This window comes from Schistocerca americana, chromosome 6 (assembly GCF_021461395.2).
Source record: "Schistocerca americana isolate TAMUIC-IGC-003095 chromosome 6, iqSchAmer2.1, whole genome shotgun sequence".
Lineage (NCBI taxonomy): Eukaryota > Metazoa > Arthropoda > Insecta > Orthoptera > Acrididae > Schistocerca > Schistocerca americana.
The window spans coordinates 146,729,067-146,801,155 of NC_060124.1; the positions used below are offsets into that span (position 1 = coordinate 146,729,067).

General features: G+C 42.4%; 2 non-coding genes and 1 pseudogene across 2 annotated transcripts; 2 read left to right on the plus strand and 1 right to left on the minus strand.

The window, feature by feature from the left end:
• Window positions 1-17,080: 17,080 nt before the first annotated feature.
• Window positions 17,081-17,198, plus strand: LOC124621148 (annotated as a pseudogene).
• A 654-nt stretch (window positions 17,199-17,852) lies between these two features.
• Window positions 17,853-17,927, minus strand: Trnat-cgu. The gene has a single exon. It is a non-coding gene; the product is annotated as a tRNA-Thr (tRNA).
• Window positions 17,928-17,993: 66 nt separating this feature from the next.
• Window positions 17,994-18,068, plus strand: Trnat-ugu. Its single transcript has one exon. It is a non-coding gene; the product is annotated as a tRNA-Thr (tRNA).
• Window positions 18,069-72,089: the final 54,021 nt, after the last annotated feature.

Here is a 72,089-nt window from a genome sequence, read left to right on the forward strand (position 1 = left end):
TAAAAGAAAAATCAGTTTAACTGTGCATAATAGAAATTTTCAGTGGTAGATAACTTTTTCAAATTTCAGTTGCATACGTTAATTTCAGGCTATGGAGACGCTACGAAACGAAGAAACTGAAGGTCACGTCGCTGATTATACAGTCCGAAAGAAACACATAACCTGTAATGATACAATTATCAATCAGCTCAGAATTCTCATTGGAACGCACGCCACCAAATATTTGGTTTTTAATAAATTTACGCTTTACTGTCTACAATGACAAAAAAAGCAGGAAGCAAGAATAAAAGTAGCACTGATATCCCCTTACAGTACCACGGATAATTTAGAAGGTAAAAAAAAACCATTTAGATCACCTGCTGCGCTGTTGGCGGTGCGCAGAATGAAAGTACTGTATTTAATCTGCTTGTTGTTAGCATTAGAGCATGTTTACATTAGTTCATTGTGAAAAAGGTCTGTTCTCATTGGATTCCGAATAATTTAATTGAAGCTCTGAAACACTCGTGTCAACTGTTGAACTGCTCATAAATGCGATCACGTAAAATCTGTATACAGCATCGTAAGAGAAGAAGAAATTTGAGTATAATCTTAATAGTTATAAAGTAAGGAGTAATTAACTGTTTGGGTATTTTGAGACCTTTTTTGTAGCACGTGACGTGTTGCGTCCATTGTTCTCTGATCTTCCATGTTGTCGTCAGTCATTGATAAAATCGGCATAAACAACCGAAAACATTACGTCATTCTTCATCACGACGATACCGTCTATACCACACACATTAAACAATTTTCAGAGGAGTCAGAATTAACTGCTTTTTGGCTATGCTGACTTGAATTCTCTTTATCCTTGAATCAAACAAAAAAAGCGTGACCATTGTTTTAGACACATCAAGAAGCTACTGAAACCATTCAGAACCTGAGGTACCAACAACAAAGTGACAAAAATGTTTCCGGAACTGATCCAAACACTCACAAAAGTGCATAAATTTTAAAAACCATTGTATTGAGAAATACTAAAACGATAAGAACTAAGTTAAAAGTTTTTCATTGTTTTTGTAAAAACATAAAAGGCAGCCTTCCTGTATGTGTAAACGTTCTTCCACTGAAGATACATCGAATGACGTTGCAGAAGACATAAGTAATCAGAGAGGGCACCAACAAAGGAAGTGTTAAGAACGTTTTCCATCAAATCCATCATAAATCAATCGCATTTTGAGAAGAAGAACAATGACCACAGCTACAACAAGAGGTGGAAATGAGCTTTGTTACTACTAAGTCCACATCTGCAGCTCTGGTCAGGGCAGCTGCTTGCCAAGCGGCGGACCTAGGTTCGATTCCCGGTACTGACAAGGATTTTTCACTTTCGGGAAGGACTGGACTGGGGTGCACTCAGCCTCGTGAGACCAACTGAGGATCTATTTGACCGATTAGTAGCGATTCCAAGGTCAAGAGACCCAACAACGACCGGGAGAGCTCCTTCATACCACAGCCAATGACCCCATTGCCTAACGATGACATGGTGGTCGGTGGGGGCCTGATTCACCCGACTAGGGTCAGAAAGTGGACCGCGGAGCTCACTATTAAAGCAGTTTGTGGCTTAACACTTAACGTCTACCATTAAGCGAAGCAAAATTTAAATCTGTTCTGACATAATTTCTTATGGCAGCTCCTTGTTTCCCACAGACTAAGATTTTATTAAGATAGAAGAATGTATATTAAGGCAGGAAAATTTGGTTATTTTGTTGTAAGAACTGTGTTGTGTTTGTAATATCAGTAATAACAAAGGCTAACACGCCCATGTTTAGTAATCGGACTCCAATGCTCCATTTCGTTCTTCTGTAAACGACCGTTTTACACCCATAATTACAAGCAGTTCATGTACTCGAAGCCTGTAAGTTGTCTCGTTCTACACCTTTTTTTTTTTTTTTTTTTTTTTTTTAAAAAAATCAAACACGGAACATACTAACTCAACACAACCTTGTTACATACCACCCGGTCTTTTCTGTCCACAGCACTTTCTGTTGTTTCCTTTATGTGCCCTTCTCAAGTGCCCTGTGTAAATACGATATTTCTACATCAGGTCTTGAGTACACATTTTAATTAATACAACATAAAGCTGTAGATAGTTAGCACAGAGTGTGAAGAAAGACATTCACGTAACACGTCTTCACACATTCATACTATTGATCCGTCAGTGCACATGTAATTCGTAAGTAAATTACAGTCATTATACTTTTCATAATGGATGCAATCAGTGCTTTGCGCAGGTTTGTCAGTGGTAAAAGATAGGCAACACTGCTTGAAAAATCTTCACAATTCAACGTACGACGAACATATCCGTTAGGGCAGTGCTTCAAGTTTGACGTTAACGGCAGACGACCGCCACAAGTCCCTTTGCTAGCCTCTCGACATCGCCTGCAGTACCTCTCCTGGGCTCGTGACCATATTGGCTGGACCCCACACGACTGGAAAATCGTGGCCTGGTTGGATGAGTCGCGATTTCAGTTGATAAAAGCTAATGGTAGGATACGAGTGAAGCGCAGATCGCAACAAGGTGCCAGCGAGGCACTGTGCAAGCTGGTGGTGGCTCCTTATGCTTTGGACTGTGTTTACTTGAAATGAACTGGGTCCTGGTTATATTCGGCTATTTGGAAACCATTTACAACCATTCATGGACTTCTACATCTACATCTACTTACATACTTCGCAATCCACCATACGGTGCGTGGCGGAGGGTACCTCGTACCACAACTAGCATCTTCTCTCCCTGTTCCACTCCCAAAAAGAACGAGGAAAAAATGATTGCCTATATATCTCTGTACGAGCCCTAATCTCTCTTATCTTTGTGGTCTTTCCGCGAAATGTAAGTTGGCGGCAGCAAAATTGTACTGCAGTCATCCTCAAATGCTGGTTCTCTGAATTTCCTCAGTAGCGATTCACGAAAAGAACGCCTCCTTTCCTCTAGAGTTCCTGAAGCATTTCCGTAACATTCGCTTGATGATCAAACCTACCAGTAACAAATCTAGCAGCCCACCTCTGAATTGCTTCTATGTCCTCCCTCAATCCGACCTGATAGGGTTCCCAAACGCTCGAGCAGTACTCAAGAATAGATTGTATTAGTGTTTTATAATCGGTCTCCTTTACAGATGAACCACATCTTCCCAAAATTCTACCAATGAACCGAAGACGACTATCCGCCTTCCCCACAACTGCCATCACATGTTTGTCCCACTTCATATCGCTCTGCAATGTTACGCTTAAATATTTAATCGACGTGACTGTGTCAAGCGCTACACTACTAATGGAGTATTCAAACATTACAGGACTTTTTCCTATTCATCTGCATTAATTTACATTTATTTATATTTAGAGTTAGCTGCCATTCTTTACACCAATCACAAATCGTGTCCAAGTCATCTTGTATCCTCCTACAGTCACTCAATGACGACACCTTCCCGTACAGTACAGCATCATCAGCAAACAGCCGCACATTGCTATCCACCCTATCCAAAAGATCATCTATGTAGATAGAAAACAACAGTGGACCTACCACACTTTCCTGGTGCACTCCAGATGATACCCTCACCTCCGATAAACACACACCATCGAAGACAACGTACTGGGTTCTATTACTTAAGAAGTCTTCGAGCCACTCACATACTTGGGAACCAATCCCATATGCTCGTACCTTAGTTAGGAGTCTGCAGTGGAGCACCGAGTCAAACGCTTTCCGGAAGTCAAGGTATATGACATCCGTCTGATACCCTTCATCCATGGTTCGCAAGATATCGTGTGAAAAAATGGCGAGTTGCGTTTCGCAGGAGCGACGCTTTCTAAAGACGTGCTGATGCATGGACAGCAACTTCTCTGTCTCAAGGAAATTCATTATATTCGAACTGAGAATATGTCCGAGAATCCTGCAAGAAACCGATGTTAAGGATATTGGTCTGTAATTTTGAAGATCCGTCCTTCTACCTTTTTATATTCAGGCGTCATCTGCACTTTTTTCCAGTCGCTCGGGACTTTACGTTGGGCGAGAGAGTGGCGATAAATGCAAGCTAAATAAGGGGCCAATGCAGTAGAGTACTCTCCGTAAAACCGAATTGGGATCGCATCAGGACCTGGCGATTTATTTATTTTCAACACATTCAGCTGCTTCACAACCCCAGGGATGTCTATCACTATGTCTTCCATACGGGAATCTGTACGAGACTCAAACGGCGGTATGTTTGTACGATTCTCCTGCGTGAAAGATTTCTCAAATGCTAAATTTAAAATTTCAGCTTTCGTTTTGCTGTCTTCCGTTGCCAGCCCAGACTGATCAGTGAGTGACTGGATGGAAGCCTTCGACCTGCTTACCGATTTTACGTAAGACCAGAATTTCCTTGGGTTTTAAGCGAGATCTGCTGCTAAGGTATGACGGTGGTAGTGGTTGAATGCTTCGCGCATCGCTCTTTTTACAGCAGCACGAATCTCTACTAACCTTTGCCTGTCCTCATTCTCCCGATCTTTCTTGTACCGCGAGTGCAACTGCCTTTGCTTCCTGAGCATTCTCCGAATTGCGCTGTTAAACCACGGTGGGTCCTTTCCGTCCGTAACCCACTTTTTCGGCACATACTTGTCCAATGCGTGATTTACGATATGTTTAAAATTTGCCCATAATTCTTCCACGTCCATTGTACCGGAAGTAAATGAAGTCGATTCATTTACTAAGTGGGATGCTAACAACTGCTTATCTGCTCTTTCTACTAAGAATACTCTCCTAGCCTTCTTGACCGACTTTTTAACTTTCGTAACCACAGTAGTAATGACAACATCATGATCACTAATCCCTGTCTCAACACTGACACCGAGCGAGGCGGCGCAGTGGTTAGACACTGGACTCGAATTCGGAAGGACGACGGTTCAATTCCGGGTCCGGCCATCCTGATTTAGGTTTTCCGTGATTTTCCTAAATCACTCCAGGCAAATGCCGGGATGGTTCCTCAGAAAGGGCACGGCCGACTTCCTTCCCCATCCTTCCCTAATCCGATGAGACCGATGACCACGCTGTCTGGTCTCCTTCCCCAAACCAACCAACCAATCAACACTGACACCGTCGATGAGGTCTGGTCCGTTCGTGGCTTCATGTTCCCGAACAACGATAAATCTTCATGTATGACAATGTGCCTTGTCACCTCAGCGCAACTGTTCGCTATTGGTCTGAGCAACATTCTGGACAATTAGACCGAATGACCTGACCACCCAGATCGCCCGACATGAATCCCACCGGACATGCATAGGACACGAAATCCTGCACCGGCAACAACTTCGCGATATCATTGACGGCTATAGAGGCAGCATGACGTAGTACTTACGCAAGGAACTTCCAACGACTTGCCAAGGCCATGCTACGTAGTTGCTGTACTACGCTGGGAAAAAGGAGGTCCGACACGATATTATGAGGTATCCCATGACTTCTGTTACCTCAGTGTGGTACTCACGAACATGGGACACTTTTTCTCTCAGATCTGTGAGTTTTTCAAATTCAGATGGCTCTGAGCACTATACGACTTAAAATCTGAGGTCATCAGTCCCCTAGACTTAGAACCACTTAAACCTAACTAACCTAAGGACATCACACACATCTATGCCCGAGGCAGGATTCGAACCTGCGACCGTAGCAGCAGAGCGGTTCCGGACTGAAGCCCCTGGAACCGCTCGGTTACAGCCCCCGTCTGTGAGTTTTTCACACTGTATCTATGTCATCAGTTATTGGTTTTTCTGTCTTGGTTCGCGGAATAACGAAGCGGCTCCATCTCCGCAAAGAGTGTAGATCCCATCACATCATAGTACTTTCCAGTTGCTTTTTCTTTTGCAACGATGAGATTTTAGTATCGTAACTTTTGACGTTACGACACGTGTCATTAGCAGGTAAATTACGACTCTGGTAAAGACCACGTACGCAGCGGAAGTGAAGGTATGTAGTTTGTTTGTGCCAGTGACGTTGCGTCTGGGGAACTAATTAGTACGTTCCTTAGCCGCGCGGGATTAGCCGAGCGGTCTGAGGCGCTGCAGTCGTGGACTGTGCGGCTGGTCCCCGCAGAGGTTCGAGTCCTCCCTCGGGCATGTGTGTGTGTGTGTTTGTCCTTAGGATAATTTCGGTTAAGTAGTGTGTAAGCTTAGGGACTGATGACCTTAGCATTTAAGTCCCATAAGATTTCACACACATTGGAACACATATGTTCCTTAGTTTCTGTTTCGCTCCCTGTATGTACCACTGGTTGACACCATTATAGCGATCTTTCCTTCGCAGAACAACTGCCAAGCCTGTCGAATCGTGTGACCCAGCTCTATCAGCTAATAGGCTGTTGCTTAACTTCCAATATGCCACACGTCAGCACATTTTAGATTAAAACCAGTTAACTCCCACCCACTGTTCTTTAAAGAATCGAACTCACATGCATAAAGCGGCATAGCTTCCGAACTATGTACCGTACAGTGATATAATTTTGCAGTGTAAAGTTTGTTGGAAATCACCCTCTAATTCTCAATTACTGGATGAATATATTGCAGCGTGAGTTACGCTGCCTGAAGACGTTGCACAGTTTCTAACTGAGTAGTTGACTTACTGTGTTAAACATGTAGCTTTATAGCTCTTGAGTAGATTATGACAGCATTTTAATTTCTTAAATACGTTAAATGACTGTATGATATATAGAAAATCACATTTTTGTTGCCCTTGAAAGCCGTTAGGCAGGCAACCTGCAACTGGTATTGTGCCTCGCGATAACCTTTAAGTAATCCATATGATGAAAAAAAAATTTAGAGCCTGTTCAGATATATGATCTGGACGTTATCTATAAAGGTCCGGTGGCTCCTTCCAGAGTAAAAATTTACGAGTCGGCCAAGCCGTCACCAGTAAACGTACCCGTACCGTTGTATATCACTATTAACGTACAACCAAATCCATCACAAAGCAAAGTCGAGACACATTCGGGCATTACTGAATTCAAGCTTTAGGGTGAATAGTAAAATCTAAATTATTGTGGCCAACAAAACGTACTGCGAGTAAGGGGAGCAAGCCTATTTCCAGTCAAGATGCACGCGCATACTGTCCACATTTGCTCTGTTATGTAGGTTTTTTCAGTGCAACACAGATGAAAAGGTAGCTAAGGTAACAAACAGTAAAAAAAAATCAATTGTTCTGTAACGAGACACCGGAAAATATGCTTATTTCACGGCAAAATACACTGAACAAACTCCGAAATTTTGTCGGGGGGTTCTGGTTCATCCTGTAGCTAACAAAACGTACAGTAGTCTCTGATACGAACTCTTAATTTTCGAAGCTTAGTGTAGATAATCAGCAACAAGCAACGGGACCTGAGGAAGCGCCTTGGAATAGTGTCTTACTTTCAAAGTGTAAATGGAATACAAACTAATTATAATGCGTATAGCAAGCTTTCATCTCATTTTCTTGAGACAAATAAATACTAAGGCTTATACCCAAAAAGAAATTTCCACTTTTGTGAATGGTAGCACGGCCAACAGTTTACGTCAATCGTGATAAGGTTCAAATGGCTCTGAGCACTATGGGACTTAACTGCTGAGGTCATCAGTCCCCTAGAACTTAGAACTACTTAAACCTAACTAACCTAAGGACATCACACACATCCATGCCCGAGGCAGGATTCGAACCTGCGACCGCAGCGGTCGCGCGGTTCCAGACTGTAGCGCCTAGAATCGCTCGGCCACTCCGGCCGGCTCGTGATAAGGGAATAAAGGTCAGAGACTCGTCAGTTGTTTCATTTATTAGATGCAAGTGTAACAAATGTTACGTCTGAAATTCTCGAAAATCGATAACGTAAATGTTGAATCACGGTATTTTCATTTAGAGTAGCAAAGTTACTGCATATCCCTTTGAAAACAAAAGTTCGATATTCGCACGTCACACTTGTCGCAGCTACTCAACTAAATGAAATTTGCATAGTAATCGACGTTGAGTTTCTGTCCCAACACAATGACCTCAGTTTGCTTTGTAAGTTCATATTCATGAATGAGCAGTTTTCTAAGTAGTAATGGGCTGATTTAATGTGTAGTATTTGCACAAATATCTCAATACTGAAGCAAAGAGCGAGTGAAATGAACGGTGTTCCCAACAGAAGATGTTTCAGTGATGTAGTTAACATATTATATATCACATTTTCAGGATTTTCATAATGGAACATCATCGTTTTATGAATTACTTTAGACATGTCTCCAAACTGTATTATAGCAGCACCACCGTTTACGATAAGGAAAGTTAGTTTTTTGCAATATTCTGAGCACAAGTTACAGCCAGGTGTGGGCCAGATTGCAGTGAGATACGCGTACCAACAGCTGCGAAGTAGAATAGAGGCCACAGGTCCATGAAATTGCTGAAAGAGTGAACATAGCGGTTTTGCATGTCGCGAATCACAGGCAGAAGGTATAACACACCCCTGCTTCCCGGGATTTGCGAAATTACAAGTTGACAATGACCGTGAATTATAAATTTTGACCCGCGTCGGGATAAGGCATCCGAATTCAAAGTAAATAATGATTATTCCGCTGGAAACAGGAGACGTTATAACTTGATCGTTATAGAATGAGTAATTTCATTCAATAACGATCGGTAAATGAAATAATGGAAATAATTTGTAAATAAATTTTGCCAGTGGAAATTGAGTTGTTAAAAGCAATTAAGAAATCGGTCGCCAGCTCAACTGATAAGCGACAGCACTGTTAAGTACGTGAATAATTGTGTCAAAAATAAAGTTTACCCGTCTGTAGCGCAGCAGGTGGAACGGGAGCTTTTACCTAAGTGCTGAGTCAGGCTCAGTAGTCATATAAAACAATGTCATAACAATCTAACTACACTTACACATTAATGGTTAACTTTCAATAAGTATTTTGACAGTTATTTTGTTCATAATTTGTCAGCTAAGTGGAATGCTGACAACACAGATAATTATCTATCGAGATTTTGAATAATGGACAGTCATTCTGTCTTTAAAATTAGGTACTTTGCACATTTTAATCTACTGATAATGAAATATATTGCCAATAATTGATTAACTATATTTTGAATGATAATAATTCATTAATTGGGGGATTGTCAGGTGGAATAAGCTTTATAGTTTCATGAAATATCCTTGAACTAACTTCAGCTGAATATGCATTGAAATAAATCTTAATAATCAAATTTATTACTTCAGTCTATTATTAAGTTACTACGGTTCGCGTAAGCTTATTAAGTGCAACAATTAACGCGATAACCAGTCTGAAATTTACTCTTCACCGTCTACGCAAATAATTTGATAATTAACATATTTTTTCTTGATAATGGCGTGACACCCTCGGATCAATAATGTAAGGATCGGAGGGAACCTGCTTGGTGTTATTGTCGGGTGGAATGTAACTATAACAAACACTTCGATTATAAAGTGCTTGTTATTAATTGTTCAACTTCAGAGAAAAGCACAGCCACTGGCAGGCCGTCTACAATTTTATCCTACGAAAATTACGTAGATCTTACTTCCCTCGTTGTCGGTGGATCGACGGAAGTACACGGCAGCGACACAATGTGGCAGCGGGCTTTTACTGTAGCGACTTGGGCCCACAGTGCGCTTCACATTTAAGTCCTCGTTTCTTCAGCACTATGCCCATTAATCCATAATAACTTGCCCGGACATGTTTCCAGATATGCCGACCATTACTTTCCCGTCGTACTTAGATCCACACACTAGCCGTTAGATGTAACACAGCTAGGACTAGCAGCACTCGACTGTACGTCTTACTCCGAGCACGGCATCACTGCTACTACTACCCGCTGGCGCGCTCCTGCGCCAAGCGGCACGACAAAACAATCTCTCTGACTTCAACGTTAACTAAATATGCTGTGACTTACCAGTGTTAAATATTACATAATTTAAACATAGTATTTACAATATATATTTACGCTAGACAATATATCGTATACAAACAGTTTCATGTGTTAAGTAAGCGAAAAAATTCATAGCAAGAACTGCGTCGTAGCGTCACAAAGGGGCCCAAAGGCCAACCTAGCGTGTTCCGAGTAAGTGACGCGAAGTGGTGCGTATGGCAAAACAGAGGTGCGCAGCCGCATATAAGCAGGTGCGGGTTTCTAACAAGATTCATTCAAGTGTGGCAGTTTTCCTGGATGGCGAGGCGTATCACACCACCAGCTACACGCAGCAGCAGATGGGCGCCAGCGTTCCAGGCCACAGCGGGGCGCGGATTCGACCGTCTGAGGCCGAAGCGGGGACCGCAGCCAGCCAGTGGCGGCCTACTCCATGGCTCGCTTCCGCGGGAAGTCGTCCTGGCTTCCAACACACGCCGGAGGCATCCCGAGGCGATGGCTACAGATTCTGACTCAGGATCACGGGCGCTTGTTGTCGCCACAATCTTAGCCACGCCGGCGAGAAGCACACAGCTGGCCGCCTGCGGCTCACACCGAGCGGCGCTGAGTCTCTCAGTTGTGCAGATTTGTGTGAAGTCTTGCCTTGTCATGGAGAATGAGTTCATTTGGATTTTTGTCGCAAGGAAGTGCCAACATTGCAGGAGTCACAGCTATGTGCAGCCGGCCGGTACGTCGGTGATCAGACCGGTTTGTGCGATTTGGATGCGATGATCACAGACGCCTCGCACTACGCCTCACCGCGCTTTTGTTCAGTTCTAGATCTCCGCAGACATTGTCAAGCGCCTATGAATATATACGACGTTCTGGTTTTCACCACAAGAAACTCAATCACGCTCTCTGCTTGGAACGCACTTACGTTACAGACGCATTTTGAAGGCTACGTATAGTGCCGCCACCAATCGGAACTTCGTGAAGCTATAGGAATTGAAGCGAGAATATTTCACGATATCGCACAACACATTCCACAATTTTTCAATCGAAATAAGCCGAGAAAAAAGTGTTACATTACTTATTGAGCGTCGCTCGTAATAGTGATAGTACTGCGCGAAAGTTATTTCTTTTCTTTTCTTCTTTATTTCTTTATGTTTTCCTTTTATCGTAACTCTAACAACACGGAGAGAAGCACCTATATGCACATAATTACTGAGATTTAAAACTTTTTTCCGACAAGTGAGAGTATTTTGCAACACAATTAAAAATGATTGTGGCAGTCAAACGAAGAAACGAAGTATGTTCAGTCTAATCTCCTGGGCCACTACTACCTAAAGTATGTCTCTTTGCCTTCAGCACCAGTGGAAATGAGTGTCATACTGGATGAGATCGTCATCAAAACTGCAATCCGTGCCGCCTACAACACATATCTTCGGTTGTTAATACAAGATAACCATTAAATGGGAACAGGTGGTAGCATACTTTCTTATCAAATAATGACTAAAAACTACGAAACGCAGTAAGTTCGCCGTGGCCGAGCGGTTCTAGGCACTTCAGTCTGGAACCGCGCTGCTGCTACGGTCGCAGTTCCGAATCCTGTCTGCCGGCCGAAGTGGCCGTGCGGTTAAAGGCGCTGCAGTCTGGAACCGCAAAACCGCTACGGTCGCAGGTTCGAATCCTGCCTCGGGCATGGATGTTTGTGGTGTCCTTAGGTTAGTTAGGTTTAACTAGTTCTAAGTTCTAGGGGACTAATGAGCTCAGCAGTTGAGTCCCATAGTACTCAGAGCCATCTGAACCATTTGAACCGAATCCTGTCTCGGGCATGGATGTGTGTGGTGTCCTTAGGTCAGTTAGGTTTAAGTAGTTCTAAGTCTATGGGACTGATGACCTCAGATGTTGTCCCATCGTGCTTAGAGCCATTTGAACCATTTTTGAGCAGTAAGTTCCATCAAAGACAGAAGAGAAGTCACTTCCTTCACTTCTCTGGTAATGCCGAAATATCTTGTTATCAGTCGTATACTTACAATCACACAGCATTAAGAATTGATCATGAGTAAAAGGGAAACGCACAAGAACATACAGGGGGTCAGTTTTGCACTTACGTAGAGTAAATGGGGCAGGAAAGACCAGTAATCATGGTTCAGCTATCACTAAGCAGCTATTAGATACCACCTGGAGTGTAATTACTCCTATATGTTCTTGTAGAACAAGGGTGATCAACTTATTTTTTACTATCCGCCCATTTTTGCATCTCTGTCAGCAGTAGAATGTTCTAACCGGCCAATGCTTTGTAAAGTAGGGGTGTAGCTTTACCTTACAAAGCAGGAGTACTGCAAGTCGAAGCATATAATAATACATAATGTCAAAATGTTATGACAACTCAATGGAAATGGATTAAAAACCCCTGCCTACTGCCCACAATGCGAGCTGGAACGACCACTAGTGGGCTGTAGGACCAGGTCGACCATCACTGTTGTAGACGGCCCTAAACAAGAAACGATTTTTTAGTAGTCACACTGCAGCAGTTTTGTCTTCAGAGAAACAGTTAACGTAGGGATATGAACATTATGAATGTGTGCAGGAAATGTACTCCTTTCTTGATTGGTAATTATATTTTTCCAATTAAAGCCTTCTCGGCAGTAAATCAAATTTAATTAGTTTTTATTGTAATACTCCATAAGACCTATGAGAATGAGGTGACAAAACTCATGGGATACCTCCTAATATCGTGTCGGATCTCCTTTTACGAGAAGTGCAGCAACTGAACGTGGCATGGACCCAACAAGTCGTTGGAAGTCCCCTGCAGAAAGAGTGAGCCACTCTGCCTCTACAATCGTCCGTAACTGCGAAAGTGTTGCCACTGCAGGATGTTATGCACGAAAAGAACTCTCGATTATGTTCCGTAAATGTTCGATGATGGTCGTGTATGGTGACATGGAGGGCCAAATCAGATCATTAGCTCGATTTGTCCAGAATGTTCTTCAAGCCAATCGTGAAAAATAGTGGTCCGACGACATGACATTGTTGTCTGGGAACATAAAGTCTTCAAGTAGCTGAACATAGCCATTTAAAGTCGATGATCGGTTCAATTGGTCAGTTGGACCAGAGGATCCAGTCCATCCCATGTAAACACAGCCCTCTTTGGAACCACCGCCAGATTGCACAGTGCCTTATTGACAGCCTGGGTCCATTCTTCGTGGTGTCTGTGCCACACTCGAATCCTACCATCAGCGCTAATCAACTGAAATGGGGATTCATCTGACTAGGCATCTGGCTGAGCGGTTCTAGGCGCCTCAGTCCGGAACCGTGCTGCTTCTATGGTCGCAGGTTTCAATCCTGTCTCGGGCATGGATGTGTGTGCTGTCCTTAGGTAAGTTAGGTTTAAGTAGTTCTAAGTCTAGGGGACTGTTGACCCTAGATGTTAAGTCCCATAGTGCTTAGAGCTATTTGAACCATTTTTTGGAACATCGCTTGTCTCAGTCGTTAAGTGAAGGCATTCGGCCAATGCGTTGTCCGGGATGAGAGGTGATGCCTGAAATCTGGTATTCTCTGCACATTCTTGACACTGTGGATTCCGGAATACTGAATTCCCTAACGATTTCCGAAACTGAATGACCAATGCGTGTAGCTCCAACTACCATACTGCGTTCAGAGTCTGTTAATTCACGTCGTGCTGCCATAGCCAAGTCGGAAACTTTTTCATATTCATCACCTGAGCACAAACCCAAAGCATTGACCTGTTGTACCTTGTACACGCGATACTACCGCCATCTTTATATGTGCTATTCCTCGACCTCTGTGTGTTTGTATTTTCGTACATGACTAGATGACGTATGAATAACCTTTCCTTGTTCAGATGACTACGTACTTGCGGATGTTTTGTACTTCGGTTCCTGGACTGGACTTTGTGACTTACGATGATGATTTGTTGCTATTAAGGCGATTAAAAAAAGAGCCGGAGGCTGCAAATAAAAACAGCAGGATGGATCATAATGCCATTGCCTACGGAAGAAGGTGTGCCCCCTATAATGGCACTGATGAGCCAAACTAGCACACTCACTTGAGGATAGAGCGAGCATGTACACGCGTCGGCCGAACACAGTACCCAGTCGTGCTGAAAACGGAGACATGCAACCTTCAAAAGAAAAACAAATGGGTGTAGTGTGTTTCCTGACTTGGGAAAGATTGCGGGGGACAGAAATTCATCACAGAATGGCACAAATGTACGAAGAGGAGTGCATTGCATGGATCAAGGTGTGGCACAAGCGATTCAAGGAAGGCCGCACGGTCTGGAACGCCACACCACATTACTGATAGCGTTCAGCATGTGGATGCCCTCATTATTGAAGACAGGTGAGTTATGTTGACAGCCGTTGCCCCAGATATTGGACTGAAGGTCGGAATTGCTTCGGACGTACAGTGTCCGACTAAGAGTGGGACACTACTATTACTGTTACTGTTAAAGTTGTTGTTACACTTTCTTGTCTCAACGGCTTCCTTGTTGACAGAATCTCAATCGGTGGATGCATGGGATAATATTTTCGTTTCAGCACAGGTTTGCTTGTGAGATTACGTTCGAAATCTCGATTTTTAACTTGGCGTCTATGGTCAGTATAGAGTTCTGAAATCGTTCGTATGGACTGATCAGTGTGACTGCTACCGCATTCACAAGGTATTTCATAAATTCCAGGATTACCGGGACCAAGGCTGTCTTTAACTCTGCGCAGGTACCTCTGCCCAGGACTCTGTTTGTTGTAGCTCAAAAGAAAGGCAGGGATGCTCTAGGATGATCAGTTGATTTTCATCTCTGTCTTCGTGTTATCGTTTCTTAGATTGTTTCTACTTAAAGGCCGCTAACATAATATATCGAACACTATAGCCAGTTCTCCGAAATAATTTTGTTAATTATATGCTATCGGGGTGCAAAGTTCATTGTCACAGTTTTAGATGTATTTAAAATCGCTGTTAGTATCAGATCGCAATGTCATTTGGCGACTCATTGTAGGCTATGTGGTGAAAATAGACTCGCGTAGCGGACTTATATAACCAGTCAACCTATTAATTATACTGCCATAATTTTAGTTTAGACTACGTATGCTAATCAACAAATACTAGCCATGTAGGTACAAAACATGTGATACAACCTAGGCAAACCTAAAACCTAATGTAACCTAACCTACACCACTAGCGACACCTTGCATCCTATATCCTACATGATGCATTGCTTTCGTCCGCCAAGTGTGCTGTAGAAATTGTGTTCCAACAAGGTGTGGCTCCACGAACAGAAATGTAATATAGTCGGCCGGGGTGGCCGAGCGGTTCTAGGCGCTACAGTCTGGAACCGCGCGACCACTACGGTCGCAGGTTCGAATCGTGCCTCGGGCATGGATGTGTGTGATGTCCTTAGGTTGGTTAGGTTTAAGTAGTTCTAAGTTCTAGGGGACTGATGACCTCAGAAGTTAAGACCCATAGTGCTCAGAGCCAGAAATGCAATATTGTTGATTTAGGTTAATTTTCTTCTAAAACAATGCTAAAAGTAGTGAACAGTCCTCTACATCCAATTCAGCCAAAAATATGTAGCTGATTTTAGTTTTACAAAACAGTTTCTTATGTGTAATGTAGACTCTGAGTAGTTCCGACAATAATTTGCTTTGTTTTGAAAGAGGAAACGCTACCTTAGGAGATCCAGAAACAGAGGAACAAGCAGGTGATAAAAGAAAAGAGAAGAAGGAAAGCAAGGGAGTATCAACCCAGCCAATGTGTCTACAGGCAAGAAGATACAATTACACTTTGTATTTGGCACATGAGGAAAAAAGAGAGCGGATTAATGTGCAAGTCTGGTAACAGAGACGGGGCCGTATTTCTCTGACACACCATTCCAGCGTTAGCTTTATACGAATCCGGATAACTGCGGAAAACTTTATTCATGATGACCGAGTGGCTTACACGAACCACTGCGCCTCCTCGCTTGGCTGTAAATGAGTGAAGAATCTGTGGAATAATATCTCTGTGCTCTTGATAATAAAAAAGGCTGCCACATTTCGACGAAATAAACGACTTTTACCCGCAAGGGAATTTGCTTTTTATGACAGTTTTATTTGTAGAACAGTCCAAGACAACTGAATAACTTCAAAACCGATTGGATTCCGTCAAATCACAAGAAAGAAAGAAATGTGTGAAGCGGAAACGGTACGAAATTGGAGGATATCGTCGGCACGAAGAACAGAATTCCGAAAAGCCGTTATTTTTGTTCTGTTATCGACAAATGTAGAGGCTCGCATAACGGACGATCGAGTGGAACAGGAAACCATTTCGGAGGCACAAATGAATGCGAATTTCTGTTCTGAGGTTCACCTTTGAAGTTTCTTTTTACTCTCGCCGTGCTTTCAGGCACTCGGGCAAAAAAGGCTAAGACAATACATCGCGTATCTTTGGCTCTCGTTTCGATACGGTTCACTGACTATGGCGGAAGGATAGATGCAAATGAGTCTTCCAACATCCCTGCGAACAAAGTCACACACTCGAGCGTACAGAAGCAGCGATCGGTCACCGATTCTACAGCGAACTGGGTCTAAGTTCACAGAAATTTTAGAAGCTGTCAGCTATTGAATCGCACCCAGTAATATAGGTCAAAAAGCTGATGACGTTTGCTAGGGACTGATTTCACTATATCATGCATATTAGAGAGGCATGTGACAGCTGAGATTAAGATACACCCACGAATATTGCGAAAGGCAGTGTAATGCCTACGCCTTAAAAGAACACACATGGTGCTGTTGCTATCGAAAAATCACTTTTAACTCCCTTTTTCTTTTTCTGTTTATTTTTCAGCGTAGTGACCAATTCTCCATAAACAACGGTCGTAACGTTCTCCCAGTCGTTCAGTTCCTCGACGATAGAAAACCTCTCCTTGGTCACTGAGCCATTCGAGAACCAATGCATGAACAGCGTAATTGCTGGAAAGTTTCTTTCCCCTGACATGTTCTTTCAGCTTGCCGAAAACATGAAAATTCGAAGCTACAAGTTCTGGACTTCTTGACCGGTATCACGAATGTCTGTGTGGATATGGTCACATTCTCGGAACTATATAACTACAGATGGATGCGATATTGCATGTGGTCCATATAGAGGTAGAATTTCACGGTGAATCTGTGTGCAGTTCAGAAATTTTGGCCATAAGACTCGAATTGTACTGTGTACTTCAGCTTCGGGGCCAATTGCCTTGCCGCAGTGGTAACACCAGTTCCCGTTAGATCACCGAAGTTAAGCGCTGTCGGGCTGGGCTAGCACTTGGATGGGTCACCATCCGGTCTGCCGAGCGCTATTGGCAAGCGGGGTGCACTCAGCTCTTGTGAGGCAAACTGACGAGCTACTTGATTGAGAGGTAGCGGCTCCGGTCTCGGAAACTGAGGTACGGCCGGGAGAGTGGTGTGCTGACCACATGAACCTCCATATCCGCATCCAGTGACTCGCATCCAGTGACTCGCATCCAGCGAGTCTGAAATAGGGTGTATTACTGGGAACGACAATGTGATGCATCCATCCGGGAAACTGATAGTCGTGAGGAAGGAAGTGTTTCGGCTGTACAACGAGTGTGTGCAGAATGGTTCGTGGGAGGCCGTAGAATACGACAAGGTGGGTCAGATCTCACGACCCAGACCATCCCCGAGAAGTTCGTCTCCTCACACGAACGGTATTGCAGGACAGATCGCCGCGCTCCTCGTCTCTGGCGCAACAGTGGAACACATCCTACACAATCAGGGGTGACAGTCCGTCACCGTTTATTACGGCAAGGGTCACGCGCACGTCGTCCAATTCTCCGCCTGCCTTTCACGAATGTGCAGAAACATGCTGGACGGCAATGGTGTATGGAACGACGTCATTGGAGACAAGAATGGCATCAGATAATGAAATGATAATTAAATCGACACCCTAGCTGCAAATAGGTGTTGATATATATCATTGGGGACATGTTGAAAATGTGTGCCCCGACCGGGACTCGAACCCGGGATCTCCTGCTTACGTGGCAGACGCTCTATCCAACTGAGCCACCAAGGGCACAGAGAATAGTGTGCCTGCAGGGACTTACCCCTTGCAAGGATAGTGCAGGCGCACTATCCTCTATGCCCTAGGTGGCTCAGTTGGATAGAGCGTCTGCCATGTAAGCAGGAGATTCCGGGTTCGAGTCCCGGTCGGGGCACACATTTTAAACATGTCCCCAATGATGTATATCAGCGCCTGTTTGCAGCTAGGGTATCAATTTAATTATAATTTCATTCTAGAGAAACTGCACGGTCATCAATGGTATCTGTTCTTTCGGGAACAGATACTACCTTCATACATGGCATCAGATAATGTTTGCGGACGAATCCAGGTTCTGTTTGTCTGAAAATGATGGCCGCATTTTGGTTCGCTGCAGACATGGGTAGCGGCATTGCAGTGACTTCATTCGCACAAGACATACAGCACCAACTCAAGGTGTTGTGGTGTGGGGTGCTGTTGGGTACAGTCACAAATCACACATGGTGCGTGTCCATGGCACTGTGACCAGTGTGAGGTACGTGAACAAAATCCTGTGATGCGTAGTCATATCCTATCTGCATAACGCCCCAGACGCCATTTTTCAGCGAGACAATGTACGACCACATGTTGCTGCACAAACATCTGTTTTCTTGGTGTCACAGAATTTCAACCTTTTGCCTGGACCGCCAGATCACCATACTCGTCGTCAAACGAAAATGTGTGGGCTATGGTGAAATGACGGGTGCAGCGCTATGACCCAGTGCCAGCCACCACAGATGAACTTTGGAACCAGGTGAGTGTTGCATGGATAGCTATACCTCGGCACGCCAGTTGCGCATTACACGCGTCGATGCCGTCACGCATGGAACAAGTTATCAGGACTCATGCCGGACCCTCTGCCTACTGGGCAACAGGACGCATGCTGAACCGAAGTGACTGAAATGCTAATGATTTCTGCAAAACATGCTAATGTGCATGTCCTATGGATCCGTTCAAAGATTTTCTGTTTTTCTTTTTTCTGAACATGAGTGTAGTTGCCAAGGCATTTCAGCCACTCACCGTGTGCGTCTGCTACACGTATCGCTCTTGTTTCGCAATGGTGTTAGTCTGAGATGACATGTGTAACTTATTTTCTGAGGTGTCTTTGTACATACAACATTCTAGTCACCTGCTGTCGCTCCGTGGTACTATAGCAAATATTACCTTAAGCGATCTCCTGTGTTCCTGGAGTATTTCTAAATTATACAATCCTCTCGTATTTACCCGTGTCATGTAAGTTCTCCAAGATTATTTGGCTAACAGATTTCTTGCCATCTTCGGGTTTTTCCTGATAACTGCGTCCTACATTTGTTGACGGTTACCATCTCCACCACTCCGTTCCTGTCGCTATCCAGGCAGCCGCTATGGTTCGGGCTGGTGGTGATGGGCTGTGGAAAGCGGTCCGTAGACTCCACGCCATCGCCGGATGCGGACCTCACTGTACGGGAACGAATTTCTTTCTCTCGGCTCACCACACGTTCCACATCTCATTCAGCTGTAGGCCGCTATCTTTGTCGATTAAGCCACCATTGACCCGAATTCCAATGGCCTCCTTAATCACGCAATAAAATTAAGAGGAAGAATCCCTGAGTATCATGGTTGTGTTGTAACCTATAGTACGGTCAGTTATAATTCAACGGTCGGGCATGGCGATTTATTGGTCTGGCGTAATTCACTGTAGCGTCTATGTTCACGGCAGCTCTGTTCTAATGTGTGTACCATTTCCCCAAAGTATACACTGCCGCATTGGCAAAGTATTTTGCGAAGATCTGTATCTTGGTCTCAGAGGGTTGCTGGGATGTGCATTTGACACTGCGTCGCTTCAAGATCCTGCTTACATATCTGGAGGTGTCGCCGACGAATGAGATGCACGCTAGTGATTTGTGTTCCTTTTTTGTTGCTACTTTTGTCTATGTACAACCTGCGTAAACGCACGCCTTATCCGCTGTTGTATTGATCGCAGATGGTTCGCACCATTTGAAGAAACGCGTGCAAAACGCCTTTAGGCTGGTAGTTGTGGTGACTACTCGAGACGTGTGCATACAGGTCAGTATGTGTGTAGGTTTTCTGTACACATTGTGTCCCAGCTTGCCACCTAGCTTCCGTTTCACCAGGACATCAAAGGGAGAACGCCATCATGTTCCCTCTTCATGATCAAGTGTATGTGGGAGTGGAGTGAACTGACTTAATGGAGAAATTTATCTAAGGTGGCCCGTCCGTGTATCTAGGCGACGAACGAGTCATAAACGTAACAGCAGGAACCGGATGGATTTAATTGGGCTAGTAATCTTGCATGAATAAATTCGCCACTTTGTAAGACACACCATGGCGACGCAATCTGTTCGTAATAATTTGCATCGAGCAGTAAGTGAACTGAAGTTAGCTCAAACTCTGAAAATGAGACCATTAAATCAACCGCTGCCGAAGAGATTGGCAGCTGCGCGGATAGCCACAGGAGTGGGGCGCAGCGATGGAGGGGGTCAAGCCTAACGTACGTAGGACGCCGACCCCAGCACAGCAGCAATCATGAACCACCTCAACACGGCAACAAATCTGTTTGCCGAAATATCGTAAAGAACTTACAACGTGACCTAAATGGACACAATTCTACATACACTACCTGGCTTGTAAACTATGTCTCCATTATGAATAACAAGGAACAGAGAACTGGGAATACCAATAAATACGAACGCACACTAACGGAAGTACCAGATGACTATTTCATTTTCACAGAAAGTAATAGTCTTTGGAAATTATCGAGGGTAACCAGAAGCCCAAACCGCTTTTTAGTAACTTCGAAGCATAGCGGGAATTCTGTATTGTTCTCAGCACTCGTAATGCGTATTTCAGTTGTTACTATTGGCAAAATGAAAATAAATGTCATTCGAATTATCTCTGAATGCCTCCAGTGACACAGACGTTATTGTAAGATGAAAACACTTCAATACATAAAGTTGACAAAAAGCGTATAATACAAAACCGTTATAAGTAGGCTGTTTAGGTTTTTATGTTGGTAACGCCACGTCGCGTTCTGTATGAAAATCGCTGACTGTGCTGTGTGCGGTCTGTGGCTGGTTGGACTCATTGTTGGAATATTCGCTTGTGTAGTGTTGGGCCGTTGGATGTGAGCAGCGCGTAGCGTTGTGCAGTTGGAGGTAAGCAGCCAGCAGTGGTGTATGTGGGGACAGAGATGGCAGAGTTTTGAGAGCTGATGATCTGGATGTGTTTCCATCATAAAAAGGAAATTTGTAAAGATCGATGTCATGAATTGATATATTTATAAATGATGACTTTTGAACATTATTAAGGTAAATTAATTGTTTGTTCTCTATCAAAATCTTTCGTTTTCTAACTATGCCTATCAGTAGTAAGCGCCTTCAGTGGTTAGAATCTTTCATTTAGCTGGCGGTATTGGTGCTCGCTGTATTGCAGTAGTTCGAATTGCTAGACTGATTTTAGTAGGTGCCCTTCAGTTTGTCTGAATGCAAAACGACCGCTTATCGTGCAGTGTTGTTAAAGTATTTTATTCTCCACACCTGCAGATCTACTCTTACAAAGTCCGAATTAATATTCATTATCATTTTTACTTGGAAATCATTATAGTATTTCTACTGTCAACCAGCCTTCAAACAATGATGAAGCTCAATGGCCACCAGGGCCTGATACATCAGAAGCCCATGTTCTGCGAAGGCTTAAGAATTTAAAAGAAGAGTATTCAGTACGACAGAAGTTAGTTTGTATCTTGCTGTGTATATCGATGAGTCCAAGGAGAAGAAAGTTATATCCAGTGGTAATTATTTGAAAATATGGAAATTATATGATACTACAAAAGTATGGGGTCATCGCAACAAACAACAGAAGTACCGGGTGAGGACGTCCTTTCTTTATCTCCTGCTATCCACAGTGGATGTATCATATTCCATCACAATTTTTTCAATTTGAAATTTTAAGAATTTTAATTATACTAATTGTTGGATTCTAGGGCGTCGTGAGATTAAGACAGCCGCTATTGCATTCCCCATAGTCAAGATGTAGGCGTTATCGTGTCTTATAATGTCGCGTGCATCTTCTCGAACGCAAAAGAAAAATTTAATTATTGTTAACTGTATTACTTATAGGCTAACAAACACAAGTGAAATGATTAAGATTAATTTTCAGATTTATTTACTGTTTTATGAGGAAAATTGACAACGTAGAGGTTGGGGCAAATAAAATTGAGCAGGGTAAGTGGATACGATTGGACATGAATATGTGGCAATACTAACGGAGGATGGAAAGAGCTAAGCTACTTCCTGCAGGATATAGCAACTATCCATACAGCCGGCCGAACCTTGGAGCACATTTACACAATCTTCGCAGCTGACGGAATTGTTAGCAGTGGTCAGTCTGGTCGCAGCCCTAGCTCTTCACCCAGATCCCTAATCTGTCAGTGTGCGATTACTTTGTGTCGGGGGCCGTTAAGTCTAAGGTATATTGCAACAAAACTCTCATAGTCTTCGAAAAATACAGCACAATATTTTGGATGAGGCTGCAGCGGTTCCAGCAGCCCAGCTTAGATCTACCTTCAGCAATTTGTTGACCGTTGTCCAAAAGTGCTAAGAGACGAATCGTGGGCACTTCCAATATCTGCTATAGTCAGGTCAGTATTGTATTTCCTTTCCTCTGCTATATTTCCTTGTACTCTGGTTCTCTGGGCTCTTTTATTTGCCCCACCCTGTAGAACATGTGGATCACGTAGAATAGAGTCAAGAATGTCGAGAACGGCAATATGATGGAGCCAAACATCGAAATTACGGACGCCGCCACCTTTGAAATTCAAGTACAAGTGGATATTGCTTAAGAATTTAAATGAGGGGTATGTATCTCGATGTGTGTAATGTTTTAAGCACATCATTCCAACGCATTAGTAACGTGTCTTTCCCGAGGCAAAACTTGACTCATTAATTGCATATTTTCAACAAAATTTAAATACTTCATTCATTTGAATCTGCCAGAAGTGAAACATACGATGCAGAAGAGCATATAATGCTTGATAATCATTCCAAGAAATATCTTTCATGACCTCTGAATCGCCATAATTTAATATCACAGCGCTTTCTCACTTTACACTGAAGGTATCATGGAGATAAAGTCTCGTCACATTGTAGGACTACTGTCCTAGACGCAGTTTCATATGTTAAATATGACAGAGCATTACGTCTAAAGGGCGTTTTATTCTAGTTGGCACCACTCGAGTAACAAATTAGTTCGTTAATACCCTTTCATAGACGCTTAAATTAGAAGGAGCTCCCGTGAAATGGAAGCGAACATTTCTCATCGCAGAACTGTACGAGCATCTGAAACTCGTTTGGGCGGCTATTGAATCTCTGTGCTCATTCAGATGCAGGGCCAACTCACGCACTTCTTCTCCGCGTCGCCATGCACGCTTATCTCGACGTCATCTCCCGGGCGTTGCGGTTAATTAAGGCCGGAAAGCAGATCTCGGTGCCAGGTATCGATCGCTAAATCCTAAAGATAGCGCCGTATTAAGCGGACCGCTTGAGCGGAATTAGCGCTATACACCACCATTTCCACACCCGAGTTGCTTCATTTAGTGGGTTAAGAGACTGAATGGGTGCAGCTATTTAACACACGCGATGTCACACAGACAGAGAGAGAGAGAGAGAGAGAGAGAGAGAGAGAGAGAGATATTTTCAGCGTTGTTGATGTCGAGTACCTCAAGCTATTTGGAAACAAGGAACACGATTGTAGAACACGAAGTTTCTTGTTCCTTAGTGACTCCGTTATTTCCGTGTTCCTTGGATCGCATGTGCGATCTCTCGCTGTGATTAGGTTCGCTTTTACAATTACAGTGCTCTGTCTCAGTGAAAATTACGGAAACGTGCAGACCATTTAGAAGATTATCTTAAACTATGTGACTTTTTCTTATCTTTTTCTTCTGTACAGTGATCTCGTATAACTACGTTCAATCATTTTCTCTCTCTTTTCCTCTGTAACGCAGGTAAGAGTGCACACACACACACACACACGCACACACACACACACACACACACACACACACACACACACAAACACACACAAACAAGCAAACAATCAAAATTTTCATATTATTATGCATTCATAAATTTATCTAAGAAATAGAAATGAATTTTAATACACACTCGTGTTCAAAATTAGAGCAAGAAACGGAAATTTTTCAAGGTTGCTTTTATTTTGTCACAAGGCAATATAAATAGATTATAGTAAAGAAGAAACAATGTAAAGAATACAGAACTTAAACTACTGCAACATGCATAACGGTAGACAAAAATGTTCTTTCTTTTCTCCAACATAACGGATTTGCACACACATTTCGACAACTGGTTAATGTGCTCGGTATGAGGTGTGACCACCTCTGGCAGCAATACAGCCCTGACAACGACAGGGCATGCTGTGAATTATGTCATTAATCTCATGTTGAGGCAATAACGCCCATTCTTCCTGCTGAGCTGCTCGCTGTCTTGGTGGTTGGTTGGTGGATGCTGACATGATGCAAGCCGTCTCCCTAGTGCACCCCAGACATGCTCTATGGGATTCAAATCTGGAGAGCGAGCAGGCCACGCCATGTGTGCAATATCTTCCGTCTCCAAGAAAACATAGCCACCTGTGTTCTATGAGGTTGAGCATTATCGCCCATCAATACAAAGTCTGGGGAGGACCTCGCAACAACGGCAAATGAGGTTCCAAGATCTCGTCACGTTACCTGACAACAATTAAACCTTGCCGATTCACCCGTACAACTTTTTGAAGAGGGGTTCAAGTGGTCAATATTATCACTGTCCACACCATTGGGGATCGTCCTCGATATCGGTCTCTTTCCACAATGTTTGGGTCCCATCAGATGCGAAATCCCTTGAGACTAAATCGAGACTCATCAGTGAAACCAATATTTTCCCACTATTCGGCCGCTCAGGTGGCATGTTTCCTTCTGTGAAGAAGCGTCATAAGTAGATATACAGAAAATCTCCTACAACAAGGGCCAATCTTCCGAAGCGTTCTACACACCATTTCCCTTGGTACAACACGTCCAGTGGATGTCGCGAACTCACATGCCTGCTGCCATGCGGTACTATTGCGGACTGTCGTGCCCTTACAGCCAAATAACGATCCAGTTTTACTGATGTCAAACGTGGTCGTCTCTGTCCTGGTCTTGGGGATACAATTTCGGTCTGTATCCACTGTGGCTACATCCGAGAAACAACAGAACGATTCACACTAAGCTATCGGGCCACATCGGTTTCCGACTGTGGTGCTTCCTCTCCTTCTCTGGCCTTCCACCGCTGAGAGTCTGGTAGGCATCTTGTCTGTGCCACACTGCTCTGTTTGTGACTGTGTGCACAGGGATTGCGGATGTGGGGCTACCCGTCAAACAGAACGTCGTTTCATAGACGCCCTGACGTCTTCGATTGCATGGTTGTCCGTTTACCTGAATGCCATCTTCCGTGCAGAACACGATAATAAGGACATCTGGTTGACAGTTTGTATGATTATATCGTGAATTAGACACAGGACGGAGAAACAGCGGTTTGTTACTTTAATTTTGGTCACTTGTGTAGTAGTCTGGAACCGCGCGACCGATACGGTCGCAGGTTCGAATCCTGCCTCGGGCATGGATGTGTGCGATGTCCTTAGGTTAGTTAGGTTTAAGTAGTTCTAAGTTCTAGGGGACTGATGACCTCAGATGTTAAGTCCCATAGTACTCAGAGCCATTTTTTTTGTGTAGTAAATTGTTTATATCGCTAGGTAGATGGTCAAAGATATTCATGGCTGTATACCGCACCACTTTCTTTGACACATTGACTCTGTGTATTATCCTAATATTGTTACTCTTGTTTTGAAACTGTAATTGATTGTTGACAACAAACTTAGTTTTTGAGTAAATCGCAAGGCTGCTGTCAGTATGCCCAACGGTTCAAGTCGCTATGTACAAGGGATACTGGAATCGACAACATATTTTGTCCTCATTACGCACCTCTGTGAGACAAATACTTTTCTTCTAAATGACGACTTATGCAAAAATATGAAGCCAAAGTCATTATTGGTTGGAAATAGGGAATCTGACATCCGTAACACAAAAATTGCGGAACTAAGCCTTTTACGATAATCTGTGACATGTGACATCCAGTATTTGTTCCTATTAATATAAGCATCCCCATTTGCAGAGAATCGGTTGTTTAGTTCGAGAAATATGTCTAGTCATTATCATCTTCTGTGGTACTCACTAGACTCTTCCCAGTTCTTTTATTTCTGCCTTATGCACAGAGAAATTCTTATGCTACAATGCTCGACACTTCTCCGTTTTTTACGTCTTTACGTGGAGACTAAGTGGATAACTCCCAGACTCTCAGTCCCTTGACTTTTTTCTAGCATTTAAACTATATGGTCCATCCGGACACCTACTAGTGGGCTTTAATATAGCGTGTGTCCACCCTTAGTTTTCATGAGGGCTTGAAATCTGCTGGGCACACTTTCAATGAGGAGTCTGAATATGACTTCTGATATTTTCCCGGCGTAATTCTTCTTCCAGTTTGCAGCCGGATCCCATCAACATTCTGCCACGATATTTCGGCCCAGAGAAGTCCGGCCATTCTCATGTGCGTAGACGAAGTACTGACGAGACATGATGCAGTCCTGGTATTCAGAGCGAATTCCGCGCATGCAAATCTTACTGGAGGTTCACGGCGCATACGTTAGAAGGTGACATGCGCGAGGCAGCCACGTTCTGTGTGCTGCCCTCAGTGGTGAAGTAAGAACAAACTAATCTCTGAGTATCTGCCGAGCGTGTCGAGCCCGCTATGACGGCATTATTTTAATAATAGGATCCAATCTTTATCCAGCTGAAAGCCGTTATCACGATTCATTATATTGTCAGCAAGACGTGTTTACACGGATTCTTTAACTACAGAGTCCCAGAAGCTGGAAACCGGTGCTAAAATTTTGGTCTTATTGTATTTCATTGAGTGTCCCACGGAGACGCAATGGTCTGCCACTGCTGATTTTAAAGGTCGCCGCAGACGGGTGCGTCTTTCGTGTTCTACACAGCGTTCCTGGACCGTTTGTGTCGTCTGACCTATACAGGCCTATTACAAATGATTGAAGCGATTTCATAAATTCACTGTAGCTCCATTCATTGACATATGGTCACGACACACTACAGATGCGTAGAAAAACTCATAAAGTTTTGTTCGGCTGAAGCCGCACTTCAGGTATCTGCCGCCAGACCGCTCGAGAGCGCAGTGAGACAAAATGGCGACAGGAGCCGAGAAAGCGTATGTCGTACTTGAAATGCACTCACATCAGTCAGTCATAACAGTGCAACGACACTTCAGGAAGAAGTTCAACAAAGATCCATCAACTGCTAACTCCATTCGGCGATGGTATGCGCAGTTTAAAGCTTCTGGATGCCTCTGTAAGGGGAAATCAACGGGTCGGCCTGCAGTGAGCGAAGAAACGGTTGAACGCGTGCGGGCAAGTTTCACGCGTAGCCCGCGGAAGTCGACGAATAAAGCAAGCAGGGAGCTAAACGTACCACAGCCGACGGTTTGGAAAATCTTACGGAAAAGGCTAAAGCAGAAGCCTTACCGTTTACAATTGCTACAAGCCCTGACACCCGATGACAAAGTCAAACGGTTTATATTTTCAGCGTGGTTGCAACAGCTCATGGAAGAGGATGCGTTCAGTGCGAAACTTGTTTTCAGTGATGAAGCAACATTTTTTTCTTAATGGTGAAGTGAACAGACACAATGTGCGAATCTGGGCGGTAGAGAATCCTCACGCATTCGTGCAGCAAATTCGCAATTCACCAAAAGTTAACATGTTTTGTGCAATCTTACGGTATAAAGTTTACGGCCCCTTTTTCTTCTGCGAAAAAAAACGTTACAGGACACGTGTATCTGGACATGCTGGAAAATTGGCTCACGCCACAACTGGAGACCGACAGCGCCGACTTCATCTTTCAACAGGATGGTGCTCCACCGCACTTCCATCAAGATGTTCGGCATTTCTTAAACAGGAGATTGGAAAACCGATGGATCGGTCGTGGTGGAGATCATGATCAGCAATTCATGTCATGGCCTCCACGCTCTCCCGACTTAACCCCATGCGATTTGTTTCTGTGGGGTTATGTGAAAGATTCAGTGTTTAAACCTCCTGTAACAAGAAACGTGCCAGAACTGCGAGCTCGCTTCAACGATGCATTCGAACTCATTGATGGGGACATGCTGCGCCGAGTGTGGGAGGAACTTGATTATCGGCTTGATGTCTGCCGAATCACTAAAGGGGCACATTTGTGAATGCCTAAAAAAACTTTTTGAGTTTTTGTATGTGTGTGCAAAGCATTGTGAAAATATCTCAAATAATAAAGTTATTGTAGAGCTGTGAAATCGCTTCAATCATTTGTAATAACCTTGTATATGCAGGGCCACACTCACAGGGAATTTTATAAATCCCCGCCTTCCTCAATTATAAATCGTCTTTAACGGATCCGACTAAGGCCCTGCTCTTGGCTAGTGGACGGAATATGACATCAGTATTATCTTTCCTAAGCAATCTGCCTATTTTAGAAGACACGTTCCCGGCATATGGAAGAAACGCAGTTGATTTATAGTCGTCATCAGTGTCCTTAGAGCGTTACTTCTTGTTATAATTGTGCATGGTCTTCCGTATCCGATGCGAAGTATAGCCATTCTCTTCGGAACCCTACTTCAGATGCACTAATTCTTCGTGAAGGCTATCAGCATCCTATATTACATGCGCCCGATGAATTAAAGTAATGAGAACACCGGAGGTTTGTGCGGGGTGATGACAACTAAACGCCTGAAGATATAGATCTGTATGTATAGGTTTTCTCTATACCGTATGTCCCGAAGACCCATCATTCTTACGGAATTCTAACGCGTCTAGAAAGGGTAAAGTTCCATCTTTCTCAACCTCCATAGTAAACTTGATGTTCTCATGTAAGGAGTTTAAGTGACAAAGGAATTCTTGTCTGCCATAATGCCATACAACCAAGTATCATCTACGTAAAACCAGAAAACGGCAGACTCAAGAGATTTCTACTCAAAGTCTTCCATAAAAAGACTGGTCACCACAGGGGACATTGGACTCCCCATGGCGACACCGTCAGTTTGTACAAAAAATTCGTTATTAAACAAAAAAATAAGTTGAGGAGAGAGTATGTTTAAAGAAAGCCGTCAAATCATCACTGAACAAGTTACCAATAAGATGTAGCGAGTCAAATAAAGGCACTTTGGTAAAAAAAAGTGAGACCACATGAAGATAACTAGTAAATCCGAGCTGTTCAGCTTAACAGTCTTCAAACGATTCATTAAGTCCTTGGAATTACGTGTATGGTGGCAGCTCTTACCCACATACGGCTTGAGTAAGGAGGCCAGATGTTCTGCGGTCGAATAAGTAGAGGCACCAATATTACTCACTATCAATCGTAGAGGAACGCCATCCTTGTGAATCTTGGGCAGCCCATACAGTCTTGGTGGAACAGCATTGTGTGGTCTCAGCCTCTCGATAACTTGTTCAGGTACAGAACTAGCGTCTAAAAGAGTAATAGTTTTTGTGGATATATGTCTCGCTGGGTCCTTACCGATTATGCGGTACATAGAATCACTTAGGTGACTATATATCTTCTCGTTGTAGGCTGAGGGCAGCCAGCGCACACAACGTGGCTGCCTCGCGCATGTCATCTCCTAATGCTTGCGCCGCAAACCGCCAGAACGATTTGAATGCCCCGAATTCGCTATAAATACCATGACTGTATGAAGTCTCTTCAGTACTTCGTCTACGCACTTGAGGATGTCCGGACTCTCTGGACCGAAATATCGCGGCAGAATGTTGATGGGATCCGGCTGCAAATCCGAAAATTACTGGAAGGTGTCTGCATGTCTGTGAAGGAATAACAAACCATTCCTCCTCAAGAACCGAAACCGGAGACGGTAGTGATGTTGGAGCTGGGGTGTGCAGCAAAGTCATCCCAAAGGTGTTCCGTTGGGTTCAAGTCGGGTCACTGGGCATGCCAGTCCATTTCAGGGATGTTATTGTCCACGCACCATTGCGTTATGCCACATGACAAGATGCACTGACATGCGCAATAAGGGGAACACATCCAGACTACGAAAAACATACTCATAGTCTAACAACACCTCCTCCGTACTTCACTGTTGGCGCTATACACGACGGAAGACAACGTTCTTCAGGTATGGTCAAAACCCAAGCCATCCATCTGATTGCCACACAGTATAGTGTGATTCATCACTACAAATTAATCGTTTCCAGTCATTCACTGTTCCGTGGCGTCTTTACAAAACCTCAAGCATTATACGTACTAAGCATTTACAGAAATGTGTATCTTATGAGGAGCTCGTCGATCATTGTACCCAACTCTTTTTGGCTCTCTATGCACAGCCACTGTACTAGCTGGAATGCTGGTAGAACTTTTGTAGCGCAAGAGTTATTATTTTGACTGATTTCATGTAGTCTTTACAGCCACCCTCCGAAGTTCTCGACTGTCACGGCGCAAGACGTGCCTGATTTTGATTTACCTGTGATCGTTCTTTCTAGTTTCTACTTCACAACCTCATTACCACCAGTTGCCTTTGGTAACCTTAGAGGAGATGAAATGTCCCTGATGCATTATGTCCTGAAGTGACAGCCAATGATCAGGCAGTGTATTGCTTCTATCACTTCTCGCTCTCATTTGCGTATGTGCAACTTACATCCTAGTTGAGAGCCGACGTGAAACAGTAGGCCCCTCTGCAACGGCTAAGTCATCTGAAAGGTCGAATAGAACTGTTTATAGCTGTCAAGTATTTGAGGAAATGCATCCCTGATCCATCAGCTGCACGAACGCACCTTTATTCTCTACCGACTTCGCTTAAATAACCATCTTCGTAGGAGGAAAATCTGTACACTGATGACCCATGAATAAATTATCTTCAAAGAGACTCCAGTCATATATTCATACCATTGCTCCATAAACGCAGGTAAACTAAAATTATGTTGTCTGATACAAATACGATACTGTATAAAACGTAATCCTTAGCTGTTACAACAAAGATCGAAAGTAACCAAGATAATACTATCCCCAGTTACTATTCCTAGCAGGGTCCTGGATAATATCGGTTTATGTCGTTCGTGCGTCACCTCATCAAGTGTTTTTCGTTGAGTTCAGACGATCCATAGGTCCGACTAATGTCGAAGTACACTGGTACTAAACATTGTTGTAGGAAGAGGTTGCAATTTCCATGCAGTGACAGGTCCAGAACAAGCACATCCGATTAAACTATTAAAACAACCTTCACTATGTGTATCAGTATTACGTCGACTACTTTGGATGACGAGAAATAGTATGCAGAACTGGTCAGAACGTCTCTTGCGTGTTTCTTTTGCTTTCGGTGATATTATGGTACATCTGTAAGTAAAAAGAAGACAGTTAACGCAAAAGCTGTAAATTTTTAAACTTGCGGCCATATGAGTTCCGTGAGCACATCATGCGAGGTGGCGCAGTGGTAAGATACTGGACTCCCATTCGGTACGACAGTGGTTCAAATCCTCGATCAGATTTTGTGTAATTTCTCGAAAACGCTAAGAGAAATACTAGACTTGTTGTTCTGAAAAGGATACGAACGATCTTCTTCCCCATCTGCGCTGTCCGCGCCCAAATAGTATCGATACCACCTACGCTAGGTATGCCACTGGCCTGCTGCCGAGAGACCAGAGGACGCTTTGCAGCAAGAAAGCGCACGTAAACAGCAGAGGACAGGATACCAACACGTCTTTGGTTAGCTGTGGAGTGACAGGATCTCAACAGTGGACGTTAGAAACTTGTGTTTGAGGACGTATGACGCTGCACGTTGGCTGAACATTGCCCGAAGGCAGCTGTCTCGCCTGCGAAGAGTTATAAGCACCACCAGACTGGTTGGGAGCTTGACTCTCATCCACCCCACTGCTGAAGGAAGCGACTCTGATTGGGGAACTGTCGCTTGCCCAGGTTGTGAACTGTTTCATATCTTAGATCGATACTACCCCACATGGTAACGGCAACGCAAGTTTTCACCGATAGTGATCATGCAGCATTTGGTGAATCCGATGGAACATGCCCACTAAGTGGGCTCTGTACCATAAGCGAATTCGGCTGCCGCAGTAGAGGATGGTTGGCAGCAGCCACACACCCATTCGCACTGGGATTCGTAATGGAGTTGCCACCGAGATGCAGTCCATCCAAGGCCCTGTCGGTACCACCAGTGCTTTAGTTAAGAGAGCCACACCCTATGGTGCTATTGTTACTGTGGTATTAGCTGGACTTTATTGCTGCAAATTCACTTGTAAAGAGTCTTCGTATGGCTGGAGAAAGCTACCAGTTAAGTACAGGTTGTGTTTACTGCATTTTCTAGTTGGCTAATCATTTCTGCTCCTGTCCAGCTTTCTTACGACGGACACCCTGCTGCACCTTTCTGTAGCCCACCTCTTCTTACCGCTGGGTACGAAGTAGCACACAACTGTATTGCTGTCGTTACTGTGGTTTGCCGTAGTGAGCTGAAGGGAATCGTTAGTGTTTTTTTGCTGTGGCGAATGTGTTTTAAGTTAAAGATATGTTATCTATCTGCCACATTACTGTGTGGTTCTTCTGTGGTATGCATAAGAGGTGCTTGCTGTTATATTTTTCGTAGTCACCTGTACTGTGAGTCAGTGTTTTTAAGGCGTTTGGTATTTTGTTAGGCACATCTGCATCTACATCTTCATCTACATGTACACATAAACTCCACAAGCCACTGTACGGTGGATGACAGCTATTTTCATTATTAGCTATTAGTCATTGCCTACTGTTTATGTTAGCTATAATTTGCCTGCCTTACGTGTTGCCTAGTGTTCTGCATTTTTTGGAAATAGTATTTATTCAGTTTATTGTGCTAGTTCCTTCAGTGCTTCAAAAAACAAATGGTTCAAATGGCTCTGAGCACTATGGGACTTAACATATTTGGTCATCAGTCCCCTAGAACTTAGAACTACTTAAACCTAACTAACCTAAGGACATCACACAACACCCAGTCATCACGAGGCAGAGAAAATCCCTGACCCCGCCGGGAATCGAACCCGGGAACCCGGGCGTGGGAAGCGAGAACGTTACCGCACGACCACGTTCAGTGCTTCTTAAATTTGTTTTACATAATGGTTTTAAATATAATAGTATTTATTTCTATAGTTATATTAATTCTTTATTTATCAAGGACATTAGTGTACAGTTACCAAATAGACTTTGTAACACATCGATCAAAAGAGAAGTACTGTGGTTGAAACAGCAGGTCAGCTGAGTATATTAAATTCATTATAATTCCCGTTGATTGTTTTTTGAACTAGCCCTCTGTCTTATTATCTGTGAATTGTGTATTTCGTCATGCTGCCTGCTTAGTCTTGCCCACTATGTCTGTTTATTGGAGCCTGCCACTCTCTGTTGTTCAGGAAGTTAAGTATTGGTCTCACAAAGAATTTTTAATTATTCCATTTATATCTGGTTTACTTTAAAAGCTGTTCTTAAATATTTACGTAATGCTAAGTAACACCGCCTAAAGGTGATCTTCAGTGTCATTTCAGGCCACTGTGCCGCAAGAACCGGTTGAATAGTTAGTATTGACACCTTATTTTTAGACAGTATTCAGAAAATCCTGACACATCTTCACAGGAAAACTCTTTGATGGCCACCAGCCATTAATTCAGTACACATCTTTCTGAGAGAAGAAAAATTTCTGTTAAACTTCCATGTTAGTAAGAGTTTAAAATTTGGTTTTGGCTATACTTTCCAGTATTTATGTTCTTAATCTGTAACTGTTCATTGCCTTTACGTAATAACCACTTACCTCACTGTGAAACGCCCTTTTTTGGGCTCTAAACCTTTAGCGCAATTGTTCCGCATAATTTTGTTAGTTGCTTGTACTGTACCTACTGGAAAAGCGTTTGACCTACTGATGAAACGTGCCTTTTACTGATACTTTATTTGTGATTCCAGTACGTTTTCATTCCCCAACGAGCTCCCTATTGCTTCATCATCCTTCCCCCGTCCGAGCTGTTTTCTGTCTATAATTACATCGTCGTCGATGGGACGTTGTTAAACCATAATATCCATTTTTCCCTGCCGTTCTTCTTCCCCTCCTTGTTACAAAATATCTATTATTATGTACCATAGTTGCTTCTTATCCTGACCAGACTTTCGCGTTTGATGGACTGAAGGAAAATACTGGGTGTTTCAGAAACATTCATCCGACTTCGCAATGACAATATATTTTACATGAATGAAGATACATTGTCTCATAATAAAAGTGAAGCACCCAAAGACATTATCCAATGTCATTGTAACTACATAATACATACACACCATCGGCGGCTATGTAGATGATAAGGGCTTGCAATTTTGAGTCTCGAGTGGAACGACCATTACAATGGATTTATGTTGTTCGTGTTCAGTGTTGTTACCAAACTTCAAAATTTTATTACAACGGCAGCTGTTGAAATATTTTAACAAAATTTCTTTTATTGTAATTACTGTTTACTAAAGTTTTTATACAGGGTTATTACAAATGATTGAAGCGATTTCAAAGCTCTACAATAACTTTATTATTTGAGATATTTTCACAATGCTTTCCACACACATACAAAAACTCAAAAAGATTTTTTAGGCATTCACAAATGTTCGATATGTGCCCCTTTAGTGATTCGGTAGACATCAAGCCGATAATCAAGTTCCTCCCACACTCGGCGCAGCATGTCCCCATCAATGAGTTCGAAAGCATCGTTCATGCGACCTCGCAGTTCTGGCACGTTTCTTGGTAGAGGAGGTTTAAACACTGAATCTTTCACATAACCCCACAGAAAGAAATCGCATGGGGTTAAGTCGGGAGAGCGTGGAGGCCATGACATGAATTGCTGATCAAGATCTCCACCACGACCGATCCATCGGTTTTCCAATCTCCTGTTTAAGAAATGCCGAACATCATGATGGAAGTGCGGTGGAGCACCATCCTGTTGAAAGATGAAGTCGGCGCTGTCGGTCTCCAGTTGTGGCGTGAGCCAATTTTCCAGCATGTCCAGATACACGTGTCCTGTAACGTTTTTTTCGCAGAAGAAAAAGGGGCCGCAAACTTTAAACCGTGAGATTGCACAAAACACGTTAACTTTTGGTGAATTGTGAATTTGCTGCACGAATGCGTGAGGATTCTCTACCGCCCAGATTCGCACATTGTGTCTGTTCACTTCACCATTAAGAAAAAATGTTGCTACATCACTGAAAACAAGTTTCGCACTGAACGCATCCTCTTTCATGAGCTGTAGCAACCGCGCCGAAAATTCAAAGCGTTTGACTTTGTCATCTGGTGTCAGGGCTTGTAGCAATTGTAAACGGTAAGGCTTCTGCTTTAGCCTTTTCCGTAAGATTTTCCAAACCGTCGGCTGTGGTACGTTTAGCTCCCTGCTTGCTTTATTCGTCGACTTCCGCGGGCTACGCGTGAAACTTGCCCGCACGCGTTCAAACGTTTCTTCGCTCACGGCAGGCCGACTCGTTGATTTCCCCTTACAGAGGCATCCAGAAGCTTTAAACTGCGCATACCATCGCCGAATGGAGTTAGCAGTTGGTGGATCTTTGTTGAACTTCGTCCTGAAGTGTCGTTGCACTGTTATGACTGACTGATGTGAGTGCATTTCAAGCACGACAAACGCTTTCTCGGCTCCTGTCGCCATTTTGTCTCACTGCGCACTCGAGCGCCCTGGCGGCAGAAACCTGAAGTGCGGCTTCAGCCGAACAAAACTTTATGAGTTTTTCTACGTTTCTGTAGTGTGTCGTGACCATATGTCAATGAATGGAGTTACAGTGAATTTATGAAATCGCTTCAATCATTTGTAATAGCCCTGTATATACTAAAATTTTGTGTTTCAGATTCTCTGTTGATGGAAGGAACTGAACCTCTATAAAATGGCAACTCCTCAAGAGTGTGTCCTAGTTTATTGACAAAATAGGATGTTCAGATCCAACAAAACTTCATAAGGAAGTATGGAAGAGATCCAACATCGAGCCCTTCGATCCGTGCATGGCACAAAAAATTTATGGAGAGAGTATTGGATAAAGGGAGGAGCGGGCGACTAAGCACATCCGAGGAAAACATCGATCGCGTTTTAAACGCCTTCCCTCGTTCACCTACGAAGTCATCCGCACTGCTGCCAGACAGCTGCAACTACGACGTTCAACTGCGCATAAGGTCCTCCACAAGAACGTACGGTTGTATGCTTACAAAGTGCAACTGTTACAGACACATGAGCCAAATGACAAGCGAAAACAGACAGAGTTTGCACTTAACACGCTGGAACGCATTTCGGAGGATGAAGCATTCCTCAAGCGAGTTTGTTTCAGTAACGAGGCAACTTTTCGTGTTTCTGGGACATTAAACAGACACAATTTGAGAATCTGGGGATCTGAACGCCCCCATGTTATTAGGGAACTTCACCGGGATAGTTCAAATGTGAATGTGTGGTGTGGAATCAAGTGCAACCGAATAAATGGTCCATTTTTCTTCAACAACAGTTACAGCAGATGTTTACCTCGACCTTGTGACCAAATATGTAACACCACAATCTATTGACTTAAAACCAACTATCATTTTCCAGCAAGATGGTGCACCACCACATTGTGGACGGCATGTTCGTCGGTTTCTCAATGAAACATTTCCAGGCAGATGGATTGGGAGGGATGGGCAAATTCCTTGGCCACCACGTTTGCTCTGAGCACTATGGGACTTAACTGCTGTGGTCATCAGTCCCCTAGAACTTAGAACTACTTAAACCTAACTAGGCTAAGGACTACATACACATCCATGGCCGAGGCAGGATTCGAACCTGCAACCGTAGCCGTCGTGCGGTTCCAGACTAAAGCGCCTAGGACCGCTCGGCCACTCCAGCCACGTAAATATCACTCCCTTGGACTTTCTTTTATGGGGGTATGTAAAAGACATCGTGTATCAAACACAGATACAGGACGTTGCTGACTTAAAGCAAAGGATTCTAAATGCCATTGCCACCATTTATGACGTTATGCTACAGCGAACATGGCAATAAATCGAGTACCGTCTTGACGTGCTTCGTTAAACTAAAAGCGCTCATATAGAGGTCTATTAAACACTGTCAAAAAAACGTTTATAAAGACTGATTACAATAAAAGAAATGTTGTTAACATATTTCAACAACTGCGTTGTAATAAAATTTTGAACTTGTAAAGGGACTTTGTGGACACCCTTCATAAGGGTGTCAATAGAGTCAATGTGGATTTATCACTGTAAATGACACAGAGATGCGGCGTACCCGTTTGAGACAGCGTTATCAGTTCCTGACAGGAGTGGAAAGGGGCATCATTGCGGATATCAATTTAACTAGCTGATCAAATTGTGATATGACAGTCGCTCCATGTTGTACTGCAGAGGAACGTGGGAGCAGGCATTTTTGTCGTCAAGGTTCCGGTCGAGCACATCTATCACAGGGGAGGGTCATTACCACCTCATGTCTGCACCTGCCATCCGAGCATAACCGAGAGTAGTAACATCCTGTTCCATTTGTAGGCTGCCGTTTCCACGACAATACAAATGGCTCTCGTTAGAGTGGTGCCGTGACGGGAAGCATCGACTGCTGATCAAGAGTATCACATTGTGTTGAGCAGTTAATCACGGTGCTGCATTTTCGTGGCGACTATGGGAGAGGTCCCATTATTCCCCCGTCTTGGAGAAGCACAGTGGTGTAACTCCTGGTGTCATGGAGAGGGGAGTCCCTGGGTATGACGTCAGGTGACCGCTGCCAGTAACTGAGGGAACTCTAACGGCACATCGGTAAGTCGCGGACATCCTAGTCCTGATGTGTAACCTCTCAGGGACCGGTTACAATAGTTGTAGGGCAGCTTGCCTTAGGACAGGATACAACGGCCCTATGACAACCTGCCGAACCAAATTAGTGCATGCACCCAGGCCGGAGGGTTGCAACGTATCCTGCCGCCTAGCCTCATGCTGCCAAATTCTTTGCAAATGTGACTCGATTTTGTAATCACTGCAATAACATCACATTTCCTCTGTATCTGTGGTTTCATTTCTGTTCGACCTTTCCTTTCCTGAGTGCTTCACCTTTCTTGTCGGGCAGTGTAAAACAATGTCGTGAATTTGACTTATACATCGAAAGTAAAAGTTTACTTTGTCACCGGTTGGTAAGTTTCCAGTTCCTGCGACATACAGTACGCCTCCCTCGCAACGACAGGCGTTTTGCGTCCTCCATTTCAGCAGATGCTATTCAATTACAATTGCGCAGAGTGATGTTCGTCAGGAGTACGGCGCTGCAGCTCGCCGGCCGCAGTGGCCGAGCGGTTCTAGGCACATGAGTCTGGTACCGTGCGACCGCTACGGTCACAGGTTCGAATCCTGCCTCGGGCATGGATGTGTGTGATATCCTTAGGTTCGTTAGGTTTAAGTAGTTCTAAGTTCTAGGGGACTGATGACCTCAAATGTTGAGTCCCATAGTGCTGAGACCTATTTGAACCATTTTCGCTGTAGCTCAAACAGCTCAAAGTATTCGACGACGCGGTTGTTTCTGAAAGGCAACATCCGCCGGTCACCACCACACTAGCGCCTACAAGAAAGAGCATTCCTCAGCAATGAGCAACGATGGATTGGCCTTAATTGGTGTACGTATCTGGAATTGCATCATTTGCGTCTCGTGGTTGTGACTTTTTGTTTTGTTAGTTAGTGAATGGCTCTCTCAATGTGCCTTGGCTTCCTAGAACTTTGGGTGAAACAGAACTTAACGGGGAAACTCAAATAATGCTCTTAAAGGTACTGGAGGAATTTGAATATGCGATGGATGTTTGTCCAGTGGACGACACTTTAAACAATCGTGAAAGAAAATGAAAATTTTGATCATAAATATAACTGTAAAAATCGCTAGAAAGTTGTACGTGCATGTATTTAAAAGGTAAATTCTAATGAAATCGGGCCAGGCTTTCAAGCATAAAAATAAATATTTTAATACGCATAATTTAAATATACTCAAAGTATCCATCTTTATTCTTGCAGATGATGCAGTCTTGGAACATAGGATGAGTCTTTGTCAAACATCCTGTATTTCCAAGCCCTTGCACTTCATGAACACGATGCATACACTAGTATCTTTATCAGAAATAGGATTAAATGTATCACTTACTTGTAGTTCTGCACAAATCGTAAACACCATAGTCATTGCTACTTTCTTCAGGTGATTCCTACTTTTTCTCCATTTAGTGTTATTGTTTTTGTGGTCTTCAGTCCAAAGTCTAGCTTGATGCAGCTCTCTGTGTTTGTCTACCATGTACAAAACTCTTCTTCTCTGCGTAACTACCGCAACTTAACGGCCATTTCAGCCTGTTTAATGTATTCAAGCCTTGATCTACCTTTAATGTGTGTACTCCTCACAGTTCCATCCATCAAAAAATTGGCGCGCCTTTGTTGCCTCAAGTCAAGTTCTGTAAAACGATGCCTTCATGTAATTAAGATATGTCATAAATTTCTTTTATCCTCATTTCTATTCAGTACCACCTCATTAGTTATTTGATCTACCCACCTACAAAACGCGATCAAAAAGATTATGTTCGTAGACCGTACTGTCCAGAATCGCTGTGAAAATCTGGCAAAATGACCGTGAGCATTGAGACAATCATTCAACCGACGCACCAGCTTGAAGATGCCCGTTTGGTAGAACACCGTGTATTGCTGCATGAAGAACCAAGTAACTAGTTGCTGCGCATCCCCGTCCGACAGGTATTGTCGACTCTTCAAAGCATTTGCAAGAGACCAAAGTCGTGATAACCGGATAGGGAGAGATCAGGTTTATAGGGCGTATGGTCGAGTGTCGCCCACTTGAGTTGGCGTAAGACAGATCGACCGGCGTCTTGTGTCGTATCGCCAGCAGCACGAAACTTGAGCCAACGTTTCACAACGGTGATTTTTGACTGGCATGCTGCCCCCATACACATTTTTCATTCTCTGATGGACGTCTACCGGTGTTTTGGCAGCCGAGACAAGAATAACAGCACGTTGGTCCTGTTTGCGCGCATTTGGTAATCTCGTCGCCATTGTTCACGTTTCCGCATTTATCGCACGCACGTTGGAAACACGTTAACGCCGCACTGATCCCTTGTCTACATGTCGGTGCTCACATACCCTCATCCGAGGGTAGCATGTACGCTGCCGCAGCTCCCACAAACAGAAACTTTTTGATTGCCCCTTACAATGATCACCATTCTTCTGTAGAACCACATTTCTAAAGCTTCTATTCCACCCTTCTCTGAACAGATTGTCATCCACGTTTGTCTTAGCGACTTAACTGCTAAAGCCATCAGTCCCTAAACTTACACACTACTTAACCTAAATTATCCTAATGACAAACACACACACCCATGCCCGAGGGAGGACTCGAACCTCCGCCGCGACCAGCCGCACAGTCCATGACTGCAGCGCCGAGACCGCTCGGCTAATCCCACGCGGCCCAGACGAGTGTAACCCATATGTTTGCGTGATAGTGTAATGGTGGTGTACGCGTACGTAGAGAACTTGTTTGCGCAGCAATCGCCGACATAGTGTAGCTGAGGCGGAATAAGGGGAACCAGTCCACATTCGCCGAGGAAGATGGAAAACCGCCTAAAAACTATCCACAGACTGGCCGGCTTACCGGACCTCGACACACGTCCGCCGGGTAGATTAGTGCCGGGGACCAGGCGCTCCTTCCCAGTCTGGAAAGCCGCGCGTTGGACCGCACGGCGAACCGGGCGGGCTACATTCGATGTCAATAAATTTCTCTTCTTCAGAAACGATTTTCTTCCTTTGACAGTGTGCGTCTTGTACCCCTCTATCTCCACCATCAACAGTTATTTTGTTACCCAAAAAGCAAAGCAGACTAATTTCAGTGTCTCATTTCCTAATATAATTCCCTGAGCATCGGATGATTTAATTCTGCTACATTACATTACCCTTTTTAGTTTTTTGGATCTCATTTTACAGTCTCTTCTCAGGATTATCACTTCAGCTGTTCTTCCATTTCCGTTTCTGACAGAATTACTGCATAACTGGCAAACCTGAAACGTTTTGTTTCTTCCCCCATGAACTGTAACTGCCTTTCTAAATTTGTCCTTGTTTGTCTTTCAGTATATTACAGCTGTATTTCCTAGCGCAATATTGATAAGAAGAGGATCCAATAGAGAATTCTCACATACAGATAAGTAAAAAGACTCGAGTACTAGTGACGGATGTAGGACGACGTGACCCCTAGCTGATCAGAATACAAACAGACGCTTATAATTTTTGCATTGTTGGTGAAGATACACATTCGCAAAGGTGTAACGGGTGCCTACGACGCAGTGCTTAAGGCGAGTACTTCAAGAGCTTTGTTGTTCACTTCTGTACCTCGTGCACTAGCAGGCGTGCCACTATTACAGGACACTGCTCCCTAGTAAAGGACTGCAGTGTTCAAAATAAAAGAGAAGTCTGGCAGAGGACAGGTTAAGCTTCATCTCTACTTTATGTCCTTGCTACCAGCCATGTAACACAAAATCTTCTTTAGCTATCCCAGTCATCGCTCCGGATCAGATTACTATTTTTTACTGTTACAGTCCTGTTTTCCACATTTTTCACTTGTCAGTATCTTCAGTTAGCCCATCGAACCTTAGTGTCCCGCGGTAACAATGTGTGATATTATCACGTGCGTATGTCGATCTGCCACTGCTACTAGTAATGAAATGCTGTACTGTCATAGTAAGGCGAGATCCATGGAAAATCTTTATGGTGGAAACCTAACCCCCGCTCTTCACACTTAATGGTTCATATGGATAGAGATAACTTGCTGGATTCGGTGTTTCTAGACTTTCGGAACATTTTTATTCCGTACACAGACGTCTACTCAGCGATATACTTCAGAACGGGATTAGATTAGAAATTTCCTGGCCGGCAAGACTCAGCAAGTCGGCTGGGGGGAGAGTCACTGAAGTAATATCTTGTGGCTTACAGGGGGGGGGGGGGGGAATAGTAGCAAGATTACTATTAAAGTAACACATTAAAGGCTTATGGATAATGTCAGCTGCAATCTCAAACTTTTCTCACATGATGTTACCGGTGACAAAACTATAAAAAAAAAAAAATTAAAAAAATTGTAGAATGCCCAGTTATCTGTTGATACAATAGCAGCTATGTTTGCAAAGGCTGGCAGCTCGCACCTAAACAAGAGAAATGTTAAGTCGTGCAGCATTTCTGAGTCACAATTGAAGACATACGCGTCAAACGAATACTTCTAACAATCTATATAGGTTTCAAGTAGAACGATCATACAAGCTACGTCATACACTACTGGCCATTAAAATTGGTACACTAAGAAGAAATGCAAATGATAAACGGGCATTCATTGGACAAATATGTTATACTAGAACTGACATGTAATTACATTTTCACGCATTTGGGTGCATACATCCTGAGAAATCAGTACCCAGAACAACCACCTCTGGCCGTAATAATGGCCTTGATACTCCTGGGCATTGGGTTAAACAGAGCTTGGATGGCGTGTACAGGTACAGCTGCCCATTCAGCTTCAACACGATACCACAGTTCACCAAGAGTAGTGACTGCCGTATTGTGACGAGCCAGTTGCTCGGCCACCATTGATCAGATGTGTTCAATTGGTGAGAGATCTGGAGAATGTGCTGGCCAGGGCAGCAGTCGAACATTTTATGTACGCAGAAAGGTCCGTACAGGACCTGCAACATGCGGTCGTGCATTTTCCTGCTGAAATGTAGGGTTTCGCAGGGATCGAATGAAGGGTAGAGCCACGGGTCGCAACACATCTGAAATGTAACGTCCACTGTTCAAAGTGCCGTCAAGGCGCACAAGAGGTGACCGAGACGCGTAACCAATTGCACCCCATACCATCACGCTGGGTTATAAGCCAGTATGGCGATGACGAATACACGCTTCTAATGTGCGTTCACCACGATGTCGCCAAACACGAATGCGACCATCATGATGCTGTAAACAGAACCAGGATTCATCGGCACAAAATGACGTTTTGCCATTCGTGTATCCAGGCTCGTCTTTGAGCACACCATCGCAGGCGCTCCTGCCTGTGATGCACCGTCAAGGTAAACCGCAGCCATGGTCTCCGAGTTGATAGTCCATGCTGCTGCAAACTTCGTCGAACTGTTCGTGCAGATGGTTGTTGTCTTGCAAACGTCCCCATTTGTTGACACAGGGATCGAGATGTGGCTGCACGATCCCTTACAGCCATGCGGATAAGATACCTGTCATCTCGACTGCTAGTGGTACGAGGCAGTTGGAATCCATCACGGCGTTCCGTATTACCCTCCTGAACCCACCGATTCCATATTCTGCTAACAGTCATTGGATCTCGACCAACGCATGCAGCAATGTCGCGACACGATAAACCGCAATCGCGATAGGCTACAATCCGACCTTTATCAAAGTCGGAAACGTGATTGTAAGCATCTCTCCTCCTTACACGAGGCATCACAACAACGTTTCACCAGGCAACACCGGTCAACTGCTGTTTGTGTATGAGAAATCGGTTGGAAATCTTCCTCATGTCAGCACGTTGCAGGTGTAGACACCAGTGCCAAACTTATGTGAATGCTCTGAAAAGCTAATCACTTGCATATCCCAGCATCTTCTTCCTGTCGGTTAAATTTCGAGACTATAGCACGACATCTTCGTGGTGTAGCTATTTTAATGGCTAGTAGTGAGGTTCTTGTACGCAGTAGGTCAGAACTAAAGCCTTGCAGGGTCCATTTTGAAACACTGCTGAGGTGAATGATGGCCATGTCACATCGGATAGTCAGAGTACGAGGAAGTTATGCAAAAGAGGGTACTGCGAACTGTTTGTTTGCCTGATGGGAGACTATAAAAGATGCTGTTAAATAATAAGTGACACCCATGTGAAGAAAGACGCCATCGATCTCGCAGGAAACGTGGTTTGAAAATTCCAAAAAACAGCTTTAATTGTGGAAACCAAAAGTATTCTTTGGCTATCTAGGTACCGATCCCACCAAAACGGCGAAGACGAAATTATACAAACAATAGACTGGACAGAGAGATACGTTCATCCCACGTATGCTCCATGCGTGATCGTAACGGCAAGAAACCTTAGCTTGCAGAACAATAGAAAGTGCCGTTTGCAAGAAACTTAGAAATGACACGTGGATTACGGATGCAGATGTACTCTCTTACACGTTATAGGTGACATTGGCATGGACACAGAAATAAATCGTACTGTTTAAAGGCAACGAAACGTTATTTGTGTACATAATCCACCAGTTGCTAGCTTAATTCACTGCGTTGTTCGAAAGCATTCTGTTTAATTGTAAGAAAACGTTATTTGCGCCTGTACCTCCACCTATTGCTGGTTTCATTCACTGCGTTGTCCGAATAAGGGCAGATACCACTTCTTTCAGAGTAACTGGAACTTTCCGAAGTGGATGAGCAGCTGGAACTAATAAGAAGTTCCCTAACGCTATCTTCGAGAAGACCTTCATTATTCGATCTTCCGTCAATTACTCGCTTTTTATGCATCATAACAGCTCTTCAGTCCATTTCGGTGATATTTTAGGGGTCCTGAATAGGCAGTTTCTCAACTTCACCCACAGAAAAGCTTTTTATTTTCGCGAGCAACTTGCGCCCAGATAAGTTCACTTGTCTTAAAGTGGCAGTGATAAGCTGTGAGTCTTAATGACCGCGTTTATAAGTTAACTCGTCGATAACGGATGTCGTGAATTGTGTCGTATGAAGTGACACGAATTATAATAACACAACTTTTTTCCCTATACTTCCACAGTGATTCCGTGTTGTTGTAATCACTCAATAATGTCTTCTTTTCGAGAGAACAGAGTTGGAGCATTATCCATTAAAACTAAATGGTGTGGAAAACTGTCGGGAATAATTACTGAAGGGGTTTCTAGATTGCATAACATAGTATTTTCTAACAAATTTAAAAATTTGAATTGTTCTTGGTACATCAAAGTTCTCGTCCATCTGAAAAGTACTTAACAGCCATGGTAGGTACCAGCCTACATTAGAATAATTCAGCTGCTTATGCCAGTGGGTGTTACTTCTGTTCTTGCACCACGGTCCTGCTTCACTTCTTTCCCTGTCGTATTTTTATTTTCCAATACGAAGTTCGGTCATTTCAATAACATTAACCGTGCCGGCCGTTCGTACGACTATTTCGCAAACCGTTAAGAGGGCTTCCCCATTTTCCGCCTCCCTCTCAAAGTATTCCTGCGCATTGTACACGAGTAATGGCTATTGTCCTTTGAATGCATTTACTTTGGGCGCTTTTCTTTCTTGATGTGTTCGATCCTGAATACTGGATCCACCCCTTTCACTTCACACTTCATCGGATATGGTAACCACTGGTAAGAGTACACACACTCTCTCTCTCTCTCTCTCTCTCTCTCTCTCTCTCACACACACACACACACACACACACACACACACACACACACAAATAGTACGAAATACACAACACCCAGTTTATACACAGCACTAGCCAAAAGTGAAATGACCATTTGTCGAGGGAGTTCAGTTGTGAAGCTGAGCTCTCTGACTGGAGAAAACAAGCTGCAATGCGTGAAATGTGAACCAACTGGATGTCACCTAAGTAACAAATTCACTAAGGACACTTCATTCCCTCTAAAACTGCCAAGCCTACTGCCTTTGAATTGTTTCGATGTCTCCCTTTCATTCAACCTCATCAGGATCCAAATACTCGATTAGTACTATAGAATGGATCACACAAGTTTGCTGTACGCAGCCTCCTTTGTGGGTGGGGAGAGCCTTTCCTCAACTTTCGCAGTGTACTATCTAATCAAAAGTAACCGGACACTTATTAGTGGACATAAGTATGGGGAGTTTATGATAGCTTTTGAACTCTGCTGGAGGGCACTTTCAGTGAGAAATCTGAAGGTCTGTGTAGGAATGGCGGCCCGTTCTTTTTCAAAAGCCCAATTTGGAGAAGGTTATGATGGACATTGGGTTGCAACGAAATCGACGTGTTAAGTTATGCCAAGGGAGTTCCATTCAGTCGGGTGGGAAAGCTGGACAGGCCAGTCTATTTCGCAGTCCATTTTGTCTACGGACCATTGCTTCATTGATGCTGCTTTATGACGGGGTGCACTGGCATACTGATACAATAATCACCTCCAAACTTCATCTATTGCACGTAGTATACAACATTGTGAAACGCGTTCTTATGCTTTTTTTAAGCGCTATAAGGGGACCACATGTTAAGCAGGATCAACACCCCTACCCCCTAACACTATTTCTTCTGTACTCCACTGTTGACACTACACATAACGACGAATAAAATTCTCTAAGTATGCGTCATTTCTATATTGTACTACCGAATTGTGTCGGCAGATAGCGTCATCAATCACTCCAAGCCACTCGTTCCCATTAATGTACTGTCCAGTGACGTCACTCTTTCACCCTCCCCCCCCCCCCCCCCCCCCCCCCCCTCAAGCACTGACTACAGATAAGAGTGGCTTATGTGGAACTGTGCGAACATTGTTCTCCACTGTTTTTAACCTTCTATGCACGATTATGATGCCATCCTAAGATGAACATTAACAAAATCGAAACAAGGATAATGGAATGTTGCCGAATTAAATGAGGGGATGTTAAGGGGATTAGATTCGGAAACGAGACAGTTAAAGCAGTAGATCAATTTTGCTATATGGGCAGCAAAGTAATTCATGATGACCGAAAAAGAGAGGACGTAAAATGTAGCCTGGCAATAGAAAGAAAAGCGTTTCTGAAGAAGAAACATTTTTCAGAATCGAATTTAGATTTAAGAGTTAGGAAGTCTTTTCTGAAGGTATTTGTTAGGAGTGTTGTCAGACAAGAAGAGAATATATAAAATAAATAAAATAAATAAATAAATAAAAATATATATTGTTATTTTAAATATGTTAATTATTCTATCTGTATGATGGTGATTGTGATTGCAATTGTATTTGCTTATCTGGAACGTGGACGTTTAATTATTCGGTATCAGACGCTTGACAATGGCTTTTTCGTAAAGGCAATGTTACTCGTAGTTGACCGTGAAATAAAACTGAATAATCGGACTTCGTAATTAAATCGTTTCCAAAGACTGCTGCGGTAGGTGCGGACTCCTAATCTAAATCTCAATATTACAATAATTTGCCAGCCATGCCAATACGTCGTACAGAGGTGATTGTCTACTAAACATAAAAAAGTTACACAGTTAGTTAAATCAGATATATTCAATGAATAAGCCTACAGTTCATAATCCTACTTACTTTTATAAATATAATTCTTTACAGAATCGAGTGCCTAGTGTGGTTGCAACTCGCAGTATTCTTCTATAACATGAAATATGGCGGTGTGCCAGACAATAAAATAAAATACGTGCTTCTCGCACCACTTCAACCAGAGCTCCCCTTTCTTAATCAAACATAAGAGTAACGTAATTGTGCTTTTGTTTTATCAGCGACACAGCGCTGCAGTTGTGTGCCATAGGCTTTATTTATTTGTCACTGATTATTTATTTAATTAGTATTTCGCGTTTCCGCGGAAACTCACGCTCGGCATGCAAATGTGCCTTTATATTGCCCCCTGAATTGCGAGGCGAAAGGACACACCTGCAGGCGAGCAATTCACCTAAAGGCACAAGAAAATCTAAGTTATCTACAACTATTTACATGACTTACATTACACATTATACACATTATATACAAAATTTGAATGACACGGGTGCGCCGTAAAAGTTGTTATGTTGGCAGATAGAGTGCGCGCATGCGCAGAAGCGTCTGTGTAACTGCGGGACTGCCGTTATACCGTACAGTTAGATCACGCGGAACAGTATTGCAGTTCATATTGTTCGTGTGCGCGCGTTTTTCAGTCGTTGCACAAAGAAAATATTCAACCAAGATTACATATGAAGACTACATTCTATGACAGGTAACTTAGTTTTAAATTTACAATATTTGTTATAACACAATAAAACTTAGATTGTTGAATGTTCTTAGTTACATAGTATTGTTTTGAAATACTTCAAAGAAAAATGTCCGTATTTTTCAGGTGCGTTGACCTATACACATCGTGTCATTATTACAGTTCATATTCATCCGCTGCACAATAATTTTTTTACAGGTTAGTATCGTCGTGGTAAAGTTTTTTGATCACAGTAACATCGTTGTATAACAACGTGATTAATACATAAGCGTGTCCATTTCTCATTTCCATTATAGTCGTAGTGATGCAGTTCGTTGTGACTAAAAGCATTGCTTATTACAGATCAGACGTGACCCGTCGAGTAATTGGTCCACGTGCAGTTCGTTTTTTACATTCCGTGGAAGCTTGGCTGCAGAACCTCGGACGGCACATAGCTGGCGTCGATCCTTGGACAGTCCAGGTAAGAGTGTCCGTCACATTTCGAGAACATTTCATTCCCTGAAGTTCCAACCAAAATTCTTCCACCCGTCGTGTTGTTTTCTGGACAGGCACTTTGTGTCCATTTAATCCAGTTAACATCTTGCAGTAGGGTACTGTAGTAATGTCACTAGACGATGCACGAATTATGCACTTCACATTTTCAGTTTTTTTTTTTTTTTTAATATAGCTCACCTAAATGTTCGTAGTTATTAATCAAGGAAATCGTTCATCGCGTTTACATAGATACGCTGCATAATGAATGGCATTAACAGTTTCTTTCACATAGGTTTCCGCGTAGTTGCAGAGTTAGTAATGTTCGTTAATGTCCGTGAACAGTGGTTCACTATGCAATGTCTTTTTGGCACTCGTTTTGTTCAAATTTTTACATAGTAACAGTTGCACTATACATCAGTTAAAAAAAATAAGTAATTATACATACACACGTCACATATTTTCTTAGCATAAACATAATATAGTTGCACATAAACATGTTTACATCATCATTACATCGCTATAGGTTATTACATTGTGTCACATTTGATTACATGAATTGCAGATATTTACATCCTCTTTAGCGGTTTTGCTGGGATATTATCGATGTTCTTTTTTTTTTTTTTTTTGATGTCATCTGAAATTAAGATAGGTTAGACACAACATTCATTACATCAGTAGGCAAGACCAGGCGTTTTCACTACTCAATAAATATTCAAAATAGTAAGAGAGAGAAAATGTTAGATTCCTCGCATTTTGTGCGTGTGTGTAGAGTGTCTGTGTGGCCTTGGCTACTGATAGATGCTTTTCGTGTTGAGAGATGTGCGTCTAATCTATTTCTCAAAGTAAAAGATCGCTTCACAGATGACATCTGTCAGTTCGTCAGGTGTCACACCAAGTCAGTGGTACCTTCAGTAACAAATGTTCTGTGAAAAATTAATATGTCATCCACTGCTACGTAATCATAAATTTGACTTTAATATACCGTCTTTCAGGTGGAGGCGCGCGCTGAAAGAAGAGTTCTTCTGTCTTCAACTGCGTCACTGGACACTGGAACCGCTGAAATGAAAATTTCTATACTACTTATTATCTGTGTTGTAACAACAGAGTTTTTCGAGTTGCTTAGCAATATTTTGATGGGTATGACCTTGACATTATTCAGCATGAAATGCTCTAAGATCTCGGTGTGCGTATAGCCCAATAATTTTGTTAGTTCTAGGATGTTGTAACAGATACGCACCAGGATGCGGTATGTTAACAATTATATAAGGTCCTTCATATAGCAGACGCCACTTAGCGTTGCGTCGTTTGAGTGCTACAGATTTATGATGAGTACGAAGTAGTACAAGCATTCCTACCTCGAATTTTTGTTTTCTTTTTATTATGTTTCTGTGATGTTTGTTTCGTATTTGTGCGTGATGTGTCAATGTAGTCAATACTTCTTTTATTTTCTGTTCAGGTGTGATTTCCTTGTCCGACAACTTAGGTAATGGTTCTATTCACTGATCGTTCTGTTTGCAATTGAACATGATCTCGTTAGGTGTGTAATTCGTATCGTAAATATTTAAGTTATTGTGTACGTCTTCGAAAAGACTTAGGTAGGACACCCAATTAGTATGTTTTGATGAAATATAGGTCCTCATGAATCGATTTAATTCTCGGAAAAGTCTCTCAGTCGCGTTACATTGTGGACTAAACCTCGAAATAAATATACTTTTGATGTTATTGTCCTTCAAGAAATTTCTCCATTTGTACCCAGAGTAGTATGCTGCATTATCTGATAGAATTGCTTTAGGTTTTCCTACGTGCGTCAGGTAATCACTTGAGAATCTTCGTATTATAGCATTTGCAGTGGCGGATTTTAAAGCATAAAGTTTTACATGTTTAGAAAATATATCGTAAAAAGCTAAGATATATTTGACGCCTCCAGAGCTTGCTGGATGCGGTCCACTGATGTCAGTACACAGAATTTCCAGGGGTTTACTAGGTAAAATAGAATGTAAATCTGTTTTTGTGGATAAATTCTGAGGTTTTGATTTTTGACATATGTCACATGTTTTCAGTTCCCTGTAAATTTTTCTTCTCATATTGCTAAAATAACAGTATGTACTGAGCTTTGCCAAACACTTTTTCGTCCCATAATGACCCCAAACTAAGTGTGTGTGCCAAATTAGATTACGTTCAGACTCTTTGGGAATGCATACACACCAGTTAGTAGCATTTGGATGTTAGCGGTAAAATAACACATCATTGTGTAACTTGTAATACTTAGCCAAAGGATGATTGTGTTTTTCTACCAGTAATGTTATTATCTTATACCAGTGAGGATCAGATTTTTGTAATTCAACCATGTTTCTGCACATATCAATATAATATTGGTGATACTGCTTGTCTTGCATTAAGAGAATCCTGTAGTCATTTATATTTTCTAAGTCACTGTTGGTATCATTCATACCTTGTGGAAGTCTAGACAAAGTGTCTGCAATGGTGTTGTCCTTACCTCTTATGTACTTAATTTCAAAAGAGTAGTTCTGAAGTGTAACTGCCCATCGTGATAGTCTAGGATGTACAAGTTTACAAGTTAACAAAAATGTCAGGGTCTGGTGATCGGTGTAAATTACCGTATGTTTTCCAAATAAATAATAATTGAATTTCTTGAATGCCCATACTATGGAAAGTGTATCTAACTCAGTAGTGGAGTATGTACCCTCACATTCAGTTAGAGTGCGACTCACAAACCCAATAATTCTTATCTGTTCCTCCTCTTTATTCTTTACAACTTGAAATAAGCAACAGCCCAAGCCAGTACGTGAAGCGTCACAAGTCATACAAAAATCTAAATTGAAATCTGGATGGCTCAATATGTTAGCATTCACTAAAGCATGTTTAATTGTATTAAAGGCATTCTGGCACTGTTTCGACCAGATCCAAACTTGATTCTTTCTGAGTAGATTAAGCAGATGTTTACTGTTCAAAAGTGGTTGTGGCAAAAAACGTCTGAAAAATGAACATAGCCCAAGGAATGATTTTAACTGCATTTTAGTTCGAGGGCTAGGAAAGTTTCTGATAGCATCTAATTTACTGGGATCCGGACGTATGCCCTGTGAATTAATGATATGTCCTAAATACTTTATCTCACTGCAACCAAATTTTGATTTTCTTAGGTTGGCTGTGACTCCAGCTTGTGCAAATTTTTCTAAAATTCTTTGAAGAGTGTCAACGTGTTCATTCCAAGATCGTGTAGCTATCAGTATATCATCTACATAGTGTGTGACTGTCTCAACTAAATCGTCGCCAAGCACGGTATCCAGGGCTGTAATGAATACCCCAGAGCTGACATTCAGTCCGAAGGGTAGAACACAAAACTGATAGGTTCGCCCCCCGAACATAAATGCAGTATATTTCCGAGAATCAGGAGTGATAGCCACCTGCCAAAACGAATTAGCGAGATCTATTGTGGAAAAATATTTTGCATCTAGAAATTTCTGTAATTGCTCTTCTAAATTTTCAGGTTTTGTGTGAACCGGTAAAATTATTTCATTAATAGCTCGTGCGTCTAACACTAACCTAATGCTTCCATTTGATTTTTTGACAACAAGTAGAGGACTACAATAAGGTGAGGTGGATGGCTCAATGACCTTCCAGTCTAACATTTGTTTTAATTCTTGCCATACAGCAGGTCGTTGAGATAACAGTACGTTATATGTCTTATGGTAGAAGATCTTGTGAGGCTTAACTTCAATCTTGTACACATACGTGTTGATAACACCTAATCGTTTGGTAAAAACTTGTAAATATTTGGATAACACTTCCTGTAGTTTTATACGTTCATGTACACTGAGAGCTGTAGCTTCACTTATCTTATGATCAAGCAATGTTTTCAAGTCCATTAGCTCTGTGTCAGATGAGTGTGTTTGCATGTCTTGAATGTCATTGTCAAGTACTAACTGAACCTTGTACCCTGTACAGTGTTTGTCATGCTTTAGAGTTCTCCTGTCCAAATCAATATTAATTACACTGCCTTTATCATTTAAAATACATTTACCTTTGGAGAAGTCTATAATGCAGTCCTTCTCGCTCATAATATCTATTCCTAATATGCAATTTGTCACAAGGTTTTGTACAACCAGGAATGGCCATTGTACGGTTCCATTACCTATTTTAACGTTTACAAAAACTTGCTTCGTAACCCTACATGACTTATTACCTAGTGCAGTAGTTATTTTACAGTTTTGGGCAGGAAACTCAGGCACAGGTTCCAATTCACACATCTTTTTATAGAAATTAAAAGACAAAACGCTCACAGCTGCACCTGTATCTAGGATAATAGTAGTTGGAATCCCACCTACTACACCAGTAGTAGATGCTAAAACAATTTCATTTGTGTTTAAACGACATTGTGTACTGTCTTGTAAAAGTTCATCTGATATATTGTTATTGTGGTTGTATCTTATAAATAAAACATGTAGTTTTTGTTTAGAATTACTCGGCATATCATTATTCTGTTGTTCAAGTGTGGTGTCAAATAACTGATTAACATTGAAGTCGCCCCCCAAGAATTCTTCAGCCACGACCTGGGGCAAAGTAGTGACTGTTTCTAGTTTGTTGGATTATCATTTGTACTAGGTACTGACACAGATTGAGGTTGTGCATCAGGTGTCATTTCTATTATATTCACATTCGGATATTGCCTATTATGATCTCCAAACTTTTGCGGTTGTTGTTGCTGTTGCGCATTATAACTTACCTGTCGGTCGTAAGGTATGCTCCAATTTTGACCTGGTGGCTGCTGTGGTAAAGCAGAGTTAGAATGAAAGTACTGATCGTTACGAGTCCAACCTTGATGCTGTCTTGGCTCGTAGTTATTATTATTTCTATTTCTGTTTGTGTTTTTGTTATTACCTTTGTATCCGTTGTTACCGTTATAGTTATTACCGCGGTGCCTTTTGTATGGATTGCCGCATGAAATGTTATTACTGTTGTAACTATTGTTTGTATTGGAATTCGCGTGTTGATTTTGATTTCCGTACTGAGACGGCATGTGAGTTTGCTGTTTTTGTTGTACCGCGTATCCAACTGTGGGCGCGCCAGAATTGTGTTGGCAAGCCTGCATGTTTTGCATACCACTAGTGTAACCATTGTGGCTGCTGTTTTGCCGCGCGAAGCGCTGATCCTCAAGTAACATGTCAACCGAATCTAAAGCTGTTAAAAAATAATCTGAATCGTCATCCGGGATATGTAGAAGTTTTTCTTTAATGTTGAAAGGCAATTTGGCCTTCAACGCTCGGAGTATATCACGCGTTGCGACTGGTTCGTCTAAAAAATGTCCCATGTTCAAGTATTTTTCAAAATATCTGCGTAAGTTACCATTTTTACTGTTAAAAGTTTCAGGTTCCAAAATTTGTCTTCTGAGTCGCTCCTGGACGGATTGCGACCAGAATTTGTTCAGAAAAGCACGCTCAAACTCACTGTACGTGGTACATACGTCAGCTTGACTGTATGCCCAGACAGCTGCATCGCCTTGGATGTAACCGACAATATATGAAATCTTTTTCCGGTCACTCCAAGTGCGCGGAAATGCGTTACTAAAAGATTTAAGAAAAATCACCGGATGAATGGTTCGTTTTTCTGGGATAAAAATCTGAAATTGCCTGTGTTTCATTAAGCTTTCATCTTCCTTCGCATTGTGATATGGATTTATTCCACTGTAATTACTGGTATGTTCAGCTGGCGAGTAATTACGATAATGTTGCTGTGGTTTACCATGATAATAGCTTGTGTTTGTGTTTCCACATCGTGGTATGTGTTGTAGTCGTGGTGTGTTTTGTTCTTGTGTATTTGTCGTGTGCGGAATGTGTGTATCATACTCGAATGTATATTGGTTTCTGAACTGTACATTTTGACTGATATTTTCGTTACATTCAGACTGTAGTTGATCGGTGAATTGTCTCATGGGTGCAGTGACGGATTGTACTGCGTCACTGATCAGCTGTTTGTTATTAGTAATGTATTGCGCTACGGAGTCGTGCACAATTGTTGGTAAATTTTCACGTAAGCATCTATCAAAATGTTTGTCTTTGTTCTCAACCCAATCATGAAATTCTTTATTAATATTTTGAAAATGAGCTGTGGCATCTGATTGTAAGATGTCAGTCAGGTGTTGTTCAACTTTGTCAAATTTATTCTGTACGTCAGTAATTCGTTTTTCAAGGTTGTCATGTACTGAAGGATATGTTTGAATTTGTTCAGTAAGAACTTCACACGTGACATTAAGGTTTTTTACTTGTGTCTGTAAAAGTGCTACGTCAGTTGTAGTCTTTTCTTGTCTCGTATTAAGCTGGGAAAATTTATACTGAGTTCAGTCATCTGTTTGGTCAGTGTGGCGTCTATAAGTTCCACACGTTTACACAAAGTGTCATTACCTATCTTGATTGCTATGAGATCAGATTTGATTTCGTCATTTTGTGTTTTTAACTGTTCATTTTGTGTCTCTAATTGTGCCTTTAAGGTTGCCATGTTTTCGGCGTTCTGTTTCCTTATGGTTGCCATATTTTCTGCGTTTTGTTTCACTAGCATTTGTAACATGTCGGCAATGTTTACCGTTTTCAAGGTCTCTGCCCCCGCCGCGTCATTAGACGTGACGTCATGCATTAACATGGGCTCTGATTGAGATTTTGAAATTTTTGTAGTGGACGGCCTATTGTCAAAATTTTCGTCAACACTTGCGTCAATGTTTGATGAATCGTCACTACCGGTTGCTGTCGTAAAGTCATTTTCTAACACTTGTCTCACGTCCGAGTCGGATTGCGTCTGAATAGTACGTCCTTGCTGTTCCATTTTTGCGTATTGTTTTCTAGTTATTACCATGCCACACGTGATATATGTTTCAAGAAAGTTTTTGACACTGATTTTAAAATAAAATGTAGTTGAGCATGAATCGCTCGTAGCAACAATGGCTGTCTGTTAATTTAAAAATATAAACTGAATTTGAGATTATTGGTAATGGCTGCTGGCCATGTTACATGATATCGTACAGAAGTCGGCCATATTGTACACTCGTGTATTGGTATTGTTGCATACGTTATTGTTTAGGGAAAAGTACTGAGAATGAAATTTATCACTGAAACTGTTATGCGGAAAAGAAACACTACAGAATTTACTGAAAAGCTAATACACTGAATTATACGTCTGGTCAAGCCTACCAATGCAAAGATGCTGCGTCTTACCTTATTTTGCTGGAAGTTTCATTGCGTCTTCCCGCAAAATTTCAGAATTGGAAAATATCTTCAGATTTTGTTATCTCTCATACATTGACGTCCAGGTCCAGAAAGTTGATTTTTTTACATGAAACAAAGAGAAGAATGTAACAAATGACAAAATAACAAGTCCGACACGCAGTCGCCAATATAAAATAAATAAAATAAATAAAGAAAATATATTGTTGTTATTTTTTAAATATGTTAATTATTCTATCTGTATGATGGTGATTGTGATTGCAATTGTATTTGCTTATCTGGAACGTGGACGTTTAATTATTTGGTATCAGACGCTTGACAATGGCTTTTTCGTAAAGGCAATGTTACTCGTAGTTGACCGTGAAATAAAACTGAATAATCGGACTTCGTAATTAAATCGTTTCCAAAGACTGCTGCGGTAGGTGCGGACTCCTAATCTAAATCTCAATATTACAATAATTTGCCAGCCATGCCAATACGTCGTACAGAGGTGATTGTCTACTAAACATAAAAAAATTACACAGTTAATTAAATCAGATATATTCAATGAATAAGCCTACAGTTGATAATCCTACTTACTTTTATAAATATAATTCTTTACAGAATCGAGTGCCTAGTGTGGTTGCAACTCGCAGTATTCTTCTATAACATGAAATATGGCGGTGTGCCAGACAATAAAATAAAATACGTGCTTCTCGCACCACTTCAACCAGAGCTCCCCTTTCTTAATCAAACATAAGAGTAACGTAATTGTGCTTTTGTTTTATCAGCGACACAGCGCTGCAGTTGTGTGCCATAGGCTTTATTTATTTGTCACTGATTATTTATTTAATTAGTATTTCGCGTTTCCGCAGAAACTCACGCTCGGCATGCAAATGTGCCTTTATAAATAGACCTTTCGAAATGTGATGCTACAGAAGAATGTTGAAGATTTGATTAGTCGATCACGTAAGTAATGACGAGGTACTGAATAGAATTGGGAAGACAAGAAATCTGTGGCACAGCTTGACCAAAAGAAGGGATCGGTTGATAGAACTCATTCTGAGTCGTGAGACGCCAAGAGGTCACCAGTCTTGAGCTGGATGGAAGTTTTTGGGGGGGGGGGGGGAGGGGTAAAAATCGTAGATGGAGACCAGAACCAAGAGATGAATACAGTAAGCAGATTCAGAAGGATGTAGGGTACAACAGTTATGCAGAGATGAAGAGGCTCGCACATAATAGAGCAGCATGGAGAGCTGCATCAAACGGACTGAAGACCATAACAACACAAATGGCCTTTTAATAGTCTCTGTAACTCAAGAGTGATTTCTTCCGCTGACTACGGGTAGTCTTTTTTACAGCCATTCTCTGGAATGCCGGTACTCACTGTCGGTCACTAATTGCGATCCACCCGGTCTCGTTTTAGCTTTGGTTGTTCCTTCGTGTATCCATTTCACCATCACATCACTAACAGTCGATTTGGATTGCTTTAGAACGGCTGAAACGTACCTAAAGGATTTGTTAGTCAGGAGACATCGTAAGACTACTCCACGTTCGAAGTCAATGAGGTCTCTGCTTCACTACTGACGATACAATATTCCTCGCATCCTTTTATACTGGCGGATGTTGTGTGACATCTATTCGTCAATTACGCATTACATACGGGTGTCTGGATACTTTCTATACTATAGTGAGCATTTTATCTTCCCTACGACTGAAGTAATGTGTCTCTGTTGATCCACTGTGGATGTGGGACAGCGCCTGGTCAAATATTTAACGAAGAAATGCGACAAACAGCCTTGCAAACTGAGAAGTTATTTTATTTTCGCAACCAGTTTCAGCAATTCAATATGTCATTTTCATGCCCATACACCTGTCAAAAATTATCGATATTAACATACTGGGACCATCTGTGTCCAGACGTCGTGTATTCTCAAGTGCCTTCTTCGAAGGAAGCTTGAGAATTCACGACATCCAGAAACAGATTGCCCCAGTATGTGAATATTGGTAATTTTTGAAGGGTCCGTATGAGACTGAAGATGGGATATTGCATTGCTGAAACTAGTTTCGAAAATTAAGGACTTCTCAATTTGCACAGAGGATTGGCGAATTACTTTGTTAAAAAAGCGTTAATATGTTGATTCATTTCATATCCTTTCGCAAAGTTACTCTTGGATATTTAATCGAAGTAACAGATCGAGCATTACATGAATTTTTCTCCGCCTTAGGCCACTCATTACCTAAGGTTGTGGTGAATACTCGTCGTACAGGACAACATATTAGATTCTATTGGTCAAAAAGCATTTGAGCCACTCTCACATTTGAGAACCTATTGCATAAGCTGGGACCTTCCTTACCAGTTTGCGATGTGGCAGCGTTTTATACGCTCTTCAGAAATTTACGTCTCCTTTTCAGCCCGAATCCCTGGTTCCCGAATCCATGGTTCGCAGGATACCAGTGTGAAAAGGGTGGTCTGTGTTTAGCACGAACGATTTTTTCTGAATCCCAAATGATTGACGGTCAGAAGCCTCTATCTCTAGGTAGTTCGCTATATTCGAGCTTAGAATTTACTTTACGGTCCTACATCAGACGGACGTCAAAGATATTTTACTATAATTTTGGGTGTTTTTTTCCATTGTACACCACTTTTTGAGCAACGCTTTGTGCACGTACATTTATGTCTCATGTTTACACACACACACACACACACACACACACACACACACACACACACACACACAATATATATATATATATATATATATATATATATATATACATATATAATTTCACTTGTATTTGACATATTTAACACATATCTGTACGTATATTTCATGTGTATCTGTAGGGGATTTCGTCCTGTAGTTTCATCTGAATCTGGAGGGAACTTATACTTCTGACTCAGTAAGACGTTTGCCAGAAGTCATCGTCAAGAATTCAACTTTGAAGATGTAGAAATGGATCAAATACTTTCTATGCTTGTAATAGGGTAAGTATTTCACCTCATTTCTTCACATTGACTCACTTTCCAGGCTTTTCTTCAAAATTGTGCTTATCGCTAGGGTCCATGGAATACAAGAAAACCCGCATAGTTCCGAAAGCAAGATTTCTATATGTCGTTACTTCTCCTTTACCCCCATGAACCATAGACCTTGCCGTTGGTGGGCAGGCTTGCGTGCCTCAACGATACAGATAGCCACACCGTAGGTGAAACCACAACGGAGGGGTATCTGTTCAGAGGCCAGACAAACGTGTGGTTCCTGAAGAGGGGCAGCAGCCCTTTCAGTAGTTGCAGGGGCAACAGTCTGGATGATTGACTGATCTGGCTTTGTAACATTAACCAAAACGGCCTTGCTGTGCTGGTACTGCGAACTGCTGAAAGCAAGGGGAAACTACAGCCGTAATTTTTCCCGAGGGCATGCAGCTTTACTGTACGGTTAAATGATGATGGCATCTTCTTGGGTAAAATATTCCGGAGGTAAAATAGTCCCCCATTCGGATCTCCGGGCGGGGACTACTCAAGAGGACGTCGTTATCAGGAGAAAGAAACCTGGCATTCTACGGATCGGAGGGTGGAATGTCAGATCCCTTAATCGGGCAGGTAGGTTAGAAAATTTAAAAAAGCAAATGGATAGGTTAAAGTTAGATATAGTGGGAGGTGGAAGGAGGAACAAGACTTCTGGTCAGGTGAATACAGGGTTATAAATACAAAATCAAATAGGGGTAATGCAGGAGTAGGTTTAATAATGAATAAAACAATAGGAGTGCGGGCAAGCTACTACAAACCGCATAGTGAACGTATTATGGTGGCCAAGATGGACACGAAGCCCACGCCTACTACAGTAGTACAAGTTTATATGCCAACTAGATCTGCAGATGACGAAGAAATTGAAGAAATGTATGATGAAATAAAAGACATTATTCAGGTAGTGAAGGGAGACGAAAATTTAATAGTCATGGGTGCCTGGAATTCGACAGTGGGAAAAGGGAGAGAAGGAAACATAGTAGGTGAATATGGATTGGGGGACAGAAATGAAAGAGGAAGCCGCCTGTTTTGCACAGAGCATAACTTAATCACAGCTAACACTTGGTTCAAGAATCATAAAAGAAGGTTGTATACATGGAAGAATCCTGGAGATACTAAAAGGTATCAGATAGATTATATAATAGTAAGACAGAGATTTAGGAACCAGGTTTTAAATTGTAGGACATTTCCAGGGGCAGATGTGGACTCCTGACCACAATCTACTGGTTATGAACTGTAGATTAAAACTGAAGAAATTGCAAAGAGGTGGGAATTTAAGGAGATGGGACCTGGATAAACTGAAAGAACCAGAGGTAGTACAGAGTTTCAGGGAGAGCATAAGGGAACAATTGACAGGAACGGGGGAAAGAAATACAGTAGAAGACGGATGGGTAGCTCTGAGGGATGAAGTAGTGAAGGCAGCAGAGGATCAAGTAGGTAAAAAGACGAGGGCTAGTAGAAATCCTTGGGTTACAGAAGAAATATTGAATTTAATTGATGAAAGGAGAAAATACAAAAATGCAGTAAATGAAGCAGGCAAAGAGGAATACAAACGTCTCAAAAATGAGATCGACAGGAAGTGCAAAATGGCTAAGCAGGCATGGCTAGAGGACAAATGTAAGGATGTAGAGGCTTATCTCACTAGGGGTAAGATAGATACAGCCTACAGGAAAATTAAAGAGACCTTTGGAGAAAAGAGAGCCACTTGTATGAATATCAAGAGCTCAGATGGAAACCCAGTTCTAAGCAAAGAGGGGAAAGCAGAAAGGTGGAAGGAGTATATAGAGGGTCTATACAAGGGGGATGCACTTGAGGACAATTTTATGGAAATGGAAGAGGATGTAGATGAAGATGAAATGGGAGATATGGTACTGCGTGAAGAGTTTGACAGAGCACTGAAAGACCCGAGTAGAAACAAGGCCCCAGGACTAGACAGCATTCCATTAGAACTACTGACGGCCTTGGGAGAGCCAGTCCTGACAAAACTCTACCATCTGGTGAGCAAGATGTACGAGACAGGCGAAATACCCTCAGACTTCAAGACGAATATAATAATTCCAATCCCAAGGAAAGCAGGTGTAGACAGATGTGAAAATTACCGAACTATCAGTTTAATAAGTCACAGCCGCAAAATACTAACACGAATTATTTACAGGCGAATGGAAAAACTGGTAGAAGCCGACCTCGGGGAAGATCAGTTTGGATTCCGTAGAAATGTTGGAACACGTGAGGCAATACTGACCTTACGACTTACCTTAGAAGAAAGATTAAGGAAAGGCAAATCTACTTTTTTAGCATTTGTAGACTTAGAGAAAGCTTTTGACAAGGTTGACTGGAATACTGTCTTTCAAATTCTAAAGTTGGGAGGGGTAAAATACAGGGAGCGAAAAGCTATTTACAATTTGTACAGAAACCAGATGGCAATTATAAGAGTCGAGGGGCATGATGGGAAGCAGTGGTTGGGAAGGGAGTGAGATAGGGTTGTAGCCTGTCCCCAATGTTATTCATTCTGTATATTGAGCAAGCAGGAAGGAAACAAAATAAAAATTTGGAGTAGGTATTAAAATCCAGGGAGAAGAAATAAAAACTTTGAGGTTCACCGATGACACTGTAATTCTGTCAGAGACAGCAAAGGACTTGGAAGAGCAGTTGAACGGAATGGACAGTGTCTTGAAAGGAGGATATAAGATGAACATCAACAAAAGCAAAATAAGGATAATGGAATGTAGTCGAATTAAGTCGAGTGATGCTGAGGGAATTAGATTAGGAAATGAGGCACTTAAAGTAGTAAAGGAGTTTTGCTATCTGGGGAGCAAAATAACTGATGACGGTCGAAGTAGAGAGGATATCAAATGTAGACTGGCAATGGCAAGGAAAGCGTTTCTGAAGAAGAAAAATTTGTTAACATAGAGTATAGATTTAAGTGTCAGGGAGTCGTTTCTGAAAGTATTTGTGTGGAGTGTAGCCATGTATGGAAGTGAAACATGGACGATAAATAGTTTGGACAAGAAGAGAATAGAAGCTTTCGAAATGTGGTGCTACAGAAGAATGTTGAAAATTAGGTGGGTAGATACGTAACTAATGAGGAGGTACTGAATAGGATTGGGGAGAAGAGAAGTTTGTGGCACAACTTGACTAGAAGAAGGGATCGGTTGGTAGGACATGTCCTGAGGCATCAACGGATCACAAATTTAGCATTGGAGGGCGGCGTGGAGGGTAAAATCCTAGAGGGAGACCAAGAGATGAATACACTAAACAGATTCAGAATGATGTAGGTTGCAGTAGGTACTGGGAGATGAAGGAGCTTGCACAAAATAGATTAGCATGGAGAACTGCATCAAACCAGTCTCAGGACTGAAGACCACAACAACAACAACAACAACTTCTCATTTGCACCCACACTTCTAGGGGTAGCAGGGGTAATTTACCCACCTATGTACCAAATTCGGTTGAAATTACTCCAGGCATTCCTGGGTTAAGATTTTATGTCCACCATTCTCATCTCGACCCTCAGACATAGCGGTGCCAAGAGTGTTCTATTCTTAAAACACTTTTTCTCCATATAGCAAGTGATATGTGTGTCAGGTTTCTTTAGGGTTTACGGTGATATGGTTACAATGAGCCGAACGGCCACTAAACCTATCGATCTGCTAATGGTGTCTGTTGTTATCGAATATTTTTACATCTCATGGCTTTTCGTCTACTCTCGCACCTCTCATGTTGGTAGGTGTGTCTTACCTGACAGTAGTTCTATACAGATAATTTCACAAATAAAACCAATAATGAGACATGTAATTAGGAAATTTTTGTTAAAATTTCTACAGACATTCCTAAATTATGCCTCATTCTCACCCCAACACACATCCCAATTGACCATAGGTGATTCTGACCTCAATAGTACTTCTTTTCACACAGTAAGTGGTATGTGTACCAAGCTTGTCTGAGTTCAATCCAGTGGTTTAGGAACAATCATTTACGCAGGATGATGCAGATGCCCGTAACGTTGGGTTTTATGCAACCCGCAATGCTTTTAAATGGCCCTCACAAGAATTTCTTGTTCCGCCATTTGCTACATACAAAACTATTAGCTTATAGAAAATATGAATAATACCTCTTTTATAGGAGATGTAATGTAGTTGAATTTTGTACTGGAATAGGTTTTCGCTAGAGGCCTTAATTTTCGAATTCCCAGTACAAAATTCAAGTACATAAAATTTCCTTCAAAATGTCCTTGTTTATTTTCCCATAGGACTAATAGTTTGCACATAGCGAGTGAGAGAATATGAAAATCTCACACGTGGTTTTTAAAGGTATTGTGGGTTGCATAAAATCCAAAGGTAGGGTCAGCTGAATCATTGTGTATTTACTAATTTTTCCAGTCGCTTCAGAGAAAATTCTTTGCTAATTGATGAGGCGGAAGCAATTATACAGGGTGGTCATAGACAGTCTGCAAAGCTTGTAAGACTATTGCAGGCAGGGTTGTGGTGAGAAATAATGTTATGATAAAAATAGGATAGGTTGCCCAGTTTCTGTGTTACTTAGCATTGAAGTTACCCAATCATGTTGGCGTACACTCAAATTCTTCAAGCACTTGCGTACGATAAAGTGCGGTAATGCGCTGATCTCTTGGGGTCCGTGCATTATCACTTATTGAAAGGCTCAATACTTGTTAAAACTGATCCTTTTTCAGAAGATACAGATTTAACATAGGTCAACAAAAGCGCTACGTTTGTTCGATATGGGGAAACCAAACAAATAGCGCGTATGTCGACACCGACTCTGGCAGGCTGCTTGAATTTGCGCGCGACGACCTGATTTTTTTCTTAAGAATTAATTCTCAGCACGACCTGCCCTGCAATAACCTCATAAGCTTTTCAGACTTTTCCTAACTACCCTGTATACAGCGTGATCCATTGATAGTGACCGGGCCAAATACCTCACGAAATACGCATCAAACGAAAACACTACAAAAACCGAAACTCGTCTAGCTTGAAGGGGGAAACCAGATGGCGCTATGGTTGGCCCACTAGATGGCGCTGCCATAGGTCAAACGGGTATCAACTGCGTTTTTTAAAACATAGGACCGCTCATTTTTATTACATGTTCGAGTAGTATATAAAGAAATATCAATGTTTTAGTTGGACTACTTTTTTCGCTTTGTGATAGATGCCGCAGTAATAGTTAGAAACGTATAAGTACGTGGTATCAGGTAACATTCCGCCAGTGCGGACGGTATTTGCTTCGTGATACATTGCCCGCGTTAAAATGTACCGTTTACCAACTGCGGAAAAGGTCGATATCGTGTTGATGTTTGGCTATTGTAATCAAAATGCCCACTGGGCGTGTGCTATGTATGCTGCTCGGTATCCTGGACGACATCATCCAAGTGTCCGCACAGTTCGACGGATACTACTTACCTTATTTAAGGAAACAGGAAGTGTTCAGCCACGTGTGAAACGTCAACCACCACCTGCAACTAATGATGATGCCCAAGTAGGTGTTTTAGCTGCTGTCGCGGCTAATCCGCACATCAATAGCAGACAAATTTCGCGAGAATCAGGAATATAAAAAACGTCGGTGTTGAGGATGCTACATCAACATCGATTGTACCAGTACCATATTTCTACGCACCAGAAATTGCGAGGCGACGACTTGAAACGTCATGTACAGTTCTGCCACTGGGCACAAGAGAAATTACGGGACGATGACAGATTTTTTGCACGCGTTCTATTTAGCGACGAAGCGTCATTCACCAACAGCGGTAACGTAAACCGGCATAATATGCACTATTGGGCAACGGAAAATCTACGATGACTGCGACATGTGGAACATCAGCGACCTTGTCGGGTTAATGTATGGTGCGGCATTATGGGAGGAAGGATAATTGGCCCCCATTTTATCGAAGGCAATCTAAATGGTGTAATGTATGCTGATTTCCTACGTAATGTTCTACGGATATTACTACAAGATGTTTCACTGCATGACAGAATGGCGATGTACTTCCAACATGATGGATGTCCGGATCACAGCTCGCATGCAGTTGAAGCGGTATTGAATAGCATATTTCATGACAGGTGGATTTGTCGTCGAAGCACGTTCACCGGATCTGACGTCCCCAGATGTCTTTTTGTGGGGTAAGTTGAAGCATATTTGCCATCGTGATCCACCGACAACGCTTGACAACATGTGTCAGCGCATTGTCAGTGCGTGTGCGAACATTACGGAAGGCGAACTACTCGCTGTTGGGAGGAATGTCGTTACACGTATTGCCAAATGCATTGAGGTTGACGGACATCATTTTGAGCATTTATTGCATTCTTGAGGTATTTACAGGTAATCAAGCTGTAACAGCATGCGTTCTCAGACATGGTAAGTTCACAAAGGTACATGTGTCACATTGTAACAACCGAAATAAAATGCTCAAACGTACCTACGTTCTGTATTTTAATTTAAAAAACTTACCTGTTACCAACTGTTCGTCTAAAATTGTGAGCCACATGTTTGTAACTATTACAGCGCTATCTATCACAAAGCGAAAAAAGTGGTCCAACTGTAACATTCATATTTATTTACGTACTACACGATTATGTAATAAAAATGTGGGTTCCTATTTTAAAAAACACAGTTAATATCCGTTTGACCTATGGCAGCGCCATCTAGCGGGCCAACCAAAGCGCCATCTGGTTTCCCCCTTCAAGCTAGACAAGTTTCGCCCTTTGTAGTTTCTTCGTTTGACGCTTATTTCGTGACGTATTTGGCAAGGTCACGATGAATGGACCACCCTTCATATGGAGCATAGCCTTGTTTGTAGACGCAAGAGCTTGTAATAATTGGACCATGAGCACTGCTACGCCCTCTTCTGAAAAAAATAGTACAAGCAATACTGCTATTAAACCAGTGTGCCTCTTTCTCACCCTTAATCTCCTTACTCGGGACATACTTATCGAAAGACCGACTCACGATAACCATAACGTTACCCTCAATTCCTCTACACTAGTCGCATTTTAATTATATGCTGTTCATTCGTTTTGTAAGCAGGTTGCTAACAACTGTTTACCTATTCTGCCATGTAGTAAGCACCTTACTTGACATTACATCGTGGTCGCTTGCCCCTGGCTCTTACTAGCACTGTCGATATGGCCAAGTCTATTTGCAGCTATGAAAGATCTTTCGTCATTATTGTATGTCATTATGCGTAGCTGTAGTCATAATAACAGTCTGGAAACTCGCGACCGGTACGGTCGCAGTTTCGAATCCTGCCTCGGGCATGGATGTGTGTGATGTCCTTAGGTTAGTTAGCTTTAAGTAGTTCTAAGTTCTAGGGGACTGATGACCTCAGAAGTTAAGTCCCATGGTTCTCAGAGCCATTTGAACCATTTTGCAGTCATAATAGTAGAAGTGTTTTCTGTGATTACTGCCTGTACATCAGTTGATCTTTCGTAAATATGATGTTTTTGGTTTCCCGAACCTCTAACGCAAAATTACATTGGTATTAGGGGTTACTGCGAATTTTTAGATGAGAAATAAATGATTGAAACGAACATTTCAGAAGGTACGACAATCTAAATGAGCAATGCATTTGTTGTGTGTCTTTCTAGGTTGCTTATGTTTTGTAACAAGCAGCAGTTTGTCGCATCGGCGTTGGTAGAGCTACATGAGAAAACGACAATCATCTGTGATGTTTTCACAGTAAAATTTACCACTGTTTATAGCCGACAGTTTGTAGAGGGTACGGTATTACTCGTTATGTCTTTTAGAAGAATTAATTAAGGTTTGTAAATAAGAACTGCATTGAATAATTTCAAGTAGCATTAAAAAATGAAATATTTGAAAAACATGAAAAGAAACGCACATACCTCTTCTCTGCCGTAAGGTGATCAATGCTAGATAGTCATTAACAGCATCTGTAAGAGAAAGAAATAGGATAGATAAGTCTACAAGAAAATTGTTGAGTACAACACAAACTACTCATTAGAATAAAATATAAATTTAAAGTAGGAAAAATTGACAAGGGTTTTTCGGGTTGTCCTCTGCTGTGTACTGACAATGTCTAAATTCGTTTGGGAGAATCAAAAAGTTATTTCTCATCCTACATGCAGTGTCATTACTTGCTAGTATAACATCCATATTTATGACCAGATAGTGAATTCTTTAAATTTCGAAACAGATCATAAACATTTGAGCCCTTCTGAAAATTTTAATACGTATATTTGAGAAGCGTCTCTTTATTAAAATGTTTCGAAAACAAAATCGATGACAGATTTGAAAAGGGATTTGTCTCATAAGAAACTGATTTTTATATATTTATTAGCGTTGTGACAAAAGTTACGATCAGTATTAACAACATTTTTATTTCATTTCATACTTTCAATGGTTTTACATGGAACTGGAAATATATCCACTCATCAGTTCAATGAGTTTTAGGTTGGGTGTGTTGAATGTCCTATGAATACGGGATATAAACTATTTCTGTTAGTATTCTGTTCATTGACTATTTCACAGGAACAGGATGCAGCGTACTATCGCTTTTCAATAATAACAATAAACATTTGTACACTTTTCATCGAAAAATCAACACATGGAAATTGAAGGGGGGGGGGGGGGGTATCACTGGTGTCAGCTGCAGCGTGACATTAAGCGGAATCAGCGGCGACGAGCGAAAATGTGTACAGGACCGGGATTCGAACCCGGGATCTCTGGCAGGCGCAGTGGTTACCGCAACTGCCTAGTAAGCAGGAGACCCCACGTTCGAATCCCAACCACTACACATTTTCGCTCGTTGCCGCTGATTCCATTTAATGTCACGCTGCAGATGACACCAGTGAATCCGACTTTAATGTCTACAGCCGACCAGAGTGGCCGAGCGGTTCTAGGCGCTACAGTCTGGAACCGCGCGACCGCTACGGTCGCAGGTTCGAATCCTGCCTAGGGCATGGATGTGTGTGTTGTCCTTAGGTTACTTAGGTTTAAGTAGTTCTAAGTTCTAGGGGACTGATGACCACAGTAGTTAAGTCTCATAGTGCTCAGAACCATTTTTTTAATGTCTATATAGCGTTTAACAGCTGCTGGATCTGCGTGGTGTCTATTCTTTCGAAGGAACAGACACCACTCATTTAAATCAAAATAGAAAAATTAACAACCTCTATTATCAAGAGTCAAAGTGCAGCGATCAGCGACGTTCTAAGTTCATTCATCTTCTTATGATCTGTGTCCGACGTGAATGGCGTCATTCCATGGCCATGGCGGATGACCTTCATTCGGCCTGTAACGTCGGAAATGCATATCCTCCTATTTCCATCTATTGTACTATAAATTTTTTCCTTAGTTTGTTACCTAAAGATGTAACATTTCTGTGACTTTATATATTGTAATTGTTTTACTATTAGTATATGTATATACACTCCTGGAAATTGAAATAAGAACACCGTGAATTCATTGTCCCAGGAAGGGGAAACTTTATTGACACATTCCTGGGGTCAGATACATCACATGATCACACTGACAGAACCACAGGCACATAGACACAGGCAACAGAGCATGCACAATGTCGGCACTAGTACAGTGTATATCCACCTTTCGCAACAATGCAGGCTGCTACTCTCCCATGGAGACGATCGTAGAGATGCTGGATGTAGTCCTGTGGAACGGCTTGCCATGCCATTTCCACCTGGCGCCTCAGTTGGACCAGCGTTCGTGCTGGACGTGCAGACCGCGTGAGACGACGCTTCATCCAGTCCCAAACATGCTCAATGGGGGACAGATCCGGAGATCTTGCTGGCCAGGGTAGTTGACGTACACCTTCTAGAGCACGTTGGGTGGCACGGGATACATGCGGACGTGCATTGTCCTGTTGGAACAGCAAGTTCCCTTGCCGGTCTAGGAATGGTAGAACGATGGGTTCGATGACGGTTTGGATGTACCGTGCACTATTCAGTGTCCCCTCGACGATCACCAGTGGTGTACGGCCAGTGTAGGAGATCGCTCCCCACACCATGATGCCGGGTGTTGGCCCTGTGTGCCTCGGTCGTATGCAGTCCTGATTGTGGCGCTCACCTGCACGGCGCCAAACACGCATACGACCATCATTGGCACCAAGGCAGAAGCGGCTCTCATCGCTGAAGACGACACGTCTTCATTCGTCCCTCCATTCACGCCTGTCGCGACACCACTGGAGGCGGGCTGCACGATGTTGGGGCGTGAGCGGAAGACGGCCTAACGGTGTGCGGGACCGTAGCCTAGCTTCATGGAGACGGTTGCGAATGGTCCTCGCCGATACCCCAGGAGCAGCAGTGTCCCTAATTTGCTGGGAAGTGGCGGTGCGGTCCCCTACGGCACTGCGTAGGATCCTACGGTCTTGGCGTGCATCCGTGCGTCGCTGCGGTCCGGTCCCAGGTCGACGGGCACGTGCACCTTCCGCCGACCACTGGCGACAACATCGATGTACTGTGGAGACCTCACGCCCCACGTGTTGAGCAATTCGGCGGTACGTCCACCCGGCCTCCCGCATGCCCACTATACGCCCTCGCTCAAAGTCCGTCAACTGCACATACGGTTCACGTCCACGCTGTCGCGGCATGCTACCAGTGTTAAAGACTGCGATGGAGCTCCGTATGTCACGGCAAACTGGCTGACACTGACGGCGGCGGTGCACAAATGCTGCGCAGCTAGCGCCATTCGACGGCCAACACCGCGGTTCCTGGTGTGTCCGCTGTGCCGTGCGTGTGATCATTGCTTGTACAGCCCTCTCGCAGTGTCCGGAGCAAGTATGGTGGGTCTGACACACCGGTGTCAATGTGTTCTTTTTTACATTTCCAGGAGTGTATATTTATGCGTTTATGTCGATGTTTGATTCGTTTGTTTTGTAAATATTATTTGTATTTTTCGCTGGGTCTCGCCTAGGAAAACTATGCTATCGAACGATTACATCGATAGGTCGTGTGGAGAACCAAAGTGTTTAGGATTTTTGGTAGTGTTAACTCTGCCGCGTGGAGCGCGGGCAGAGCGGGGTCTGGCTGGAGTAGGGCGGTGGAGGAGGTGTGTTGGGAGACGCTCCCGCGAGTTGCCGCGCTTCCGGGGCTTGGCAACTTGTAATTGCGCTCGACTTGCTATGATAGTTTCCGGCTCAGTGTCGCAAACGGGAAACATTAGCAGGCACACATCAAGAGCCCGTTTCGCCTGGTGACCGGGTCGAGAAGAAGGCGCGCCAACATCCAGCTTCTGCAACAGCTACGGCCGACAATGAATGATTGTCACCACTTCCTCGATCGAAGACTTCAAACCTTCAATCAACCAACAAGGAAGACTGAAAGCACGTAAAGTTTTAGAGCTGTATGGCAGACCTCAGCTTTTCAAACTATTCCATTAGCATCACTAAAATACAGCAACTTAGCATGAACCATTCTTGCTCATTGTCCCAAATGCATTACTAAGCAGGGTCCCTTCCTTTTCCGAAATGAACTCTAGTGTCGTTGAAATTCAAACGCCAGCATTAAAGTAATATTATTCGATCTCACTGCTTTAATTTCAAAGGTCAGTTAAGGTATTCATAGCTGGCTACAATATTTAGATTACACAAGCACAAATTAAGAGTGCGAGTTTTGTTACCATATTTCAGCTCACCTGTGACTGCAGCTCAGCTTGGTACGCACTAAATTTTACTATTGTTAATTGTTCAGAACCATTTAATTCAAGTTCAAAGTCAAATCTCTTTTTTCTAAGTTGCGTAGATTCAAGTAGCTTTTGAAATCATTGTTGAGGTAGCCCAAGGCTAACCTTATTTTATTGAATTTCGTAGTGCTTCAGAAACAAAGTTCACTATTGATTTCAGTCACTAAATTAACTTTCAATTTTCCTGTTTTATTAACTCTTTCGCTAAATTAAGAGTGTAGCGAAATTTATTACTTCTGACAAACATTCAGTTTTCACACAACACATGTCAACCTTCAGTTGCCACGCTTTTAGTGCTAATTATATGTGCAATAACCTTTTTTTTAGTTATTATAGTAGTTGTCGGTTGGACTGGCGACCGTAATTTTCCCCAAATCTCAAATATCTAATTAACGCCAGTTAATTGTTAACGTAACGACCGCACATTTACTTTCTTTGTTAACTTTACCCTTTTTCAAAATTAATTTCCACCAGTTTCATTTGCATTTTTCCTTTCATTTAGATGTAACCCTTTTCTCTCTCTTTACCGACCGATTAAGTTCGGTGACGATTGCTTTTCCCAGATTTCCATCAGGTACACGCGGTTTAATTTTTCACTGTCATTAAGGTCGATAATTGAGGGGGGAGGTTACAGGCCAAGGCGCTAGCTCGCTCCACATAGTCTACTGAATTAAATGTTATGACAACCAACTTCGTAACATAAAAATGTAAAATTCAATAAAATTCGGTACAACTTTATACCAAACTTAAAATCTTTTGTCTGTTGATGAAATTTCGAAACGAATCACCCTTAATATGGAATTGTGCGCTCAAGAAAAATATTGGAAGTTTGTGGTAAGGTCTTATGGGACCAAACTGCTGATATCATCGGTCGCTAAGCTTACACCCTATTTAATCTAGCTTAAATTAACTTACGTTAAGGACAACACAAACACCAATGCCCGAGGGAGGATTTGAACTTCGACGGGAGGAGCCGCTCGAACCGTGACAAGGAGCCTAGACCGTACGTCCACGCTGCGCGACATGCGCTCAAGATTTTTCCATATTTCTAGGTTGTGCCACATGCCTATACAGTGGGTGTATTTATCCATCAAGCAATGCAATAAATTTTAACGTCACCTGTGATTACACAAACGATTTGGTCACACTATATATGCACTCGCCAGCTTCGCAAATCAGGTGACGAAACATACGAAAAATTTATGTAGACAGTTGGCATATTGACTGCCTGATAAAATAATTGATCAGTGCGCCTGTCATTAACAGCCATTAACACAGAATTGTTCGTAGTCAATGAAATTACGTACGTTTCTTTTAAGATAAATCATAAACATCTTAATACATATTCACTTTGTCTATGCTGTCACAAACAAGACTGATTATTGAGTTTTATATATTTTTGGATCAGTATCAAACAAAAGCAATGACAATTAAGCTAGAAACTTTCATTAGGAAGCATTTCAGTGTGGCAATTGCTACCCAGCTGGAAACTATAAACTTCCAGTAGATTCCCTGACACTCACAAAATAACGCACTTAGTAAAACATATACTTACCATTCTCAATTCTGCTTAATCACGCTCTACATACACTCTACAAAGTTATCCGGAGATCAGCGTGCTTATCTGACCTTGAAATGTATTCTCTCCAACTCAACAACTGTTCAAGCGGGTATATTGCATTACAAATGGAAGTGGGTTAAAAATATATACCTAT